We start from the raw sequence: 57474 nt of genomic DNA, 5'->3' as shown, positions 1-57474 counted from the left end.
GCATACTATTCACTAAACCTTCGTGGTTAAGTTTTTAATTTTTAAAAATTGTGTTAACGCCAACCTATGTCATTATAATTATCTTGATTTTGTTTTTAATAGAAGAATAGTGTTGAAAATATGTAACACATATAGTTACCAGCCAAAAGGGGGATAAAACTATGAAGTTTTTATTCATTGGGTTGCGGCCCCTGTGGGACTGCAACTGAACTGTTGACGTTTTTTATGCTTTTGTGAGCGAAATTACCTGTGTTCCATGTCATGTGACATGTGCCTAGTCGTGTCGCACACGCAAGGCTGCTGTCTGTGGACCAAGATGTAGACCTAATGAAGGTAGTGTAGATATATAAATTATGTTTGTTTAAATACTTATGTATTCCTGCTAGTGCTGCATGTGCACACTAGTTAGGGTGATGTATTAAATTAAGTATTTATTTTGTAGTACTACTTATTGGTACTTGTTGGCAGTACTGTGTACTGGCCGAAAACATAATTTATTGTACCCGTGTATATTGTAGCTTACACGTGGTGTTGTCCTGAATGTAACTTTTTTATTTTACATTTGTTTTAGGGCTACAGTTTTCTGTTTCTATTTTGATCTTTTGATCTTTTGATCTTTTGGTCTTTTGGATTGTTTGGATCTTTTGGTCTATCTTGGCTAGTTCGTTTTGTGTTGCATCGCCGTCATGGCTCGATGCTATAAATAAACGAGTACTTGACAACAACTGTCGGTGTCGGTGTGTACTTAATCTCAGGGTCAGCCCGTCTTAACCACAACACCTCAGTGGGTAAAAGCATCCCCACTGAGTGAGGGTTACATTTGGCGCCCAACGTGGGGCTTGACCTTGGGAGGTAGGATGGAACACAGCGACCCGACGTTGGAGAAGTTGACGGAGGAGCTGGTCAAGTTGACGGCTAAGATGGCGGCGATGCAGACAAGTGCGCAGCGGCCCGTGACGGTGGAGGTGTGTGCTCCAGCACACAACAAGCTGAGCGTATTCACCGGCCTTCCACCCACTGGAGGAGGGGAGGTGAGTTTCCCGGAATGGGAAACCGAAGTACAGTGTTTGCTGCGGAACACCAGCGTTCCGAACCCGTTGCCACCCGTTTTAGGCAGCCTGAGAGGGATTGCCTATGAGCGGGTGAAGCAAGCTGCGAGTCCAGAGGAAGTGCTATGCCTCCTACAAAGCACTTTTGGCGACACCAGATGTGCCGAAGACAGGTATCTGCAGTTCAGCCGACTCACTCCACATCCAAGGGAGTCAGCGTCGGAATTTCTCTGCCGACTGTGGTCAGAGATGACGAAGCTAAACCAGCAGCGTATCTTTACTGAGGCCGATGCCCAGAAGAAGGTGTATCACACTTTCTGCAAGGGGGTTTCACCTCTTCTGGCGCTCGAACTTCGCGGTACATTTGGTTTCGCAGGGGAAGCCAGTCCGAAGGTGGAGGACGTTCTGAAAGCTGTTAAAAGGCTGGACGGGACAGCTGAGTCCCCAGTCGTAGCCACGGCAGCAGCTAACAGGACTATCCAGGTCGACGCAGTAACGGCAGCTGTTCACCAAGAGACGACGCCGCCGCTGATGCTCACGGAGGAGCAACTCGACCGTCTGGCGCAGAAGGTCGACGCAGTAACGGTAGCTGGTCGCCAGGAGACTACGCCGCTGATGCTCACGGAGGAACAACTCGACCGTCTGGCGGAGAAGGTGGCAGATATCCTAGCCCGGAAACAACAGCCCTCCAGAGGAGCTTGTTACGGGTGCGGGTCCACGAAGCACTTCGTCCGCGACTGTCCGAGAAAAGCAGCTAGGCAACGGGGTCAGCAGCAGGGAAACGCCAGTCCATCAGCGTCGGGGAGCGGATGCTGATGCGTGTTCTGCCAAGCTCCCAGCCCAAGTTTACGCCACCGAGATCATCACAGTGTCGAGCAACCACAGCTCAGGTTACCTCGCCTAACGGCTGGAGGTACGGCTGTCGGGTGTTCCGCCGTGGAGGAGGGTTGCAGCCGGAGGGTGCGCGTGAGAAGGGTAGACAGCCACACTATGAATGTCAGTCTCAGCGCGAGCAAGATCGTCGCTTGGGAGACAGACATGACACAAGCAGAGGTCGGAGACGCCGCCGGAGGAGAGGCCGACGACGTGGTGGACGCCGCCGTGGTTGGCAGCGACCCGACTATACAATGTCGAGTGCTGAACCCACTGTGGCGGAGGGGGGGCGACGGAGAGAGATCGTCCCAACCAGTGAGGCAGATGAAGGTGAGGAACTGACAATCAAGGTAGTGGTCCCAACCAGACTTCGGCCGGAGGCAACGCCTTTCGTGCCCGAGGTGGTCGTCCAGGACGGACAAGAAAAGGAGATGGTCAGGCCAGCCCCACATCTGAATGAGGTGAATGCGAGGGACGAGGCATCGGACGAGGATGACTCTTGGATCAACCCAGAACCACCAGCGGAGCTGCGGAGGTCAACCCGTCAACGACGACCCGTCGAGCGACTCAACCTGGAGCATCAAGTGGTGACCAGTACCTGCACTGGAGCCTCTACCGGTTTGCCGGGAATAATCTATTTGAGTTGAAAGGACTAATGTCTGTGTACTAGTGTACTGAACTTTTTTTTTAAGTACTATTATGTATGAGTGTAAATGTAAATGTAAATGTGAATTCCATTGTACATTTATTTGTGAGGGGGGCTGTGTAACACATATAGTTACCAGCCAAAAGGGGGATAAAACTATGAAGTTTTTATTCATTGGGTTGCGGCCCCTGTGGGACTGCAACTGAACTGTTGACGTTTTTTATGCTTTTGTGAGCGAAATTACCTGTGTTCCATGTCATGTGACATGTGCCTAGTCGTGTCGCACACGCAAGGCTGCTGTCTGTGGACCAAGATGTAGACCTAATGAAGGTAGTGTAGATATATAAATTATGTTTGTTTAAATACTTATGTATTCCTGCTAGTGCTGCATGTGCACACTAGTTAGGGTGATGTATTAAATTAAGTATTTATTTTGTAGTACTACTTATTGGTACTTGTTGGCAGTACTGTGTACTGGCCGAAAACATAATTTATTGTACCCGTGTATATTGTAGCTTACACGTGGTGTTGTCCTGAATGTAACTTTTTTATTTTACATTTGTTTTAGGGCTACAGTTTTCTGTTTCTATTTTGATCTTTTGATCTTTTGATCTTTTGGTCTTTTGGATTGTTTGGATCTTTTGGTCTATCTTGGCTAGTTCGTTTTGTGTTGCATCGCCGTCATGGCTCGATGCTATAAATAAACGAGTACTTGACAACAACTGTCGGTGTCGGTGTGTACTTAATCTCAGGGTCAGCCCGTCTTAACCACAACACCTCAGTGGGTAAAAGCATCCCCACTGAGTGAGGGTTACAAATATATTCTCGAAAAGTCAATCAATTTTACGTTTGGGTATGAATGGTGAATACTACACCAAAATTGTGCCTGCAGTTTTTCATCTTGCTCGAAATCATTCTGTAAATCAAAGAATTCATCTTGTAATTCATGGGAATGCTGGCAACATCAAAGGAAGAAGAGAATGGGTAAGAGAAATAGCCATGCAGTTCGTTTTCAAGAGATTCAAGATGCCCAGAAATCGCTTCTTTCAAAATTGTAATTATCTCACAATCAGATTCATCTACCACACAGCAGAGTTTCTCAAATTTACAATATTTCCACGATTTGGTTTCTTTACCGATTTTGCAGCTTTGATAAAAATGTTATAATATTCGTTCATTTTCCCTGAAGCTTATGGTTAAGCTTATCTTGATGTTCGAACACATCTGCTAGGTATGATACTATGATACTCTCTCCAACCACTCTATGTCGTTTTAAGTATACCCAAAAGTCTTCTTTCCTTTGCACTCCCAAGAACAATTTGATTTCAGATTTCAATTCAAAAACACAATTTACAACATTTCGTTTGACAGCCAGCGTACTGTAGTGTAGAAGAGCAGAACCTCGTGATCTATATTAACGTTTTTGCTCAGTTCTTTGAAGGCTCCAGATTTTATATAATTTACGACTTATACTAGCAATGGACTCTTGATGTCGATTGGATAGGGCAGTGGTTAGGGAGCTAAATCTTTTCTGTTTTCTGAAAGCCCGATTTTGAGCTAAACATAGATGGCGCACCATCTGTACAAACCCCCACAGCCGTTCTAACCCATTTTAATCATCAAGTTTTTAAAAAAGGTATTTATTTTCTCCATGCTATCTTCACAAAATAGCAACACTTCTTTGCTATCATCCGCATGAATATAGACACAGACCAGCAACTGCAACACGAACTCACGTCTGTTGATTTATCAACTTGAAAAGCAAACAATGGTGAAAGCTTAATTTCAATAAAAATCTGTTATTTAATATTTACGTACATGCAGCGTTTGATGAGATTTTCTCCTATTTTTAAATTTTTTTTTTTGTTGGCATTTTCTATCGCGACTTTATTTGATGCTTGCACTAATGCTGGTGAAAACTTCCTGTTCTATCAAGTTTCTGGCGTTTGCAACTAGCTTCTTATCGACGAAAGAACTCCATATCTTTTTTGGTGTTTTCCGGTGAAGATTTCATAGATTCGTGACTGAGAACAACTTTGTACAGTGCGATTTGTTTCTTCTCTATTACATTTCCAGTGATGTTAATGAAGTCGAATTTCAAAAATTCTTCTAAATATTTATGTTTTGTTTCAAATTACTAAAGTTTAGTATACCAGTTGGCGACCCCCCAGAAAGACCTTCGCGACCCCGGAACCCGTGCTCTATACGATAAAGTAAAATTTTAATATCAATCTATTTCTTGTTCAGATACTAGCTACGATGAAAGTACATTTTCTATAACGTTCCAAAATTAAATAAAGATGATTATATTATTAAGTGCGGCATAATTTTGTAGTCGAGTGACCATTTGCGAATTAGTTATTTACCAAATTATGTGTGAAATCTCAATAATTGCCTACAAGTAGAAATATCTAGATTTGATATCGATACGAAAATTGTTTGCAGTAGTGATTTTCCTCACAGAGAAACGCAATTAACTGTAAATTAAAGGTTTAAAAGTGTCTGCATAAAACAAAATTTTCTAAAAGCCTGATACGATTTAAAAATCAGATATATTACAAAACGGGTTGTCATACAAATTACAATGTTAAAACGCACCATGGGCCAATTCGTCCTAAGCCACAGATGATTTTAGCAATAATCATTTGTGTTGTTTCGTGTCACTGTGCACCTGTGAATGGAAAACCGACCGCACCGTCTAGACTTGGCCGTTGTAGAGAAGTGTCATCGCATGACGAGACAACACCTGTTGCGCCAGACCGAAAAACTGGAGATGTCATAAAAAAAAAAAACCCAACCCAGTCGCCTCTCAAATCGCCAGCGGCTAAAATCGTGAGACAATCAAAACAACGAGTTGTTCAGTCATAAATTAAATAAGTGATCCTTTATTTTAAACATTGTATTTTGATCTCTAGTTCTTCTCAACAATTAAAAGTTCCCACTGTTGTATGTTGTTTTTTTAAAGCCCTTTCGAACCTGACAATTCATGGGTAGGTGAAGTAGATCTAGATGTTTTCCGGGGAGGGGGAGGGGGATGGACTGAATTTCCCGGGTGTGGGGCGGGCACTGTTAAAAGTATGTATTTTTTATAAAAAAAATTCCATTTCGTTCGGGGGCTCCATCCCCCCCCCCCCCCCTCCCCCTGAAGAGATGCCCCTGGAAGAAACTCTGCACGCCGCCCCTCGACCCTGTTGGGTGTAATCCTACAATATTTTATGTCATACTTACATTTACATAAGAAAGCAGACATGTTTATAAAAGTATGTTTACATTCTAGATTTTCTTTCAGACATTTTACTCGTGGGGGGGGGGGGGGGGGAGGAGTGGTCAATATTTTAAAATATATAGGTCTATTTTCAATTTACATGGCTCCTTTTTTTTTTTTTTGCCTGGTGAGACAATCGAATTTTGCAGGCTCTGTTGTGACTGATCACGCCAATTTTTAAATAAAAATCTCTGCCACAGTTATTGAAGATCATTGTGGTTGGCAGAGTTTCTCCCAGGCATCTCTTCTCCGCCCCCCCCCCCCCCCCCCCCACAACCCCGAACGAAATGGAATTTATATAGAAAATATATACTTTTAACAGTGTCCGCGCCCCCGGAAATTTTAGACCGCCCCCCCCCCCCCCCCCGCCTCCTCCCCTAACGAAATATAATTTATACAGAAAATATATACTTTTACCCGGAAATTTTAGTCACCCCCCTGCCCCCTCTCCCGATAATATCAAGTCCCCCCACCAAGGAAACAAGACTGCAAGAAACACTGGTCCGCACAGCCCGTCTCCACAACGTTCTGTCTGTCTTGATCCAGCTTCTCCCACATGTGCTCGTTTGTGTCTGTTTGCCCCAGGTCTCGTTTACAGACAACTCTGTACTCTAGCAGGGGTTGTCCTTTGGATCTGGCGCCGTTTGTAAGATCTACGTAGAGGATGTCTTTTTTCAGTACAAATTATTTTTTCCCCCATTAAGTCTTAAGTTCGGGAGTAGGCGTGCTGGGGGGGGGGGGGGGCATTTGGGTATTTTGCAACCTAAGATTAGTCTTAAATTATTAAATACCGGCTATACCGCTGGTCTTTAACCCGAGGATTTGTCTCAGATCCTTAAATTATGAATTTTAAAAAAAAATCTATCATTAATTAAATGCACAATCAATGGAGCCATTCTTTTTTCGAATGTAAATGCAAACACTACAAAATCTTAATGGAATGAGGTGAAATCACAACAGAAAAGCAAATCCAGAGTTTCTCGCAGGCATCTTTTGGAGGGGTGGGGGGGGAGGGGGGGTAGGCGCCCACTCAAAGAAAGTCTACCGCCCTCCTCCCCCCCCCCCCCAACGAAGTGGAATTTATACAGAAAATATATAATTTTACTAGTATCTGCCCCCCCCCCCCCCCCCCCCGGAAAATGTAGTCCGCCCCCCCTCCCCCGAAAATATCAAGCTGCCCCCCCCCCCCAGCACACCCTTTCTGAGCATATCCTGTAACGTTACGCCATCGTAATATCGTGACGTTTCGAAAGTCAACGCAGTCATCTACCACCCGCCTTCTCAATATCAGTCGAATAAGGGGAGACAACGCACGTGGCTTTCGTTCACATAGGCCTAACAGGTGCACGTCCGGCAGAGGTAGACTAGCCCCAGGGCACGTTGTTTTTTTAAGCGTAGTGACCAAAAAAATAGTAGGGACAGTGGAATAAAATGAAATAAAATCTGTATTATGACAATGACAAACTTTAATACCATGCACTAAATCATGGCTTGTTTTTTTTTTAATTTTAAAATATCGGGCTATATAGCTAATCAATGTTTTTTTGTTATTTTTTTTTAGTACATTTGAAAAATTGTTATAATCAGTGTTTCTTCCAGACTTTTTTCTCCTGGGGGGGGGGCGCGGTAGACTTTCTTTTATATATATATATATATATGTGTGTGTGTGTGTGTGTGCGTGCGTTCGTGCGTGCGTGTGTGTGTGTATATACACAAACCTATATACCCTCATCTTAACTCAAAAGCTGGATCCGCCTTTGCATCTAAGTCAGGGAAAATGTATGTATTGCCCTTTTAGACACTTCAAACATTTTCAAGAAACTGCGCTGAAAGCTAGAGCTAGATGCAAGATCAGAATATGTTTTAAAATGCTTTAAAACTTGTTATAAATAAAGAGTAACTGTATTTTTATTGCCGAAATATTTGCGACATCTTCTTATGGCCGACAAATTTACAAAAATATGTCGTTTGCGACCAAATATGAACCAGTGCTGGTGCAAACTGCGTGCGCATTGGATCTCTACGGTGCGTTCTAATGCTAGCGACCATATGACGTTTACAGTAGTAACAAGCTAGATTCCTGAGATTAAAAAAGTTTAATTCGCAAAATGAAACGAGTTTTAAAAAAATCATCATTAATTTAATTGATTAATTTAAAGGATTAAGTAAAAATTAAACTTGTATTACATTGAAGATCAGAGTCAGGTTTAGGTAGCTTTGATGCGCCACGCAGAATTTCTCAGTTGTTTCACAACCAATGATAAATGGCTTAAATCTTTCGGTGAGGAGTGGGGAGGTGGGTTAAAGACATGCGTCCTTCGCATACCACAATCAAAGCTAGTAAAAAAAAAAAAAAGACGAATATTTTTCTGTGTAAAAACTGGAAATGTTTGTTTTTGTAAAAACAAAAGGTGTTGAAATATTTATTTACGTGATTTTTTTTTTTTTTAAACCGGGTAATATGTTACAGTAAAGAAAGATAAAATTTGGTGATGTAAAACTCTTTCAAAATATTTTTCCGGTTGTTTTTTTTTAACGATTACATAGCTAAATGCAAACTCCATATCCCACAGTGGTTGTTATTTATATGTAAGGATGTAGTCCACATACCGCAGTAAGAAAGTAATCGCGGTATTATAATACTCAGATTTTTTTCAGTTAAAAAAGACGGGAACAATTTTTCATCGTTTTTACCTAGGTGACATCTTTATCGACAAGGCCATCCACAAGGCCATCCACAAGGCCATCCACAAGGCGGTCATTGACCTGCAGGAGACAGGAACGGTGGCGTCTGATGCTACTGTCATCTCAATGACCAAGGATATGATCATCCCCAAGGCCACTTTCCTCGCTGACCACCCACCCCTTCATGTTTTTTTCTTCGCGACGTCACCGGGCAGCTTCTTTTCTAGGGGAAATTTTCAGGATAACCCCCCCCCCCCCCCAACGGTTAATGTATAGAATAAATATTCTTTTTTGCTCAGGGGGGGGGGGGGGGGGGCACTGAAAATTTTCGAGGAGTAGACTAAAATTTCTGGGTGGGGGGAGGGGCACTGTTAAAAGTATATAGTTTCTATATAAATTCTATTTCGTTGTGCGGGGGGGGGGGGTAGACCCCCACCCCCCAAAGAGATGCCCGAAGGGATTCTCTTCTTGGTCCCCGGAACGTCCACTCTGCTCTAAGGGGTACCTCATAACCTGATTCAAGTTAGGGAAGTAAAGGATGGGCATAGAGCTGACAACATTACCCCCTTCATAGAAACAGGTGAACTCTACTTCACCTGGACCGTCAGGTTCGAAAAGGTACTTTACTTCGACGTATACCTTGCGCCGATGGTTGGTCCTATGGCCTGAATATTCCTGATAGCGCATCTAATCTACGGACGATCCCATAGCAAAATCTAACTTTTCGGGAATCCCCGTACGTAGCTGAGCGTTCAATTACCATGCGTACTAGTGCACAGTACTATAACCGGAAGTGAATTCGTTAAATAAACTAGTAGCGGTTTATTATACAACATCTTGAGCCAAGTACCGTTTGAAAGAAGAATTACATCAGCGTTCGACGGGAGACGATAGCACCTACCTCACGGTGACAGCTGTGGTGTAGACATCAGGAAGATAAGCCTCCTCGGAACAAGAAAGAAACAGTTGAGAAAGACCTTAGAAGTATGTGACTAACTTTACTAACTTATAAAACTTTTTTTTGGGTGGGGCTATTTTTAGAAACATGCAGTTTCAACCGCTTGGTAGCAGTAGCGTAGCGGGGGGGGGGGGGGGGGGGGGCGGGGGGGACATATGTCCCCGGGCGCCGAGCTTAGGGGGCGCCAAAATGGGTTGGAAAAATAAATCGAAAGGTTGAGGGGGGGGTGCAAATTGAAAGTTTGAGGGGGGGGTGCAAATCGAAAGTTTGAGGGGGGGGGGGGTGCAAATCGAAATCTCGAGGGGGGGGGGGTGCAAATCGAAAAGTTTGTCCCCGGGCGCCGGGTAGGGTCGCTACGCCTCTGCTTGGTAGTGCTTATTTCGGCGAATGAGAGGGGAAGTACGCAACGCGCTTAGATCCTCTCACATCGCATTCGGTTGGGGGTATATATGTTACGGTCAAAGCCCGAAGTCTGCCAATGCGCGCATTGGCCAATATCGCCTCACATAGGTCGGTCAAAGTCCGAAACTTTGCTTGATTTCGGCCTTTGGCCGGCCAATCCGCGGACTGGCCACGGTGGACCGGCCAAAGTCTTAATTAGAAGATCATCTGGCTAGGGACGACCGGCCAAAGTCCGAATTAGAAGATCATGAGCATATTTTTTTTTATGCCGTAAGGATCATGAAATTAAGTCTTTATTGATTATTGTTTATTAATTAAAGTAAATGACAGAAACATTCAATTTTTTTTTTATTGTACTATAGTCTCAATCAATCAATATTATCACTTGTTACAACAAGTTTAACTTTTATGGTATTTAGAATTACATTGCAGCGTGTTATTTTTACACTTGCAGCGATTTGTTGTGCACTTAGTTGTGCCATTGCAGCGAGTGTAGCCTTGGTCCCCAGTCAATGATTGTGAAGATGCGATGGTTCGTAGTGATTTTTCCTCAGTGCCAACTGACGACAATAAGAGCAGTTTTTCGTGAAGAATTGAAAAGGCACTTATAGCATACAGTTGTTTTAGAACACTATGTTCCGTTCCTAATTTGTAGAAACCTCCCTCGACGCTCATGACAACTGCAATCACGCTTCGGGGATCACCGCGACCTCTGTCAACATCTGGAATACGGATGCGACCAGTATCTTTCACTTCAGTTTGTTTAAATTTTGTTAGCATCTTAGCACCTTGAGTTTGCAAGGTAGTATGAGCTGCTGGCCTGTTGTCCATGGTTTTTTGTTTTTTGTGACATTCTGCAAATACTGTTCCCTCCATACCCTTCGTCTGCTTCATTGGCTATTCCACAAATAGCATGGATATCGTTGCCACAGGATCCACAAGAATGAGCTGCACTACAATGTTTTTCACAAACTACACAGAATCTGTTGGCTTTATTATTGTCACGCAGCTGGGCTGGACGTTGCGCCACGGCAGGAGATGTGTTAGCTGAGGATGTCGTTGCATTTATGGCAACCTCCATTTCTTGTTCAATGTTCTCAAGATCTTCCTAAAGCTAAATTATCGAGAGCCTCTCTTGGTAGATTTGAAGTGCTAAGTCCCACTTTTGCTTTGCATCCGAGCAAGGTTTCGAATGGCGATTGTCGGATTCCTTGGTGAAAATTACGGTTTTTCATAAGACTCTCAGCCCAATGAGATGATTCATCTGTCTGCATCCATGTCATCATCATGTTTTGAACATCTTAGTTGGCACGTTCTAATGAACATTGGCTATGGCTATGCCTTGGTTTTCTGTGAACTAGTTTAAGTTCAGGCCACATGTTCTTTAGTTCAGAAATAACTTGATTCACAAATTCTTTTCCATTAGAATTTGGATTAATTATTTTGGCAGCCATCTGGTATGTCTGTCTCTTGATCTGACGGTCCTTTTGGTCCATGGCGCATTGCATATAGAATGCTATACAAACAAGAGCCAAACAATACGTTACTCACAATAAAACCGCACCCAGAATAATGAAAACGCGATCACAACTTTGTCTAAATAGAACATTGGCCAGGACATCGCGGCCAGAAAGAAACTCTGATACACTATACTCATATACTTTATACTTTTCTATTATCTATATAATATAAACGATACGATACTACTTTTAACTTTACCTTGATTTTTAGAGTTTAAGGATTTAAATAAAGAGTTCCTCTCCAACTCTTTCAATTAAACATAAAATAACACCTTTAGCTCTAATTAATTATTCTTCTTCTTTCTTTCTTCTTCTTCGTTCTTAATTATTAGTGTTGAAGGGGATCGAGAATTATCTGCCAGTGCGTTTTGAACTCGAGACTTTGTTCAAATTTATCAACCATGAGCTTTTTGCCGACTCGACCACGCCTCCAACACAATTAAGCGTTACGTGTCAACTGGTTATGCGCCATTGAGGCCATTGACTCCGATTTCAGCCTGCTTTTCTTTTTCTGTTAGATTTGCTTCCAAAGCCTTTGTCCAACCAAGAACAAACTACAAGGCAGCAGTTGTTTAATTTTGGAGTTGTCTCTCCTAGAAGAGTTGCTGTCCCCAGCTAACGAGCCTCATCTGCCCGGGGGTTCGAACTCGAGACTTTTCGGTTTAGCAACCATGAGCTTTACCGACTCGACCACGCCGACCCACTAATTAATTATTAATTAGGCCGAATTATTTAAAAGGGGCCTATTAATATAATTTAAATTTGAGAGAATGATTATACCAGTGTCCGATAATAGAATCTTCTTTAAAAAGGGGGTGTTAGGTTACTGGTAGATGACTAAATACACATGTGGGGTATTTATGAATGTGTGTTTGGATTTAAGAGCAATATTTTATACAATTCTAGTAAAATTTCGTTCACATTACTTTTTAGTCCCAACATGGCACCCGTAAATCGAAAATCGGCTAGACTCCCTAGAGGTACAGTAACATCCAAAACGAAAAAAACCTGCCGAAAAGCCGACGTCACCATGAAAATGAAATGGCTTGATAGTTATGCCAAACACCATGTGGTAATGGACACAACATCCTGGACGAATATGGCGATAGCTGGTTTGTAAAACTTTAAAAAAATTTGTTCGTTAAATTATAAAACGCAACAGACCAATTTTGTCTTACTGCTGTTGGTCGTTGTGTATTGGGTACATCCAGACATATATACATATATACATATATATATATATATATATATATATATATATATATATATATATATATATATATATATATATATACATATAGATAGATTGATAGATAGATAGATAGATAGATAGATAGATAGATAGATAGATAGATAGATAGATAGATAGATAGATAGATAGATAGATAGATAGATAGATAGATAGGTAGGTAGGTAGGTAGGTAGGTAGGTAGGTAGATAGATAGATAGATAGATAGATAGATAGATAGATAGATAGATAGATAGATAGATAGATAGATAGATAGATAGATAGATAGATAGATAGATAGATAGATAGATAGATAGATAGATAGATAGATAGATAGATAGATAGAGATATCTGTATATATATATAATATATATATATATATATATATTGATATATATCTTTATCTTTATATATATCTATATATATATATTGATATATATCTTTATATATATATATATATATATATATATATATATATATATATATATATATATATATATATATATATATATATATATTGATATATATTCTGGTTAATTCTGCATAATTTCAGATTATGAGCCAAGAGACCTAAACAGTACAATGGATTCAGTCATGTTAAACCAGACACTGGATATAATCAAGTATAGTCTTCAAACGGCTGCAGATCCAGCCCTTTCCATCCGAAAACAGATGGAGAGCAGATTTTCAGGAAAATGGAATGTAGTGGTCGGCAAGAAATTTACTGGATCCTTTTCATTTACTAGATCAACACTACTGTCTGTTAAATTAGGAGGAAACGGTGTCGTTTTATGGAAAGTTTAATGCAGATGGTTTTTTAGCTCTGAAATATTTTTTTTTTTATATGTGTATTTATTGATTTTTAAGGGGGCATTATCACCCAGACAAAAAATATTCACACCAAAAAAAAACAATAGGTTTAAAAGTAAGGAAGGTTTATACCAAATTTATACCAAAATTACTTGTGGTTTTGAATTTTTTTTTTACAAAAAATGAATTAAAATATTAACAAATTAATTTATCGAAAAGAAAATGTTTCTATATTACTACCACTGTAAAAAAATTTGGCATGTGTATGTCTAATAGTTTTTTGTGTATGAATATTTTTGTTTCTCTTACTTAGTCTGGGTGATACTGCCCCCTTAAGAAAAAAGAAACCCTAGAATCGAGATGCAGATATCTTTTTACCCTTTTTTTTCAGCTGTTTTTACAGCAACTTTTGCTTCAGATGATGTTCTTGTTTTTACTGATGCTAACTTTGCCACAGAAGTGGCGAAATACGATGTAATGTTAGTCGAATTTTATGCACCCTGGTGTGGTCATTGCAAGCGATTGGCCCCAGAATATGAAAAGGCTGCCACAATTCTTAAGAAATCTGACCCACCTGTGCCTTTGGCGAAGGTAGATTGCACTGTTCCAAGTATGGTGTTAGTGGATACCCAACTTTAAAGATCTTTAATGTAGGAGAGTTCTTAAAAGAATATGAAGGGCCAAGAGAACCTTAGGGCATTTTCAAAACTATGAATAGAGAGGCTGGACCTGTTTCTAAGAAATTGGAAACTTTGGAAAATCTACGCAACTTCCTTGACAAAGACTCAGAGTTATTGGTTACTTTGATTCTGAAGATAGTGCAGAGGCTAAGACTTTCCTTAAAGTTGCTCACCAATTGTCAGATTTAAGATTTTCAAACACTGTTAATGAGAAAGTTAAGGCTGAGATGAAACAAGAATCTGAGGGTGTTGTGTTATACGGGCCTAAAATTTTGGAAAGTCAATTTGAAGATGCAGAAGTTAAATTTTCCGGTGCTGCCAAACTAAAGACCTTTTTGGGATCTCAAGCTCCTGGACTTTGTGCTGAACGTTCACAAGGGAATGCTGCTAATTTTCCAAAGCCTCAGATGGTGGCCTATTTTAATGTTGATTACACTAAGAATCCTAAAGGGACCAATTACTGGAGAAACAGAATAATGAAAGTTGGAAAACAACTGCGTGATAAAGGTGAACAAGTATATTTTGCTGTCAGTAACACTGAAGAGATGAGCAGGGAGCTGGATGAATGTGGTATTGAGGAAAAAGTTGGAGATAAGCCAGTTGTTTGTGCTTGGGATAGCTAAAACAAGAAATTCGAAATGACTGAAGCATTCAGTGTGGAGTCTTTTGAGCAGTTTGTTGTTGACTTTTTTGGCTGGCATTCCTTAAATCAGAGCCTGTTCCTGAGCCCTATGATGGCCCTGTAAAGGTTGTTGTTACTAAAAACTTTGATGAAATAGTAAACAATGAAGAAAAAGATGTCCTGATTGAATTTTATGCTCCATGGTGTGGCCACTGCAAGACTTTAGCACCAAAATGGATGCTACAGCAAATGATGTTCCATCACCTTATGATGTTAGAGGATTTCCCGCTATTTAATTTATTATACTCCAAAAGGCAACAAAAGTTCACCCAAGAAATAGGAGGGTGGCCGTGAGGTAGATGAGTTTATCAAATTTTTGAACAAGGAGTCAACTAATGGTCTGATTGGATACATCAGAGATGGCAAGAAGAAGAAGGAAAAGAATACAGAGTTGTAATGTTTGTTTTTGTTACTGTCCTATCGTATTCCACATTGTTGTTTGCATACAGCTTGAGTGAAATGTAAATGACTGTGTTTTAATAACTTACACAATTTGCCATTGTATAATTGTACTGTGTGAATTGTACTCCAGCTAAACATCTATGTTGTCAATTTATCATGAAGATCTTATATGATCACATTGGCTCATATCATTGATTAATGGTTGGCTGGTTTAGTATTTTGTATCTGATCTTCCAATTTTCATCTCATTTTGAAATGTTTTTTTTTTTAAATTTACATCAAAGCTAGAATATGGTACACTTGTATTGGTTCTAATTGTTTGGTACTGCTTCACTGGGTATTTGTGATTAAATATAACTATGTACATCATGTTATGCTGTTGTTTCTCCTTTTGGTATGGTCTGGTGCCAGTCAATGCTTCAAATGGTTTTCGTTTCCATTAAAAGACTACTCTCCCCACTCCCTCTACTGTAAGACTACTCTCCCCACTACCTCTACTGTAAGACTACTCTACCCACTACCTCTACTGTAAGACTACTCTCCCCACTCCCTCTACTGTAAGACTACTCTCCCCACTCCCTCTACTGTAAGACTACTCTCCCCACTCCCTCTACTGTAAGACTACTCTCCCCACTACCTCTACTGTAAGACTACTCTCCCCACTCCCTCTACTGTAAGACTACTCTCCCCACTACCTCTACTGTAAGACTACTCTCCCCACTACCTCTACTGTAAGACTACTCTCCCCACTACCTCTACTGTAAGACTACTCTCCCCACTACCTCTGCTGTAAGACTACTCTCCCCACTCCCTCTACTGTAAGACTACTCTCCCCACTACCTCTACTGTAAGACTACTCTCCCCACTACCTCTGCTGTAAGACTACTCTCCCCACTACCTCAACTGTAAGACTACTCTCCCCACTACCTCAACTGTAAGACTACTCTCCCCACTACCTCTACTGTAAGACTACTCTCCCCACTACCTCTACTGTAAGACTACTCTCCCCACTACTTCTACTGTAAGACTACTCTCCCCACTACCTCTACTGTAAGACTACTCTCCCCACTACCTCTGCTGTAAGACTACTCTCCCCACTACCTCTGCTGTAAGACTACTCTCCCCACTACCTCAACTGTAAGACTACTCTCCCCACTACCTCAACTGTAAGACTACTCTCCCCACTACCTCTACTGTAAGGCTACTCTACCCACTACCTCTACTGTAAGACTACTCTCCCCACTACCTCTACTGTAAGACTACTCTCCCCACTACCTCTACTGTAAGACTACTCTCCCCACTACCTCTACTGTAAGACTACTCTCCCCACTACCTTTACTGTAAGACTACTCTCCCCACTACCTCTACTGTAAGACTACTCTACGAGCTTGTTTTCTTGTGCTATTACCGTAGCTTACCTAGTAAAGGTCAGTCTTTGTGGTAGACTGAAAACGTAGACATGTGCAATTGACCCAACACGTAATCGCTGGACCCTAAAGGACAGACCTACTGAACTTTGAAGTACTAAGCCAATCTACTTTAGACATACAAGCTTTGTGGTGATGTTTTTTTTTTAAAAAAAGGACGTTAAATCTGGCAGCGTTAAAAAATTAAAACAAGTTTTTAAAATAAAACGTTTAACCACTGAGCAATTAAAATGCCTCTGGCAGCAGGGGTAGGGTGTGTCAGAGGCGTAGCTAGGGGGGGGGGGGGGAACGACCCTAGGGGGGGGATAAATTTTAAAAGCTGATTTTATGCTGCAGTTTTGAATTATAAAAAGTTAAGAAATGTAATGGCTACACGCCTTCACATACTGGTTTAACTGTTTTCTACTTTGATTATCAACTGTAAAACATACTCTTAAGAAACAGTGACTGGCTAAACTGCTTTCCAGCTTTTCCTAGATGTCGGGGGGGGGGGGGAGACTAAAATGGGAAGAATTTACACTAGATTGGTGAGTATATAAGCGTTACTACTTATAAAAACAACCAATTGTATTTAAACGTAGTGTACGATTTTTAACCGTAAAATACTTTAGTGACTTATCAAAAAGGGGGTGGGGGAGGATTGTTTTTAGGCTAACTAAAATTGCAAAATTACACTGAATTAAAAAAAAACAGCCTTAAGCGATTAGAAAAGAAACTAATTGTACTAAAGTGCATTGTACGATTATGTAACATTCTTTTTTAAAAAGTTAGTAACATTAAAACCCCCTTTAAAACGTTGTCCAAGATGGTTTGGAGGCGTGTGTGTATGTGTGTGTTGTACACCTGTGTGATGGTGGATGGTTGCTGTACACCCGTGTGATGGTGGCTGTACACCTGTGTGATGGTGTTTGTACATCTGTGTGATCAGTGGCGTAGCCAGGATCGTCTCAAGGGGGGGGGGGTCCAAAATTTACCCGAGGACAAACTTTCGATTTGCACCCCCCCCCTCATACTTTATATATATATATATACCGAGGGGTCTACCCCCCTGCCTAAGCCACTGTGTGTGATGGTGGTTGTACAAACACCTGTCCTGTGTGATGGTGGTTGTACACTTGTGTATTGGTGGTTGTACACCTGTGTGATGGTGGTCATATACCTGTGTGATGGTGGATGGTGGCTGTACACCTGTGTGATGGTGGCTGTACACTCCTGTGTGATGGTGGTTGTGTGATATGGGGCCTGGATTGTACTTTTTCTTCCGACCATCTTATTATTATTATTAAATCCTGAATGTTTGCCTGCATTTGCTAAGTCATAAAGCTGTTAGTATTTAAATTCCCCTGCATAAGCTAAAGCTTAAACCCGTTGCTATGTAAATAATGTGTCAGATAATATCTCATTATCATCGTCTGATTTACAAATGGTTAAATATAGACTAGACCAGGGGTCGGCAACCTGCGGCTCGCGAGCCGCATGCGGCTCTTTTGATATCAAGATGCGGCTCTCCAGCTCCTTGAACAAATACTAATAATCTTAATAAAAAAATAAAATATTTTAAATTAAAAAATGTCAGTGGCTCTTTAAAACCAGGGAAATTTTGAAAATTGTAACTTTTGGCTCTTCAGCTTCAAAAGGTTGCCGACCCCTGGACTAGACTTTTAGGGAAAGCGAATAAATGAAAAACTGGAAACAGGAAACGTGATGAACTACGAGAAAGAAAAACATCTAATGTTGTGGGTAAGTCTTAGCCTAGCTTAGTCACACAGTTACTTTAAACTATAAACTATAAATTCTAAATCAGGGTCTTCTTGTCTATAAATAATCACAGAACAACTCTTCCACATGAAACCCATTTCCATTTTATTTATAAATTTAAAAACCGAATAATAAACACATTGATGATTGATCAATGATTTTATTTTTTAGGCCTGTGACTCAGTAACAACTCGAGTGTTACGAAAACACCTGAAAAGTCAGTTGACTAGGCCTGGCATAGAACTACATCATACACATCATACATCTACACTGGAAAACACTATTGATATATTCAAATCAATGACGGTCTCCTACTAGATCTAACCAAATTTAGAAACCGAAGTAATTTTTAAGATTAACCTGTCGGAAATGTCCATATTTTATTTATTTATTAATATTATTTATTAATAAATTAATATAATACATGTAATAGATCTACATGTGTTTAATATTAGGCAGCAAACACATTATTTAGACTTGTAGTATTGATTAATTAATAATCATTTTAAAAAAACTATTTATTAACTTAAGGTTAGATAGGCTACACCTACTTGCTATGTACAGTTAAGTTTCTTACTAAAAATATAAGCCTTATTGCAATGTGTGTTTCTCAAACCTCTGTTACATAGACATACTTAGAATAATTATCAAGAGATTGCCTATTTTCTGTCTGTGATGGTATGACAGTGTTAGAAATAGAATGTTACCACAGTTTACCGTTATATTTTACTTCATATCTTCAAATTATTTCTAACATTTTTTTAACTCATTAGTCATCATGCCGGGGCAGTGTTATGGCTGTGGTACAGAATTCACTGTATTTAAAAAAGAGGTAGCCCTTTAAAGTTTCCAAATATAAAATATGCAAATTTAGTCCTGTATAATATAGATTAATTCACTTTTTAAAATATTAATCTAAAATATTTATTAAAATTAAAACAAAAGTATTCTCTAAGTAATAACTTTTTTTTTTTACCTAGGCCTAATTTTTCTTTCTTTTTGTTTTTACCTTTTTACTATTTTAGCATGGTTGCAAAAACTGTGGATTTGCATTTTGCACCAAGTGTTTACATGACAAGACTATTCCTGTCCCAAAGAGAAACAATGCCAAGCATCATGTTTGCATCAATTGCTTCAAAATATTAACTGGGTTTGTTTTATTTATGTCTGTCTTGAAGTGCTTGTGTTAAAAAATGAGAGATCACACTCTGACGTTGTTTAAATAATTTTCTGTTTTAAATACATATACCACACACTTTTATTCAGTGTATAATGTATTTTTAAACCTATCCATTCTGACAATTTATATAGATGTAGTATTTCAGGTCTTGCTGTTGATGATATCTTTTTCTGATGTCATGAAATATACAACATTTCTTCTACTATGTTTTTATAACAGTTCTAATACCAGTTGTTTGAATAAATTAATAAAATTTTAGATTACATCATGAACTAATTAAATTTTCTCATTTAAAGTGCTGCCCCTGTTAGTACAGGTCCAACAAACATGGAGCTACCTGAAGCATATTTAAAGTAAGATTTTGCCCTCACCCTCAAGTTATCAGTTTGATAAATTTAATTTAGTAAATCTTAAAGATGTAAGTAGAACGTGCCAGAATCCACCCTAACTCATGTTAGTGGGTGTAAACACAGCTGGGCAAAGTGCTGACCACACCTTCCCTTCATATGCCTGGGTGAAGAAACATATGAACTCTACTTCCAATGGATCACTTGGTCTAAAGAAGATTACTTTACTTTAAGGCTTAAAGATAGCTCTATAATAAGCTAATCATTTTTTTTTATCCACAGGAGAATGGCTGCCCTCAAAGAGAGAGAATCAGGAACTGCAGTGCATTCTAGTGGCACCAGCACAGCTAAAGTTCCAGACCATCTGCGTCGTCTAGACAAAGCTGATAGAGAGATAGCGCTGCGGTTGGAAAAATTAAAAGAAACTAGTCAACCTAAAGGTCAGATTTAAACATTCTTTTTCATAAGTTTGCTGAAATTTTATTTATTTATTATGGTTGTTTTATCTTGTTTATTTTAGAACCAACATCAGACGCAGTATTAAAGGAACGTCTGGCAGCTTTAAAAGGTCAGCCTGTTCCAGCAGACAAAAAGCCAGTAAGTTTTCAACCACCACATTTGAAACTTTTATTATTGTTATAGTAAGTGCTGTAGAAAGTACTAATTTGGATATGAATTTAGGGATATTACATTTAATATGGCTGATCTAAAATCAACAATAATTATATACTTCATTGTAAAAATAAAATGTTTACATTTTTTCTTGATGCTCAATTCAAATTTAGATGAAAAATAACATGGTTACATTTTTTAATGCATAACTCAAAATTTAAATGTAAAATAAAATGTCAAGTCTCCCAAAAACTTTTTGATGCTTAATTCAAAAAAAAAATAAAAAGTTCAGACCTCAATCTTATTTGATAATAATTCAAATTTAAGAGTAAAATAAAATATTAAAACTCGCAACATTTCTTGATGCTTAATTCAAATTCAAAGTAAAATAAAAAGTTAGGACCTCACCCTTACTTGATAATAATTCAAATTTAATTGTAAAATAAAATATTAAAACTCGCAACATTTCTTGATGCTTAATTCAAATTCAAAGTAAAATAAAAAGTTAGGACCTCACCCTTACTTGATACTTCATTCAAATTTAAGTGTAAAATAAAATATAAAAAACTCGCAACATTTCTTGATGCTTAATTCAAAGTAAAATAAAGTTAGGAACTCACCCTTACTTGATAATAATTCAAATTTAATTGTAAAATAAAATATTAAAACTCGCAAAATTTCTTGATGCTTAATTCAAATTCAAAGTAAATTAAAAAGTTAGGACCTCACCCTTACTTGATAATAATTCAAATTTAATTGTAAAATAAAATATAAAAACTCGCAACATTTCTTTGATGTATACCACAGGTGTACCAGGCCCCAGACAGGCGATGTGAGACCCAGATGGTGGATGACTTGCTGGAACAGCTGACACATGAGGTGGAAATGGACAGTCGCCTGCCAGATCCTGACCAAGAAATTGAAAGGAGGCTCAGGCAACTAAGAGAGAAAAAAGGTCACGGCTCGCCTCATACAATTGAGTCGCTACTTTATTTTAAACTATTACTTTTTTCTTTAAGCTATCACATGCCGTTTTCAAAATGCTACCTGATTTAAAAATAAATTAAACATATTTCCATGTGATCTGAGATTAAAATTTATATTTCAAAGATAAATATTTTAAAAATTGCCTTAATTATACAACTACGTCCTGTAAGTTTTAATAAAATACCAATTAAAAAAAGCAACTTTTATTTGTAACTAAAACAATTTTCTACTACAATATAAAAGAAGTGCTGCTTCAAAATATCCCTCTTGTCTCTCCTAATTAAAAAGTTTTTGTAACTCTGTAGAAATAAACCCACGATATCGTTAAGACACCACCGCAAACATGCTGGCAATTTTTTCCCTCTTTTGATCTCACAGGTGAAAATCCTGTGCCTGGTAAACCTTCTGTTGAAGAGAACAACCTTGACCTTTCTGACAAGAATGGCAAGGCTACTGCCAGTAACAATTTGAACACGGTGGATAAAATGGTACCACTGGTAAAGCCTTACAGTAAAAACATCAGCGCAGGGGAGGACGGAGGTTTGTCTTTTCGACTTTTTGCATCTGCTCCTACACATTGTTAACACTGCAATAAAAAAGTTAGGCAACCGCTCCTACATATTAACATTTCAATACAAATTTTGGCAACATTGCTAAAAATTTATTAAAATGAAGAAATACTGAACACTCTATGTCGTTTGTGAGCTTCCATGTAGAGCACTAACTCTCAGTCAATGGACAGAGTAATGTCCCCTTTCAGACCTGAACTGATGATAGCCACATGGGCAAATGGTGTTAATCTGTGTAAGCCTTGTTATGTAAAGAGATTGCCTAGTAGCAATTTACTTTTCAAGAACATGGTAGACTCATGCCTGGTACCCATCTGAGCTGGGTGGACTCAGGGACATCTTATGTGGGCTTGAGCTTGGTAACTGAACTGAAGGTGTGCTTGACCCACATGATCCCACTGTATGCAGTGAATAAAGAATGGATATAACTTACTCCATCTGTGCCAAAATGCATCAGTGTAGATTTGATTATAACCACTCACAAGGTCTGTAACAAAACATATCAGACTTTCTTTTCTTTAACCAAAACTGAATACAAAGTAAAAACTGACATTCACCTATTTTATTTTTTTTTAGAAATGTTTTGTTTTGTTGACATGAATTCAAGTTTTTAACTGCTTAATTTAAAAACATTTAACAGGTGAGACAGGAGCAGAAAGCAGCGCAGACGCAGTGGAGATACAGAAACTACTGAGTGAGGTTGCCAAAGATCTGGAAACTGATGCTCAGAGAGGGATAGAGGAACTACAGAAGGACAAAGCCTTGTATGATAAACTTAAAGAGATTCAGTCTAAGCAAGAGAAACAAAAACATGGTTAGAATGCTGTTATATATATATTTGAGGGATAGTTTAAATTAAAATGCTTTTAGAAATTTAATGGTTTACTATTGCATATTCTAAACTTTAAAATCTGGAATATTTTGGTTTTGATATGAAAATAGTTTTTGTATTCAAAATTTTCTTATTTGAAATTTTATAATCTTATATGTTTTATTTAGGCAGACAACAGCGTTTGTATTCTAAATTTTAAAGTTTTTGAACAGCTTCATACAGGGTCCGTAGCGGACCTTGAATCCTTGAAAAACCCTTTAATTTTATTTTGGGATTGGGCTATGGACCTTGTTGATAAAAATAAAATGTGATGCATTCTAAATAATCAGAGCTTACATTTTAAATATTGATTATTTTTAAAATTAAAATAAAAGGTTTCATATTCTTAATTTGAAAAAATTTACATTATTTATTTAGTTTAACCATATAACATGGTGTATCCACAGATCCAGGAAAAGTAACGGACAGCTCCGCTGTATCAGGAGACTCCGATGAAGAGAATGAAGATGTTGCAGCTGATAAATTAATTCATCGTTATTTAGCGGAAGCGCGACTGGACGAGACAGTAGAAGCGCCAGAAGAAAAACAAACTAAGAAAAAGAAGACTGGAAAGAAGGAACCCAAGTCACTCAACATTGAAGTAATTCTATTTTTATCAGTGGTTAGGTCACATGATCGCTAACTCAAAAGTTTGGAGTTCAGTTCCCAGCGTGTGCTGTATGATGGTGTTGTATGATGGTATTATTGTGCCCACCAAACTCTGATGGGAAATTGAAGGCGCCAGGGCATGAACCATAGTTAATAATGGTTTTGGTTCATGAGGTACATCTGCCCTAGGGACTGTGAAGTGTTCTTTTCTTCTTCTTCGTTCTTAATTTTTAGTGTTGGAAGGGATCAAGCTTTTGCCGACTCGACCACGCCTCCATCACAGTTAAGGATACGTGTCAACTGGTTATGCGCCATTGAGGCCATTGACTCAGATTTCAGCCTGCTTTTCTTTTTGGATTTGCTTCCATAGCCTTTGTCCATCCAAGAACAAACTACAGTAGTTGTTTGATTTTGGAGTTTTCTCTAATAGAAGAGTGGCTGTCCCCAGCTAACGAGCCTCATCTGCTCAGGGATTCGAACTTGAGACTTTTCGGTTTAGCAACCATGAGCTTTACCGACTCGACCACGCCGACCCCTGTGAAGTGTTGATTGGGTCTTTTTTTTTACAATGAAACACATGAAACAACATCCAGCATTTTGTTTCTCTGACGGCCAACTTTCTCCATCAAATACTTGCCCATCTCAGTGTACTAGTTGATTTTAGCTCGTATCAGTAATTTGTAGACTAATAATGGTTTTATAGGTATGGCATGGTGAGGTGGTAGAGCACATTACTGCTAACCTGAAAATGTCAATTTCTCAACCCGGACTTAAGTCTATAAACATACCTGAATCCACTCAACTCTGATAGATACCTGACTCACTTTAGGGAAAACTAAGGCTTGTGGCATAGTACTAATACACTATCCCTTTATATGCTGAGGTCATTAAAAGCGTATTTCATCTACCCAGTGTGTCTTGAGCTCTGATGGGAAAAATGATGATTGTTTTTTTTTTCAACTTAACTGCCCTCTCTCACTAGATCATACACAATCTGGTTCACCTATATAAGTAGGTCATAACATAACCCTCTGTAACTATTACACTAAATCAAGGTCAACAAAGTTACAGTTATTAACCTTGTTTCAGCCTAGCCCAAGGAAGGATAACTCTGACAGCGATTATGATGACAGTGATGAGCTGCCCTATTGCAGTATCTGTACAGAGGACGCTGTTGTCAGGTGTCGAGACTGCGACTTAGACCTGTACTGCAACAGGTGCTTTAGGTAAACTCATTTACCTGTAGTCAGGGTGGCATGCATACATTTAGTGTGACCAGTATTTAAAATTACCCATGCTTCATTTACCTTTCCTATTTCTAATATTATCAGTTTTCAATATAACTTTCTTTTCTTAATTATATGGTAACAACATTAGTTCATTTCATCATTATACTTACTAAACATAACTTCAAATCTTTCAAAATTACTTTTTTATCTAGTCATTTTTTTAATATCCCTTTTTTTTTCAACACACTTTTAAAAAGACTGTTGTCTAAATTGAGTTTTAAAAAAGTAAACAATTTTTATACTCTCTCAGTAACCAACAGGATGTTTGGTTGATTTTGTAATCAGTTATGCTAAAGTTTGTAGATTTCCTAATCACTCGTGTGGGAGTTGGTAGATTTTCTAATCAGGTGTTGAATTTGGTAGAGTTTCTATTCAGAGTTGTTGAATTTGGTAGATTTTCTAATCAGGTGTTGAATTTGGTAGAGTTTCTATTCAGAGTTGTTGAATTTGGTAGATTTTCTAATAAGTTGTGTTGAATTTGGTAGATTTTCTAATCCCATTTTAATATTACAAAATATACCACCTCTCACTTGACAGATTAGAAAATCTATCAAGTGCTTAGAAACATGACCACTGGAATTAACATTTTTTTATTAAAAGGGGATTATGATGGATGGCTTTATGGTGTGGTGACAGTTAATCCACCCACTATTGATTATGAAGCCCCAGTAGTGAATGCATTGTCTTGTGGATGCAACATAAGAGGTCAACAGCTGTCAGCCACCCCCCCCCCCCTCCACCTTTCCTCCACATCTGCCTTGTGAAAACTTGTAAGATCTTTCTATCCACAATCTCATCTTACACAAGTTTTCATTTCAATTTTGGTGGATCCTTTTCCTTGCTATTTGTTTACATGAAAAAAAAAATGTATACAATTTTTAAAACTTTCAGTTTCAGTTTTTTTTTTTGCTTTTTGTATTATGATAAAAAAAAAAATTCTGTAAATTTTTGTTTCCTTTATAGGGAATGCCATGCTGAGTTTGGTGTCACCCATCACAGAACTGTACCTTACACAGCCCCAAAAGGCTACAAATAAACTTATGTGATTTTTATACCTCTATTTATTATTGTATATTTATTATTGTACTTACGTTTATAAATTTTTTAACGTTTCATGTGAACTATGTACCCAGGGCATAGCAATTGGTGAAACTAAGGAAATAACATTAAGACCTGGTATATCTGCTCTTTAGAATAATCAATTGGCAGTGTATACTTTTTGATGGTTGTTTTTTGTGATAGTTGTATCTTAACCACAGTATCTTTTCTTATGGCTTTACTCTGATTCCTCTTCTAATGGAAAAAGTTGTACATTTGATTTTACCAAGGACTTGAAAAAAGAAACACATTCCTAATTCAGTGTATTCTAATTCTATGGATACAATTTGAAGTTATGTCCCTTTGACTATGCTATGTAACATGTTAATAGAGTTGAAATAAATAAGGCATGTTTTGCCACAGTTGAATGATGCTAAGCAATGTAGTAAATAATCATTGATTCAATGCACAAAAATTGTTTCTATAGTCTTTTTCTATTTAATTATCTGAAGACTAAAGAATGCTGGTGGTGCTATTTATTTTTAACCTTCAAATTTTTATAATTTTTTTTACAAATTGTTTGTTATTAAACGTGTATTAAAATAACTAAAGTTATTTTAAATTATCTCCTGCTGGTGTATTTGCTATAGCACTGTGAAGTTCTCTGTCCTGCTGAAGTATGGGCTGCATGGGTCACCAACAGCTCCAGTCATACACCTCTTGTGTGTGCTCATGGTGAAGGTTTCAGTGAACAGGTAATATTCTCATTGTGAACCTTTTCTATGAGAGGTGGCTAAATGTTAGTCTCCAATGCATGTTAAATGTTACACTGATGACTTTTTAGAAATATTACAATTAAAAGAGCAGAGCTGCAAATAAAAAAAAGTCTAAAACTGCTGATGAACCCTCTTCACAATAGACTTCACTCTCCACCTGTCTTTGGAGATGCTTAAAATACAATAGATTTGCATGACTAAAAATGATTGCGCACCAAATGAATATAATAGTGCGGGATAGTAGTAGCAGGACAACCTACTACTTTCAGAAAATTTTAATAAATTCATAAAAAAAGTAATTAGGCATCCTACTAAGTCAAATTTGATGTCAGATTGTCTTCAAGTCTTGACCCATGAGACAACTTTGAAATGAATTGGTAAGTTAGAAGTGGTCAAAATTTCGCTTGCTCGTTTTGATACATGAGGACAGTGAAATAAAAACTTGTAAAAAAAAAAGGTGTCAGTTTTACTTATTAAAAAAAATATAATTTTCATGATCTATCTTTACTCACCTATGTAGACTAACCAAAGTAAAAAAAAAAATTTCTTGTCTTTGAATAATAAAAATGTATTGCCAGCAAACAAATGACATTTTTTTAAAGAACATTTCTTGAAACATATTTTTTTTTTAAAAACACCAGACATTACAATTTCTTGGAAAAGATATGACAATTTCGGAACACGTGAAATTTAACATCGGGGTTCTTTAAAAATATAACCAATATATTTCTCAGAACATGATATTTCTATGTACAGTAAAAAAACCACACATTACAATCTCTCACACAAAGAGAGCAGCGGCACTCAATTTTTAAAAAAAATAAAAAAGCAGGTTATGTAATAAAACTAGCCACAAGTTTATACATCAATTTTTGCATACACGAAATAAATTAAACAGCAATGCAGGAAAAAAAAATAGTATCACAATTTCAGCTTAGTTTGTGAACAAAATGGTAGGCGCCCTATCACTAAGTGTTAACCAATGGTAGGCGCAATTCATTTATTGAAGTGACCAATAGTAGACGCCCTTTCGTTTAACTGTTAACCAAAGGTAGACGCCTCCAATAAGTGTGAACAAACGGGAAGGCGATAAACATTTATACAATGAACATGGCTTATGAATTTTTGGAAATTCATGGGACTCATCAATAAAATATAAACGGTAGGCTCCAGCGAGTTTTCACAATACTTTTTTCAATAGTTATAGAGGTTGTCCACAAATGACGCCACGTTCCCGCGCTACCCCGCACTTTCTACTATTTTTTTCCCCAAACTACATGTCTTCAAAATTTCAATTTTTTTTACTTTGAAATTTTTTGTATTAAGTAAGCCTAAATGAGCTGGATAAAGGTTAGGATTCTTGTCAAATTTTTTAAAAATTAAAAAAGAAAGTATTTAAATTGCGAAATAATTTCTAAAATTCATTCGTAAAAATTAGACAGGCGTATTGGACAAGGGGAAAACACTAGGAAAGAGCAAACGACGAAGGGCGACAGACAACTATTCATCTTTGTTTATGTGGAGTCGCGTCCCCTCGGCCTTTGCCCTGTGCCGCTTCCATAACTGGATTAAAGTTTGCATAAAATCATCCATTAGCCGCAGCGCGTTCTGCTTGATAAAAACCCAGCTGTCGAACGCCTTCCGGCATATGAACGACGTGAGATAGAGTTCTTGATGGAAGTGCCGCCTCATCTCCTCAGACAGCAAGCGGATGACGCCAATGTCTTTCGCGACGTCGATGGGCATTTCTTTCTGCGCGGTGAGCGCGAACACGTCCGCACCGTAGAGCACCAGCATGCTGGCGATCTGGGTAAACCCGCAGGCGGCCGCAGTGTGCAGCGGGGAAAAGCCGTGGACGTCCTGGGCGTTGACGTCGGCGCCGTTGCACAGCAGGAGCTTGACGGCGTCGAGGTTGTTGCTGAGCACGCCGTGGTGCAGGGCGGTGAGCCCGACGTGGTTGACCTGGTTGACGCGCACCTCGTCGCCGTGGTTGTCCAGGATGCGCACCAGCTCCGACGTGTCCGCATCCTGAACGACGGCCGTGAGAACCGAGTCGGCGGAGAAGGAGATCCGGCGCTTGATGTCGCCGCTCATCCAACCGTGGCTCCGAGAAACGTCACGTGATCCTGGGAGCGGAGGGGTTTCCCAAATCCAGCAGGCGTGTCCTTGAACTTCCTTTTTGTTTTAAAGAATGTTCACCCGTCGTCGTTAATCAAAAAGTTCCAACATCTTGGAATTTAAAAAAAAAAAGCCGTTTGTCAAGTTTGATGGTGAAATGTTTTCCTCCACAAAAAAAAAAAATTCATTCGTCAAGAAAAAAAAAGCCGAAATCTGAAAAAAAATATAATCTTGGATTAGTTTATGAAGTTTTTTTTTTTAACAAATCACAATTCTAAAATAACGACTTACTCGTTTATTTATTTATTTAAAATCAATTTAAAGTAAATTTAAAAAAAAAAAAAATACATCCAACCCATATTTCAATGACCACTGGTTATCGCCTGTGTCTGAATGGATTCTATGGCACACCATCCGTACTACTTTTTATCGATTTTAACGTCAACTCTGATCAACCGCCCGCACTTGAGCCAAACATCACAGATGGCTTGGAGTCTGTTATCTCCCCTGCTATCAATATGGCGGGAGAAAGGGGGACAACTTCTTACACACGTGCTATTCTGTGTTTCTTTCAGGAACCTCTACCGCTCTCCCCCCCCCCCCCCTGAACGAAATAGAATTTATCTAGAAAATATATACTTTTACCAGTGTCGTCGTCGTCACCCCCCCCCCACCCACTCTTAAAAGTTTAAAGTGTCGTTGTCCCTTTGGTAAGGTTCTTCATCAGTGTTTCCTCCAGACTTTTTTCTCCGTGAGGGCACTTGATATTTTCGGAGGGGCGGACAATATTTTCCGATGGAAGGGGTGGGGGTGGGAAGACGGACGGACGGACCGGGGGGAGGCGGACACTGGTAGAAGTATATTTTTTCTATATAAATTCCATTTCGCTCGGGGTGGGGTGGGGGGGTGGGGGGGGGGGTAGACTATCTTAGGGGTGGGGGAGCCCCCTTGATGAGATGCTTGGAAGAAACTCTGTTCTTCATGCATCATCTCCACTTCGTATGTTATTTAAATCACCAACAGACCACAGAGTGTTACGTCCCTTTGGAGTGGCTATTCGGGGGGGGGGGGGGGGGGGGAAGGGTTTACATCCACACTTCAAACTGAAACAACGGGTGTGTGTTGCATCCACTCTTGAATTGTGTGTGTGTGTGTGTATGTATGCGGACGGACGTGTTTGGGGTGGTAGTGGGTGTGTTCGTGGGTGTGGCTGTGGTTGTCCCATCTCTTTGTGACATTATCTGATCGAGCCCATGCTAAAGAGAGAAGGTAAGAGATACCATAGCCTACAAATTACGTTCAGGATAATGTTAATGTTGCAACTTTTCTATTGGGTTGTGCAGGTATTAATCCTGCATGGAAAGCCTATTATTTCAATTAAACCGACATACCATTTGGTAGTACCAAGGAAGTTGTGAACCAGAAAAAGAAATAGCTACACTCTGTGTAATGAAACGAATAGTAGATCAATCGACCATTTCATGTCCTTTGTAAATTAGAAATGTAAGACAACTAAAGGTTTTCTATTTAAACTACGAATAAATATAACTCTGAAAGTTAAGAAATTTAAGAATAGACAATAAATATGCAAGGGTTTTAATATACAAGTTTATTTTTTTTTTTAAATAATTGATCCTTGTATGACTTAAAAATGTCTATACATTTTAAACAATTTTAACGAACACAGTTGAAGGTTGTCTCCCTTAGTTCCATATTTAATTGTAACTAACGTAACACTGAGTAACACAGATTATACTTCAATGCTAAACAAATCTAAATTTATTTACATTTGTAACTATTTTTTAAACCTAGCGATCCATTGGGCAGATGAAGTAGAGGTCATATGTTTCTTGAACTCGGCATATGAAGGGAAGGTGTGGTCAGCCGCCTTTACTTACCTAACTCATGTTAGGGAAAGTAAGATACCCATCAGAGTAGTTGGGTGGACTCAGGGAGGTTCTACTGACTTGCAGTAGCGTAGCGAGGGGGGGGGGGGGGACATATGTCCCCGGGCGCCGTCCTTAGGGGGGCGCCAAAATGGGTTGGAAAAATAAATTGAACGGTTGAGGGGGGTGCAAATCGAAAGTTTGAGGGGGGGGGGGGTGCAAATGGAAATCTCGAAGGGGGGAGGGGTGCACATCGAAAGTTTGAGGGGGGTGCAAATCGAAATCTCGAGGGGGGTGCAAATCGAAATCTCGAGGGGGGGAGGGGTGCAAATCGAAATCTTGAGGGGGGAGGGGTGCAAATCGAAATCTTGATGGGGGGTTCAAATCGAAAAGTTTGTCCCCGGGTGCCGGGAAGGGTCGCTACGCCTCTGCTGACTTGAACCCGGATTCGAACTCAACGTTCGGGCCGAAAGTGTCCGACTCAATGAGACAAACAATGGAACATTCTTTAAAAAGGGGTGTCAGATTAATGGTAGTAAACTATATACAAGTATGCATTCATAAAATCAATGCTAACCCTATCACTAACCTAAGCACTATACAAAAGTGGCCCTAACCCTAATTTCTGACCCAAACTCTAAACCTGAAATTACAATACTACAAACAATCTAACACGCCTTTTTTTACCCAACTCTTCACCAAATCCCCTACTAACAATACCATTTTACCATAAAACATATCAAGACACTGACCAATCTAAGCCAAGGTGTCCGTTTACTATTACTCAATAAGCCACGCCCATCTTTAACAACCACGATTTGAGGGGGTAGGGGGTACCATGAATTATTCAATGGGCGTCCGGCGTGCTAATTATAACCCATCATCCTTCCGTGGAATGAGGGAATCGATACCGTGTTCGATACGATTGGGCGATTCCCGGCAGACGGTGTCAAGGTCCGCGAACACGTCTGCTGACAACGATCGACATTCAGGTCTGAAAATGATACCTTGCTGCAGGGGGTGTAACAGGGTGACTGGCATGTGCAGGGTGAGGGTGGGTGTGTATGAGGGGGGTGTCATGGGCATAGGGTCTGAAGAGGGGCGGCAGTGGGACGATAGGGAGGGGCTGTCAAAAAGACGATAGGGCGTTCTAATTTCTAAACGCGATGGGGCGTCAATGGACAGTAAGGACAATCGTGGATGTGAAAGGGCGACTGTGTGAGACTGCAGAGGCGTCGCGGGGGGGGGGGGGGGTGCGGACCACACCAGGTGACACCACTTAGGTGGTGATACAAAGAAAAAAATAATTGCAAAATATATAGATGAAAAATTGTTTTTGCCAGTGAATTAATGCTTAATTAGAGTGAAAAAATATTTTAAATACAAATCGACAAGTCACGACAAGGGTGGGGAGGCGACACCATGACATAAACCTGCTAACTGTAGAGAAAACAATGCTACCTCCCAGTGGCGTATATAAATTCCATCTCGTTCGGGGGGGGGGGGGCGGTAAACTTTCTTCGGGAGGGGGGCAATCCCCCCCCCCAAAGAGATGCCTGGAAGAAACTGGCCGTCATGCGACACTTAGCCCTAAACACGGTTAGGGGCTAATGGAAGATTTAGATTTAGAATGCTATTGACACACAGGTAATATTTAAAATTAGATTATATTTACAGCGAGCTACTTAACAGCGAGAGATAAGTTTTGACAACTTTTACCGGGGAAAACGTGCTTTAAAAATTATTTCACAGCAGCATTAAAACAAAAATCAATAAATAAAAAATATTAAGATTTTAACACCTAGAGTCATGCGTCACAAAACAGGCAGAATGATGATATACCTTTTGGAACAAAATTGGCATCAGTTATCCGTATAGATAAAGCACAGGCCGATTATTAGCAGAGGCCGATCGGCTGATCACCATCAACAGCCTTACAAGTTTGTATCCTGAGTTAAAAATCACTGAATTTTTAGTCTTACACTTGAGTTTACACTTGCGACATGTCCCCATTTTAATATTTAATACATACAAGTATTAACAATTTCCAAGTAAATACACATTTGTGATTTTTTTTCCTGTGACTTTTTATTAATATAACCCCCTTACCATACTTTAGGCCTACACGTCTAGAAAAAGAAACTCTCAGCGAGTAAGAATACATGATATATGGGGAAAATATTTTCATTTAACACTAACCTTTTGCCAGATTTTTCCCTAGACATGTGTAGTCTACAAGCAGACATGTATAGTATACATGTAGACATGTATAGTATACATGTCGCAAGTGTAAACGCGGTGTAAGACTAGCATTAACTAGCAAAGACCCACAGTCAGTCAGCAGTCAGCACTAAAAAGCGTCGTGTCCGGTGTTTGAATTACGGCGCCACGTGAATAGACCGTTCACACGTAACAACAAACAATTTGCCGGGGGATGTGTGCTATGTGTGTGTGTGTGTCGCTGTCGCCTCGAGTCACGTGGGTTTTGTTTACAATGCGTGAACTGTTTGGGTTTTTGGCGAGAGGATGGCGCAAGCGCGGTTGGAGAAGTTACACATGTTGAATCTCTGGCGCACAGAGAAAGAAGACAGAGTACAGCTAAAGACAGATTCTACCTAGAAGCAGGTAGAGCATAAATCTAGAGACAGACAGAGCATACCTAGACACAGATAAAGCAGACATATAGACAGGTAGAGCACACTTAGACACAGATAAAGCAGACAAATAGACAGTTAGATCACACCTACAGACAGGTAGAAAACTCATGGGGATTGGTAAAGCATAGGTAGGGCACATCTCGAGACAGGTGAAGCACACTTGTAGACAGGTTGAACACACCTGTAAACAGTTAAAGCACACATGTAGACAGATAGGGATAATCTCGAGACAGGTAACGCACACTTGTAGACAGTAAAGCACATATGTAGACAGGTAGAGCACACCTAGACACAGGTAGGGCACACAAGTAGTCAGGTAGAGCACACCTAGACACAGGTAGGGCACCAACAGAGACAGGCAAAGCACACTCGTGTAACAGGTAATCTATGCGTGTGAGCACACACACACACACACACACACAGCGACAGGCAGTCTGTGTGTGGGAGGACAGATGAATGAGCGAACTCACGTCTGCCAACACCTGGTCAACCAAGTGGGTTAAGTCGACAGCTAGTCAGTTAAGTTTAACATTCCCAGCATTCCCCCCAGGGCTGATACGGGAAAATCCCCGAGCTGATAAATGAAATCTTGTTATTAAAGAAAAAAAAAGATAAGAAACGTGTGGGTGGGGAATGAGATTTAAGCACAGATTGACGCGTTGATTGGCACTAGCAATTAAACACGTCAGAGCCAACGGAGGCCATTTATTTATTTTTTAGTGTGTTGATTGGTTCGATAAAGAAATTATTTTAAATTTTTAAATTAGCTCTGACTCACACGCATCATTAACAATTCTAACAACAAATATAATGTCAAGTTATTTTAAAGAAAAATAAAATTAGCCGAGATAGTATTGCCTCCTATATAACCAGGGGCGTAGCGAGGGGGGTGCGGGGGGTGCGGACCGCACCGGGTGACACCATTTAGGGGGGTGACACCAAGGCAAAAAATAGCAAAATATATGGAGAAAAAGTTGAAGGGGGGGGGGGGTGCAAATCGAAAGTTTGAGGGAGGGGGGGGTGCAAATCGAAAATTTGAAAGTTTGTCCCCGGAAAGGGTCGCTACGCTTCTGGGGGGGGGGGTGACACCATTAAGTGCCGCACCGGGTGACACCCGACCTCGCTACGCCACTGTATATAACTTTCCCATAACACGCACCTCATCCATACGCGTGACGACGCAAGATAGGTTATATTTAGAAATAGGTCAAAGACAGGAGAGAGGTGGGTCAGCTAGACGTTGGTCAAGCTGTGGAACGAACCGACCGGTCACGTGTGACGGTCAGCTGACCAAGCGTGGTATGAGTTGGCACACGTGGAGAAAAGATAACGGAGTTGGTCAGTCGAGCGTGGAGGACACAGTCGAATGCTAGAATTTTCTAGAAAGCAGTTGGAGTTAGAGAGATAGGAATAGTCTGACGTGTGACTATACATGGATTATACTGAACTGTAATATTATTTGAACATGGCATTGTGGCGTTGTGTTGTAAACTGGAGGAATTCTACAAGCCTTAACAAAACTACGTGACGAAGGAAGTCGATCGATCCCCTAACACATATAACAATATGTTAAGCCTCATATTCCTGCCTCCCCCTATATATATATATATATATATATATATATATATATATATATATATATATATATATATATATATATATATATATGTGACGAGCGAACATTTACCCTGCTCGCAGCGCCAATTGTGACGAGCGAACATTTATCCTGCCGACAACGCCAATTGTAACGAGCCAACAGTTACCATGCTCGCAACGCCACATGTAATGAGACCTAATTGCCTGTAGTGCCACGTGTTAACGAGTTTAACCACTCATTCTAGACAACATTGACCACAGTATAGATACTCAAGATGCAGGTTCGCTATTGATCCTTTATTACATGAATCAAGAAATGCTTCATAATAACACAATAAATCAACAGGAATGCTTCTCAATAATAGTCTGAATCAACTGACCCCTAACAGTCCTTCACTAGGCTTCATATAACTGAATCCACATGTCTATAATCCTCCTTAACACAATACGGCTAACCCGTTCTATAACCGACTTGACATAGTCACACAGACTGACTGATCTAAGCGAGCGATGAAAGAGGCAAGAGCCTCGAAACGGGAAGAGAACGAGTTCTGCCGTCCCCTCCTATTTATGCCTTGAAATCGTAGTCGTACTTGTCTCCATTTCCGTAATCGATACTTGTAATCGATGTATCCGAATACTAATGTCGCAGTTTCTGACGTACCGTCCGATTCACTAAAACATCTGCGTCCCATCCATCAAAGTTGACAGCTCGTCTGAAACTTCTCGTACCGTTTCCCAAAATAGCACGCGTTGGCTTTGAGATTGTTATCAGACCGATCCAATAAGCCACCTGTTATGGTTACATCAGATTGTAACTGCGTCGCGGCCTATCGTTCGTTATCATTTGTAACTGGTAGTTAGGCCTACCCCAGTTACATCCACCCCTGCCTTTTTTTGTGTGTTATCAACCACAAACAACGCTTGGCAGGTGCAATCCTTCAAAGTCAATCGCATACTCGTAAAAAATTTTATTGTTCCACTCACTGTCTACGACGTCCCATTCGTATACGATTGACAGTTATACCTATTTCACATATCAACTGTGTCTACATCGTCTTCCTGAGACACAAAACAGTTCTAGAATTCACATCCACCCTTTTCGTTTGGTGCCTTCACCAGTTCACTTTTACAGCTCTTTGAACAGTCTGTTTTCATACCAGCGCGACCATGAAAGAATTGATGGTTGCTGACAAAAAATTTCGTATTCCTTCTGTTCCTTAAACTTCTCCGCGGACCACTTATCTGATGGTCTACTGTCTCTCTGCTTCTGGAAGGACCGGGATCCTCATTGTTGCCGGTATCCTCCCCTTGCGTATCGCTGTTGTTCTGTTGATGGTAATATGGTTCCGGAATGGGTATGTGAATTTCCGTTATAACTTCCGGTTCCCTAATTGTCTTGGGTTTCTCTGTGTGTAACTGCTCTTCTTGCCTATTCCAATATTTCTTTAATTGAGCAATATTCGCCCACCGATCCGGTTTGGCGTGATCGATGGGTCTTATCTTAAAGGGGCCACCTGCTGCTTTAGGCATCTCCACGACTTGCCATATCTCCTGTCCCCAGAGATCGTGGATTTTGTTTCTGCCTAACGGGTGGCTACGCAGTAATACCCTGTCATTCAGTTTGAGTGGCGGGTCCTTCGTCTGTATCGGCGGTTCCCTTCGCCGTGCTTCATGTTCTAGTCTTTCCTGTACTACCCTGTACATTTCTCTAATTCTTCTCATATGTTCATTCACATATTCCAGTGCGGTGTATGAGCCAGTCATACTCTCCCTTTTTCCTAGGAACAAATCAAGAGGGAGTCGAGCCTCTCGTCCGAACAGCAACATGTATGGCGTAAAGCCGGTTGTGGCATGGGGTGTGCAGTTGTATAGATATACCAACTCTGGGAGAAAATCAGGCCAACGTTTTTTCTGTTCAGGTTCTAGCGTACGCAGCAAATCATGCATGCTGCGGTTGAACCGTTCACACTGTCCGTTTCCTTTCGGATTAAATGTGGTTGTTCTAGATTTGTTGATCCCGTAGTGGCTGCACAGTTGGTTAATTACTTCTGACTCGAAAGCCCTTCCTTGGTCAGAGTGTAACTGTCTTGGTATGCCATATTTGATGAACCAATGTTCTAATAAGACCTTTGCCACTGTTTTGGCAGTCTGATCTCGTGTGGGCACCGCCACAGTCCATTTGGTGAATACATCAGTCATTACCAACACATGTTCCGTCCCATCCGATGATTGCTCCAACGACGTAAAGTCCATAGCCACAATCTCTAGTGGTTTTGTCGCTAGTAGGTGTCCTGATGGCTGTCTCATTTTGACAACTGGCATTTTCGCATGCTGACACCTCACACAAGCCTCACAATGGCGTTTGACCTCCATTTCCATATTGGGCCAGTAACACCTCCGTCGTAATATTTTGTGCGTCCTGTCCTGACCCTGGTGTCCTGCCCTGTCATGTGCCAACCTTAGCACTTCTTCTCTTAACTGTCCAGGCACCACCACCTGACCTTGGTGTCCTGCCCTGTCATGTGCCAACCTTAGCACTTCTTCTCGTAATTGTCCCGGCACCACCACCTGGTGTATTGTGCCATCAATTTGGTCATGAATTCTCCGCATGAGAACACCATCCTTTATACTGAGACGGTTCCACTGACTCAGTATTTTCTTTGTTTCTCGACCAAATTGTTCTCTTTCCCTTCTTCCTGGGAATTTTTGTTCCTGGACGTATTTCAATAGCGGTTGTAAGCCACTATCCGTTCTCTGGGCATCTCTTATCTTTTTGTGATTAAGGCAATTAAAATCACTACTGTCCATATGTTCGGGTTCTGTGGATATGTGCTCCACCCCGGTCTGCCCGTTCTGCATCACTTGTACCCCATGAGGGATATCTGTTGACGCTCTGACCTCACATATTCCTGTCAGCGTTTCTTCCTCATCACCCGGTCTCTCGTAAGGATTCCTTGATAACGCGTCAGCATTACCATTGGACTGCCCTGGGCGATATTTTCTCTCCAGGTCAAAGAGTGCCAATTCTGCTGCCCATCGCTGTTCGATGGATCCCAACTTTGCTGTAATTTGAAGTTCTTTTTCAATATCTGATAATTTTTCTAGTTTGCCAACACTGTTCTGTTGTCCACTATTTTTATTTACTTCTTCCGATAACAGACACTCTAAAGATGAACATTTCTCCTGTGCTTTTAATTTGCATGAACTTTCCCTATCCAGTTTCCTGGTTAACATTGAGATCTCATTCTTAAGTCTACCAATTTCTTCCTTATCATCATTTTTCTTAGCCAACAAATTGTTCACTTGAAACTTTTCAACATTCAAGTTCATTTCACAGTTCATTTTTTTCATTAGTTGTGTTTTACCTTTCTTTTTCTCCTTACTGTGTTTCTTTGTCATTTTGTTTACCAAGTCATTACCTCGCCGCTCTGTAACCTTGACCTGCCCTACAGAGAGCGATCGTTTCACCGGACAGTGTTGTGCCATATGTCCGGGTTGTGAGCGGGACACGCAAATTGGTCGACCATCAGCCGTCCATTGGAGTGATGGCTTGGCAGGACGCGGCCGTCCAACCCGTCCCTGTTTTGTACCGTTCTTTTCCTGATTCTCAGCTGTTGACCTGCTTTCCAACCACTTCAAGCGTTGGTCAACCTTCTCTAGGTGGGCCAACAGTTGAGCCATCATGGTCTCCATCGTGTCGGCCCCTGTGGGTGGGGATTGTCTCTGTTCAGGCACAGAGACTTTGTCCACCGAACAGTTCGATTGGTCCTCATCCTCGGACCTGCGGATCGCTGAGTTCCTGACCTGAAGGAAGGTCAACTGCTGGTCTCTGTGGACCTCCTCTTTCAACTCTCTCCTTAAGATCGGGGTTGCTAGCCCCTCGATGAAATGGTCCCTCAGTAGGCGTACATCAATGTCCGGTGATTTGCCCTTTACCAAATCAAAGGCCCTGTTCATCCTGTGTGAGTACTCCATCACACTCTCCGCCATTCTCTGCTTTAAGCCCACGAATCCCGATAGCAGTTGCACTCCCGACCGTCTCTCCCCAAAGGTCTCCATAATCAGATCTAGCACCTTATCTGGATCTGATTGGACGGTCCTATCGTGGCACTTAACCTCTGCCCTAACCGTTTCACCTATACTGCCCATCAGCAGTCTTAATCTTTCCTCTGGTGACATATGTCTCGAGGCCCAGGCCGCTTTGACCTCTTCACTGAACCTGTTGGTTAAAGTTGGATCTCCGTCCCCGTAAAATTTGTTAATATGGGACTCTCTGGGTAGGACCACTATATGGGTCTGCTTCTCGTCCAGAGTAGACATTTTCTTCCTTAAGTACTAAAAAAAAAAGTTCTTTCTTACCGTGTGTGTATGAAAAATTTTTCCTCGTTCCTCAATTTTCACAGTTCCTGAATGTCCGAATTCACACACACACTAAACACAGTTATGCACAAGGTTGACTATAGGTGCCTTAAACGGCAAGTCTAGTTGAATTCATCCTGATCGCAGCGCCAATTGTGACGAGCGAACATTTACCCTGCTCGCAGCGCCAATTGTGACGAGCGAACATTTATCCTGCCGACAACGCCAATTGTAACGAGCCAACAGTTACCATGCTCGCAACGCCACATGTAATGAGACCTAATTGCCTGTAGTGCCACGTGTTAACGAGTTTAACCACTCATTCTAGACAACATTGACCACAGTATAGATACTCAAGATGCAGGTTCGCTATTGATCCTTTATTACATGAATCAAGAAATGCTTCATAATAACACAATAAATCAACAGGAATGCTTCTCAATAATAGTCTGAATCAACTGACCCCTAACAGTCCTTCACTAGGCTTCATATAACTGAATCCACATGTCTATAATCCTCCTTAACACAATACGGCTAACCCGTTCTATAACCGACTTGACATAGTCACACAGACTGACTGATCTAAGCGAGCGATGAAAGAGGCAAGAGCCTCGAAACGGGAAGAGAACGAGTTCTGCCGTCCCCTCCTATTTATGCCTTGAAATCGTAGTCGTACTTGTCTCCATTTCCGTAATCGATACTTGTAATCGATGTATCCGAATACTAATGTCGCAGTTTCTGACGTACCGTCCGATTCACTAAAACATCTGCGTCCCATCCATCAAAGTTGACAGCTCGTCTGAAACTTCTCGTACCGTTTCCCAAAATAGCACGCGTTGGCTTTGAGATTGTTATCAGACCGATCCAATAAGCCACCTGTTATGGTTACATCAGATTGTAACTGCGTCGCGGCCTATCGTTCGTTATCATTTGTAACTGGTAGTTAGGCCTACCCCAGTTACATATATATATATATATATATATATATATATATATATGTGTGTGTGTGTGTGTGGGTGTGTACACACATACATACACATACAGGCCTATTTGACCTGACGATGTCCACCATTATTTTCTCCCTTTGAGTAACGCCCTTAAAGCACCCCAGAAAGCCGAAGAGCTCCGCCCATTATTAACCCCTCGCAATTAGTAATCAAATTAGTGGCCCAGTTGTTTGTATTGATAATTAAATTTACCGCTTCAAGATCAACGCGCGCCCTCTCTAATTTTGTCATCTTTTTTTTTCTTGGTCATCATCACTCTCTAATGGCATATCGACCCGCTGCAGGGGTCTGTTTATACGGGTATCACGTGATGCGTTTTGAACAGGCAGCGCCACCTGGTTTTGTTTGTTCGTGTTTGCCTGACATTAACCCGGTCACGTGACAAAGCATGTTGTGGTTTAGTTTCTGATTGCACACATTACATTGCAGGGGTGGGCTGGTTGTGTTCGAGGGGCCCGGAAAAAAAATTAAAAGGGGTCCGGAAAATTTAAAAAAGGGGCCCGGAAAATTTTAAAAATGTGTCCCGGAAAATTTTAAATAGGGGTCCGGAAAATTTTAAAAAGGGGCCCGGAAAATTTTAAAAAGGGGCCCGGAAAATTTAAGAAAGGGGACCGGATAATTAAAAAAAGGGGTCCGGAAATTTTAAAAGGGATCTGGAAATTTTAAAAGGGGCCGACATACCGAAATTCCAATTTTCGTTTCGCATATATTTTTAAAATAAAAAAATCAAATACTAATTGGCCTATTACGGGACTGCTTCTGGGGGACCACAGGTATTTTCCCCCGTAAACTAACGGGCCAGTCCACCTGTTGTCATTTTTAAAAAACCTAACAGCACAAATAGGAATAGACAGAGTTTGTGTTTCGGGTGGTGGGGGTGTAGTTGTGGAGGGGTGGGGGTGTATATGTGGAGGGGTGGGGTCCAGTGGGGTGTATGTTTGGAGGGGCGGGGGTGGAGGGTTGGGGTCGGGTGTATGTGTGGGGGTGTATGTGTGGTGTGGGGGTGCATGTATGGAGGGGTTGGGTGTATGTGAGGAGAGGGGTGTGTGTGAGTGTGGAGGTGTGTGTGTGTGTGTGAAAGGGTGTATGTGTGGAGGCGACGGGTGAATGTGTAGACGCATGGGCGTGTGCGTTTTTGGATGGAAGTGAACTGGGTGGGGGTCAATGGAGTATTTTCACGGAGAGTGTGCGTGAGTGCAAAGAGGGATTTGTGTTCTATGAAAGGGGGGGGGGGGGGGTGATGTGGGAAAAAGCGTGTGTTAGAATTAATAACTGTTTGGAGTGAAAACGTGCATGTGTGAGAGAGGGGAAAGAGGGGTGTAGATTTTATACAAAAGGGGAGCTGGTAGGGGGTGTGGCACATGACAGGGGATGGAGGGGTGGATAGGTAGAAGCCCCGACCCCCCCACCGCTGCGTTTTCCAACGCTAAGCAGTGTTAGACAAAAGCTAATGTCCTATTGTTGCCATATTAAAAATGTTATTCCCGGGTATCCGAGAGAAAAAAATAAAATGGTTATCGCTGAAGCCCATAAAGGGAGATAAGTGATTTATTGTCCCGGGCGACGTTGTCAGGAAACTGTAACTTCTATTAATAGCGTGGAGTTATTTCCCCTTGAAACAACGATGAATTATACACAACTCACAGAGAAGGGGAGAGAAGAAAAAACAACAAATCCTCATTAATTTAGTGGGGGAAAATTGTCGGCGAATGTGACAGTCGCCTTCCATTTAAATAAACAATTTGTGTTTAACTAACACGAGAAAGATGGCTAGCTCTCCCCCCCCCCCTCCATCATGTCATATATTTTTTTTACATCATATGTTTACCAAGCGCTAAAACACATTCACACATTCACACACACTCTCACACCTAGGCACACACTTACACGTAGGCCGATACTCCTTAATACACACACAACGTAGACCAATACTCCTTAATATATTCACAACATAGGCCAATACTCCGTAATACATTCACAACGTAGACCAATACTCCTAAATACATTCAAAACGTGGGCCAATACTCATTAATACATTCACAACGTAGGCCAATGCTCCTTAATACATTCACAACGTAGGCCAATACTCCTTGATACATACATAACGTAGGCCAATAATCCTTAATACATTCACAACGTAGGCCAATACTCATTAATACACATTCACAATCACAAGTAGGCCAATACTCCTTAATACATTCTCAACGTAGGCCAATACTCCTTAATATATTCACAACGTAGGCCAATACTCCTTAATACATATTTAACTTATGCCAATACTCCTTAATACATTCACAATTAGGCCAATACTCCTTAATACATTCACAATTAGGCCAATACTCCTTAATACATACACAACGTAGGCCAATATTCCTTAATACACACACAACGTAGGCCAATACTCCTTAATACACACACAACGTAGGCCAATACTCCTTATTACACACACAACGTAGACTTATCCTCTTTAATACACACACAACGTAGACTTATACTCTTTAATACACACACAACGTAGACTTATACTCTTTAATACACACACAACGTAGACTTATACTCTTTAATACACACACAACGTAGGCTTATACTCACACGCACACACATACCAACGCACCACATACACACATATACACACCAACACATATACTCACACGCAATCACGCGCAACATACTGATTAGATACATTTAATACATTTTAAAAGAAATAAATTATCTAGGATGCTATTTACAGAGTTCAGAAAACTTTATCTCTTTTATTGCCATTTGAAAGATTTTTACCTTGACCTTGACGATAGCATTTATTTATAAAAAAACAGACAACAAGGAAGTGGCATCGTTAAGATAGATGTGTGTGGTGGTGAGGAAGGTGTGGGTGTAGGTAGAGTCTAGTGGGGAGGTGTGGGTAGTCTAGGTGAGGGGTGTAGGTTAAGTGTAAGGGTGTGAAACTGTTTTTGTGGTGGGTGAGAATTGTGTGTAAATAGTGTGTGAGAAATTGTGTGTAAATAGTGAAGGAGGACTATGAATTGTTTAGGAAAAATGTGTGCAAATAGTGTGCAGAAATGGTGTATAAATAGTGTGCTGCCATTGTGTATTGAATTTGTATATAAAAACTGCGTTCGACCATTGTGTGTATGTGTGTGTGTGTAGGTTATGTGCACATGGTATTTGAAAATGAGCGCGCGCATGTATGTAAACTCTCTCTCGGGTAATTAAAAAAACCAGACACCAGTTGTTTCGTTTCGCCAAAGTAAAAATTTCGAATGATTCAATTTTTTTAAACCCCAGAAGCCGTGTCTGGAACTAATGTGAGATGTGGTCCCAGCCATTAGCTGTTGTTTTTAAAGTGTTGTGTGTGTGTGTGTGTGTGTGTGTGTGTGGTCACACAGTGCAGGATGTAATAAGTCACGTGGGGTAAACAGTGTGTAAATGGGTGTGGAGTGTAAATTTACCTGGTAAAGGATGTACTGTCATCTAGCCTTAAGTCACCTGGGTGCTAAGTCATTAGGTGCTAGGGCACCGGGTGCTAAGTTATTAGGTGCTAGGGCACCGGGTGCTAAGTCATTAGGTGCTAGGGCACCGGGTGCTAAGTCATTAGGTGCTAGGGCACCGGGTGCTAAGTTAGCAGGTGCTAAAGTAGTGGGTGCTAAGTCATTAGGTGCAACTTTAGTGAGTGCTAAGTCATTAGGTGCTAGGGCACCGGGTGCCAAGTCATTAGGTGCTAGGGCACAGGGTGCTAAGTTACCCGATGCTAAGTCATTAGATGCTAAGTTAGCGAGTGCTAAGTTATCGGATGCTAAGGTACCGGGTGCTACGTCATTATGTGCTAGGTCACAGGGTGCTAGGCTACATGCTACTAAATATATATATAAAATGTGGTGATAGACAGGGTGCTTAGTTCCCTCAAGAGGACAGTGTGGTCGAATGGTAGAGCGCTAGACTCCCAACCCGAAATTCTCGGGTTCGGATCCCGTACGACGTCTCAAAAGCCCACCCAGCTCTGATGGGTACCTGACCCACGTTAGATAAAATCAAGGCGGCTGGGCATAGTGCTGACCATATTATCATTTCATATGACGAAGCCACTGAAACAGGTGAACTCTACCTCACCTGCCTACAAAAAAAGGAAACGTAATGTTCGAAAGGGAACTTGTAGTTACCTGAGTGCTAAGTCATGGGGTGCTATGTCACAGAGTGCTAAGCCACCTGTTACTAAGCCATTATCTGCTAATTGACCGGGTGCTAAGGCACTAGATGTGTGATGTACTTATTCACCTTCTGAATACTGTTTTCCTATGTTAACCCCCCCCCCCCCCCCCCCCCCCCCCGTTAAACACACATCTCATTCTTTACCTAAAGACCCCCACGGGATAGTCGCAACAAAGAACATAGATCAGGCTCGATCGATGGAAAACCAGGTCAGTCTGGCTAATCTATTGTACTAGGGTCACTAGGTAATCTATTCAACGAGGGCCATTGGCTAATCTATTCAACTAGGGATACTGACTAATCTATTCTACTAGGACCATTGGCTAATCTATTGTACTAGGACCACTGGCTAATCTATTCTACTAAGGGTAGACTGGCTAATCTATTTACTAGGGTCATTGGCTAATCTATTTAACTAGGGCTACTGACTATCTATTCTACTAGCGACATTGGCTAATCTATTGTACTAGGGCCACTGGCTAATCCTAGTACTAGGGTCACTAGGTAATCTATTCAACGAGGGTCACTGGCTAATCTCTTCCACTAGGACAGTCTGGCTATTCAACTACGCGAACGACTGACAAATCGATTATGTTATGATAGACTGGGTATTCTATTGTGACAGGGCAGCTAATCTAATGCGTCAGTGTATACTCGCTAATCTATTTCAACTGGATAAAACAGGCTGGTCAATCTATTGTATTACGACAGTCTGGGGAGTCTATTCGGACAGGGTAGATTGGCTAATCTATAGTAGCTAGACAAAATGGCTAACATACCACGCTTGGGATGACTTGGCTATTCTATTGTGAGGATAGACTGGCTAATCTATTGTAATGACAGACGGGCTGATCTATTGTGAGGACAGACGGGCTAATCTATTGCATGGAAAGAGAGGCTAATCTATTGCACGGACAGAGAGGCTAATCTATCGCACCACTCACCAGATAATCATCGAGAGAGATCGAATTTCTTCTGATTTCCGATCCATCTCCCCGCCCCCCCCTTCCCCCCCCCCTTCCCCCCCCCCCCCCATTTGTCCATTCATCAGACGGACCGTTATCGCGAGGTTTTTGAGTGTCCGAGTTTCAGATCATCAAATACGGAACAGGGTCAAGGCCGATGAAAAGTGAGGTCCGGGAATGATGTCTTCATGAGAAGACAAATATAAGGTGTGTATGTGTGTGTGTGTGTGTGTGTGTGTCATTCATCAAAAGGCAAATATAGGCTAAAATAGAGATATGATGTGTATGTGTGTGTGTGTCATTCATCAAAAGGCAAATATAGGCTACAATAGAGATATGGTGTGTATGTGTGTCATTCATCAGAAGGTAAATATAAGGTAGGGCAGAGATATGGTGTGTATGTGTGTGTGTATGTGTGTGTGTGTCATTCATCAGAAGGTAAATATAAGGTAGGGCAGAGATATGGTGTGTATGTGTGTGTGTATGTGTGTGTGTGTGTCATTCATCAGAAGGCAAATATGGGCTAGAGCAGAGATATGGTGTGTATGTGTGTGTATGTGTGTGTCGTTCATCAGAAGGAAAATATAGGCTAGAGCAGAGATATGGTGTGTATGTGTGTATGTGTGTCATTCATTAGAAAACAAATATAGGCTAGAGCCGAGGTATGGTGTGTATGTGTGTGTGTGTGTCATTCATCAGAAGGCAAATATAGGCTAGAGCAGAGAGATATGGTGTGTATGTGTGTGTGTGTGTGCATGTGTGTGTCATTCATCAGAAGGCAAATATGGGCTAGGGTAGAGATATGGTGTGTATGTGTGCATGTGTGCATGTGTGTGTCATTCATCAGAAGGCAAATATAAGGTAGAGCAGAGATATGGTGTGTTTGTGTGTCATTCATCATAAGGCAAATATAGGCTAGAGCAGAGATATGGTGTGTATGTGTGTATGTGTGTTGTTCATCAGAAGCAAATATAGGCTATCGCAGAGATATGGTGTGAAGTATACTAAGCATGTGTGTGTGTGTATGTATGATAAAGTATTAGTGTGTAACGGTGGTGGTGTGTGGCAGTGTGTGGCAGTGTGTGGCAGTGTGTGGCAGTGTGTGGCGGTGGTGTATGGTGTTGTTTGTAAACATTGTTTTTTTTTTGTTTTTTTTTAAATAAATGCTTAACTCTACATGGGTCTTATTTCAGTTCGTATGCATGCAAGCATGTCTGTGCATAAATGCAATATCTCCGTGCTAGAAATGAAGCAATTTAAAAATAATTATTGACACGCAGACCTTTTTTTGTTAAAATTGAAACTTCTGAAGATAAAAAACAAATATAAAAGACGCCCCCCCCCCCTCCACCAACATTGAAACAGATATGGAAAGGAAATAATGAGTTGCGTGTTGACACCCTCTTGTAAATCTAAATCCGGTCGACAAACAGAAATATTCATTTGTTCCATAATCTGATAAGAAACGTATCTTTAGATCTACATACATACAAACAATGTTTTAAAATGGTCTATTTATTGTTGTGATCATGAGACACGTGACATTACGTCATTTTAAAGGGAAAAGTTGGTTGTGGATAGATGCATAAGCTTTTAATACAAATACGGCAGGCTGTAGGATATGGCTGGTATTTAGGGAAGATGAAGTAGAGTTTTGGTGGGAGGATTTTTTTTTAAGGGATAAGATCTTTTGTTAGAAGACTTTATCAATAGAAAGAAGATCTTTCTGTAAGAAGAAATTTTCACAGGCAAAAAGATCTTTAGTAAGAAGTTTTTATCATAGAAAGAAGATCTTTTTGTAAAAAGAAAGTTTCAAAGACAGAATATCTTTTGGTAAAAAGAAAAATTCATAGACAGAAGATCTTTTAGTAAGAAGAAAGTTTCATAGACAGAAGAACTTTCCTTTAATACTACTATTGAGCCATATGGACACTGATTTTATTTTTCCTGATCACTAAAACCTAAATAAAGTAGGTTACCACCCATAACCAGCTAGTTACCTCCCTTTTCCGATTACCCCCTCTGGTCAGTTTCGCTGGTCAGTTAGCCATACCCCTTCCTCCCCCACCCAACCCCCTTACACTCGTAAAAAAAATATTTAAAATAAAAACAACAACTGTGAACGGTGCGAAAGGTCATCCCTCTCTAGATCTGTGCAAGCAAACTACAGCCGGTATTTAAGAAAGTATTTAAAAAACACAAATTAAAAAAAATTGTCCACTTACCAAACGAAACAGTTACCACAGGAAAGCACTCCAATATCCACTTCAAATGCGAAATATATTTTTTATAAAAACTTGTCCCATTCTGAAGAAGAAGAAAAAAAAAATAAAAACAATGTTAGAAAACGAATCTTCGTGGAAGTAGAAACCTCGTTTTGTAAAGCTCGCGTCGAGAGGAGGCACTCGATTACCTGAAGAAAACTTCGCGGTGAAAAGATGCGATGTTAGACGTCTATAAATAGCCACACACAAGTAAAAAAAACAAACAATGGACAACAATACAATACGCCTGTCCGGTGTATCGCGTAGCGGCGTAACGGAATTGTTGCGTCGCCGTGGATGATCAGCGTCTGTAAGTGCACCCACGGAGGGGCCCGTCAAACGGAATTGTTACGTTACCACAAGTCGGCTAGACGATCAATGGCTAGATATACGCCACGCCACACAGTTAAAACTAGACCAAAGTAGCCGAGTCTAAAAAAAAAAAACCCTCTCTTAACTGTTTGGGTATGTAAGGAGATAGCACGGCAACACACATACAATATTTTCCTCAGCATCTTATAGACGTTGGGTTCTTGTTATAGACACAGGGCAAGATAATACTGTAACGTGTTGTTTATTTCTTTGATGGTATCGCCAGTGTTTCTTCCAGACTTTTTTTCTCCGGGGGTGCACTTAATATGTTCGAGGGGGGGGGATGGGGTGGGGGGGGTGGGGGGGTGGTACGGAGGGGGGGGGGGGGAGGGTGGACACTGGTAAAAGTATGTTTTCTATATAAATTCCATTTCGATCGGGGGGGGATAGACTTTCTTCGGAGGGGTAGACTTTCTTAGCTCCCCCCCCCCCTCCCCGTAGAGATGCCTGGAAGAAACTCTGGGTATCGCTGTCGTGGTGGTGAGGCTTAGGGTAAAACGGGTCGTGATTAAAGTCAGGGTTAAACTCAGGAAGTTGGTAAAGGTCGAGGCTAAGGGTGAAGGTAGACGCCGTTTCCTCTAAGGAGAAAAAAAACGAGTGTGCATCGTGTATTTTGTGTGTGCGATGTTCTTAAAGTCTTATACAAGGATTTATGTATTTTACTAAATTAATGCGCGGCAGGTTTAAACTACCACGCGGCCGCGCAAACGCGCAGCTAAGAAGAAACATTGCGGCTAAGTTTCGGGTAGCGATACTGGCAAATTAAGAGACTCGAATACGTCCTGCCGGTGTATGTTTAACAAGACAAAATAGTGGGGGAATTTGTTTCAGCATTGTTTGTGTTACAACTAAAGTCGGGCTGTGGTTCGAATCTCGGTGGGAATACGGTGTCATGATAAAAAAAATTATCGTGAAAGAAAATTCGACAGTCTTGACGTGGAAAAAATAATAATGAAAAAAAAATGGAAGTACCCCCCCCCAATGCTTCGAAATGTGTGTGTGTGTGTGTGTGTGTGTGTGTGAGTGTGTGTGTGGCTACGCCGCTAGGCAAACTTACCGCAAACACAATGGAGAGATAACATCAATATATGGACATCATACATACACGCACACATTCGGTGTGTTTGTTCAGATGTGGCTGCACATGATGATAGCTACAATGCGGCACGTACACCGACAAAATGGCCATGGACAAAAAGGTCTCGAAACAAACTTCCGACAGTATGAAGCCCACAGAAAGAAATTTTATTAAAATAACCCCGACAATAGGATGTAGATAAAAGGGGTTCAGACACAATGGCTGCAGGTAAAAGGGCTACTTAAGAATAGATCGCTAACAAAATGGCTCCGGTCGAAACGGTTCCCAACAAATGGCCGACAGTCTCTGTACCATCGGATCCTAAAATTGGCTCGGTAGTCAGTACTAAAACTCGGTCTCGGTGACTTTTTTCTAAGCCAAGCTAGGTACCCGTTAGAGCTGAGTGGGCTCCAACAGACAAGCCGGGTACCACTAATCGTGTTGTGTCGAATGTTTGATGTCGCGCGACTGTCGTATGCTTTGGACAAGTCGGCTATAGACAAGCCTAAAGACAGACAACACAGAAGACAGTACATAACGTAAGACAGCGAAAATAGAAGACAGTACATGACGTAAGGCAGAAAACACAGAAGACGCTGCATGACGCTCACATACACGTTAGAGAAATTAAAGGCGGCTGGGCATAGTGCTGACCACACTATTCCTCCATATGCCGAGGTCACTAAAGCAGATGAACTCTACTTCACCTGTCCCATAGTTCAGTAAGGATCGAAAGGTTACCTTTCGTCATGTAAAAAAAAATAGGACAGACTACAAATCAAACAGTACATGACCTAAGACAGACCATACATCAGACAGTACATGACTTGAGACAGACTTCTCATTAGACAGTACATGACTTAAGACAGACATCATAATCTTATCTGGGTAAGGACAGGCGCACACACAACAAAACAACACACACTGTGTCCCGGGGGCAAGGGGGGGAGGGAGGAAGGGGGGGATGGGATCGATATCCCGGCCATCGTTTGTTGTTGGTCAATACAACGGCCGGACTAGGTGGCCGTGTTGGCCAGCAAGGCGAGATGGGTAAACATGCAGGCGTCTGCAGGGGGGGGGGGGGGGGTGAGGAGGGGGGGGGTGATGACAACCACATCGACATCCCGATAACCACTCAAGACAACAGCAACAAAAAAACAAAAACAACCAGGCAGCCATCTAGTTAACGTTAAAATAACCGTACGAATAGCGTTAAAAAAAACAAACAATTCAGCCAACCACTCAACGATTAAAAAAAAGCAACCATTCAGCCAACCACTCAACGATAAAAAAAAGCAACCATTCAGCCAACCACTCAACGATAAAAAAAGCAACCATTCGGTCAACCACTCTATGATAAAATCAATTAATCAGATAACGATAAAAACAACCAATCAGATAACGATAAAAACAACCAATCAGACAATCACCTACGAAAAACATTCAAATTGCCATTTATTAAACTACCCTTAAAAAAAAAACAATAAAGAATCATGGGTTAGTTTGGAGCGGTGAATTGGAATTCTATTTCAGGGGAATGGTTGAGGGGGGGGGGGGGGTGTGAAAATAAAGGGGGAATCTGGCTAAAAGAAATTACCTTTGTCAAGAATGAAAAAAAAGGGTGTGTGTAGGGGTGGGGAGGCGCTGTGAATGGGACCGATGATAGACTGGTCACTCCTGAAAAATGTACAAACGCAGGGGAACAGTTTACTCTCGAAGTCCTGACCACGGATATTGGGGAGATGAGGCTCGCTAGATGCGGACAGCAACATATCTAGGAGAGAAAAAAAAAAAAAATTAAAAAAAAAACTGCTGCCTTGTAGTTTGTTCTTCGGCGGAAGCACATTCAGAATGAGAAGTCCGTTGAAATCAGAGTCAAGGGACCATATGACTGATTTGACTAAATATTTAATTTGTATGTGGTTTTTTTTTTCTTTATAGGGCAAATTAAATACAAATATATATATATTTTACATTACGTCTAAATTAGGGATAGAACTAGTCTAAGAATATAATATTAATGATTTTTATCACAAAAGATTACGTGTAAGCGTGTTTGTTTTTACTTCGGAGATTTTCTTGCTACATCAGAGGAAATAAGCAAGGTGCTTATATCCTGAAAAGCACGTGAGAGAAAAAAATACGCGCGTTGTGTATTTCCTCCACATTTCGACGAAATAAGCAAAGTGGCCTCTCTTGTTACTAAAATTAGAAAGAATATTTTTTTTCTCGTTTGTTTTTTTTTCTTGCATACGGCGGTCACATGACATGGGACGAAAATAGATTGTTAAAATTGTAAAGTTCACTTTGATTAAAAAAAAAGTTTTCTTTCTGCTTATTTTTTATTTTTAAATAGCTGGTCCTAAGGTGTCCAAACGAACTTGTTATCAATCAAATATAGAAACGGAGTTTAAAAAAAAAAAACAACAACACACACACGACATTCCCCCAATAAATAAAGAGCGTTTTATTTTCTTTTGATTTCCAAAGCGCAGATTGCATGATATCCCGCAGACCCCCACCCCCACCCCCTTTTCCTTCATCCCCCACCCTCCCCATTTGGGAGACTTGCCAGCTAAGAGTGCTGCGAAAAGCTTGCAGCGAGAAATGGCCAGATATGAATGGGCAGCGTAGAGATCTATTAATAGACGCGTGACCTACTTGACGATCGATTCTCTCCCCTTCGTGTCGTCTAGAGTTCGCTCCAGCCGTATAAATACATTGTTCTTGCTGGATGCAGAGGGCGCTGGCGTTCGGGCAGATTGGTGGGCACCGGGCAGGTTTATGTGAGGGCATTGTCAAGGTTGACTAGGGGCATTGTTAGTGTCATTTACGGACACACTCCGGTAAAGTTCCCTTTTCGAACCTGACGGTCAAGTGAAGTAGAGTTGACCTGTTTCTGTGACCTCGACATATAAAGGGGTAATGTGGTCAGAACTGTGCCCAACCGTCTTAGCTTTCACTAACGTGAGTTGGCTACCCATCATAGCTGGGTGGACTCAGTGACGTTCTACTGATTAATTTCGTTAGCTAGTGACAGCAACCCAACTAGGGGAGAAAACTCGTTAGCTAGTGACAGCAACCCAACTAGGGGAGAAAACTCTAAAGTGACTGACAGCAACCCAATTAGGGGAGAAAACTCGTTAGTTAGTGACAGCAACCCATCTAGGGGAGAAAACTCGTTAGCTAGTGACAGCAACCCAACTAGGGGAGAAAACTCTAAAGTGACTGACAGCAACCCATCTAGGGGAGAAAACTCGTTAGCTAGTGACAGCAACACATCTAGGGGAGAAAACTCTAAAGTGACTGACAGCAACCCATCTAGGGGAGAAAACTCTAAAGTGACTGACAGCAACCCAACTAAGGGAGAAAACTCGTTAGCTAGTGACAGCAACCCAACTAAGGGAGAAAACTCGTTAGCTAGTGACAGCAACCCATCTAGGGGAGAAAACTCGTTAGCTAGTGACAGCAACCCATCTAGGGGAGAAAACTCGTTAGCTAGTGACAGCAACACATCTAGGGGAGAAAACTCGTTAGCTAGTGACAGCAACCCATCTAGGGGAGAAAACTCGTTAGCTAGTGACAGCAACACATCTAGGGGAGAAAACTCGTTAGCTAGTGACAGCAACCCTACTAGGGGAGAAAACTCGTTAGCTAGTGACAGCAACCCATCTAGGGGAGAAAACTCGTTAGCTAGTGACAGCAACCCATCTAGGGGAGAAAACTCGTTAGCTAGTGACAGCAACCCATCTAGGGGAGAAAACTCGTTAGCTAGTGACAGCAACACATCTAGGGGAGAAAACTCGTTAGCTAGTGACAGCAACCCATCTAGGGGAGAAAACTCGTTAGCTAGTGACAGCAACACATCTAGGGGAGAAAACTCGTTAGCTAGTGACAGCAACCCATCTAGGGGAGAAAACTCGTTAGCTAGTGACAGCAACCCATCTAGGGGAGAAAACTCGTTAGCTAGTGACAGCAACCCATCTAGGGGAGAAAACTCGTTAGCTAGCGACAGTAACCCATCTAGGGGAGAAAACTCGTTAGCTAGTGACAGCAACCCATCTAGGGGAGAAAACTCGTTAGCTAGTGACAGCAACCAACTAGGGGAGAAAACTCGTTAGCTAGTGACAGCAACCCATCTAGGGGAGAAAACTCGTTAGCTAGTGACAGCAACACATCTAGGGGAGAAAACTCGTTAGCTAGTGACAGCAACACATCTAGGGGAGAAAATTCGTTAGCTAGTGACAGCAACCCATCTAGGGGAGAAAACTCGTTAGCTAGTGACAGCAACACATCTAGGGGAGAAAACTCGTTAGCTAGCGACAGTAACCCATCTAGGGGAGAAAACTCCTTAGCTAGTGACAGCAACACATCTAGGGGAGAAAACTCGTTAGAAAACTCGTTAGCTAGTGACAGCAACCCATCTAGGGGAGAAAACTCGTTAGCTAGTGACAGCAACCCATCTAGGGGAGAAAACTCGTTAGCTAGTGACAGCAACCCATCTAGGGGAGAAAACTCGTTAGCTAGTGACAGCAACACATCTAGGGGAGAAAACTTGTTAGCTAGTGACAGCAACCCATCTAGGGGAGAAAACTCGTTAGCTAGTGACAGCAACACATCTAAGGGAGAAAACTCGTTAGCTAGTGACAGCAACCCATCTAGGGGAGAAAACTCGTTAGCTAGTGACAGCAACCCATCTAGGGGAGAAAACTCGTTAGCTAGTGACAGCAACACATCTAGGGGAGAAAACTCGTTAGCTAGTGACAGCAACCCATCTAGGGGAGAAAACTCGTTAGCTAGTGACAGCAACACATCTAGGGGAGAAAACTCGTTAGCTAGTGACAGCAACACATCTAGGGGAGAAAACTCGTTAGCTAGTGACAGCAACACATCTAGGGGAGAAAACTCTAAAGTGACTGACAGCAAGCCATCTAGGGGAGAAAACCCGTTAGCTAGTGACAGCAACCCATCTAGGGGAGAAAACTCTAAAGTGACTGACAGCAACCCAACTAGGGGAGAAAACTCGTTAGCTAGTGACAGCAACACATCTAGGGGAGAAAACTCGTTAGCTAGTGACAGCAACCCATCTAGGGGAGAAAACTCGTTAGCTAGTGACAGCAACCCATCTAGGGGAGAAAACTCGTTAGCTAGTGACAGCAACACATCTAGGGGAGAAAACTCGTTAGCTAGCGACAGCAACCCATCTAGGGGAGAAAACTCGTTAGCTAGTGACAGCAACCCATCTAGGGGAGAAAACTTGTTAGCTAGGGACAGCAACCCATCTAGGGGAGAAAACTCCAATATTTAACAACTATCTTGTTGAACGTTCTTGGGGAGACAAACGCTATGGGAGCGTACCCAGAAATCAGGCACTTTGTAACCCTTTGTTTTCCACCTTTTTTTTATTCTTTTTTTTTCATAGACCAGTAAATTTTTCATCGGTGTGTTTGCCTTGAGACCGTGTTCGTTTTTTGTATTATTTTTTTCATCATCGGCTTGTGAGACTGACGAGGATTTACAATAACTTCTCTGAAAAATACTTTCTTCCATGAATTTTTTACGCCTACTTAATGCAAAATGGACTCAGGAAGGTAAAATATAATTTATCCTTCAAGATATCTATGGACGATTTAAGTCAAGCGACAGATTGGTCGCATAGTATCTCATAATTTGTGAATTGTCGTAATTTTAATAAAATTTCTTTCGAAAAATGGTTTTTTAAAACATTTTCCCAATCTTTTCATCTTTTTTTTATAAACAAAAATTAAAAAGTTCCTCTAGTAATTCATGTGATAATAGAACTACTTCAAGCGACAGTTTCATGCTAAAACATAAACAAAAATTAAGGTAGCTAACGGCTTTCATCTTAAAATACAGTCAAATTTTAATTCTAAAATCTATAAAGTATAATACTATATACTATATACCAACAGAGCTAATATTTTCGCTTATTAAAATGATAAACATTTAATTATTTAATTAATTTTGAATTTCCCTATATTTTTAACAATTTTAGCGAACACAGTTATAGGTTGTCTTCCGTTGTTTCCACATGATGTGTTAATGGGAAGTAACTAACATAAACTATAATATAATTCAATGTTAAAGAATTTTAAATTTATTTATTTTAAATATGGATTGGATGCGTTTGTTTATTTGAAACACTAATTGCATATAACCTGTATTGTCATTAAAAAGCATGGAACTTGTAGCCATTTTTAAACCAGTAGCCTAGCTGTTTATTTAAATATCTTTAGAAAATACAGCAGGAAAGACTTTCTGCATACATATAATGTAGTTTATGGCATCAGTAGGATTACCTGCTTAATTTAACATCGTATAATATTCAATCAAAAATGGGAGGAGGGGAGGGGGGGGGGGGGCGTAAGATTGCCAACCTCAAAAGTCATGAGATCAGTCCCCTCACTGTCCTTCCCCCGCCCCCTGACAGTTGAGGCTCGATAGCTTGAGACAGCCAACCCATCTAGGAGAGACAACTCCTAAAATCAAGCAACGACTGCCTTGCAGGTTGTTCTTACGTGGTGTCAAAGGCTACGGAAGCAAACCCAGAAAGTAAAATAAAGCAGGCTGGAGTCAAACAGGCCATATCGCGCATAGCATGTTTACATAAAACCTAATCGTTTTGCAGTCAATCCCCTTACAATATTACAATTAAGAACGAAGAAGAAGAATGCGAGTCATTAGACGTTGGTCCCTTAACATAAACCCTATATAATTACCTAACCCTACACTTCACTCACTTCCCAGTTCACTTTCTTGGCCTTGGCTTACATTACCATGCAATGCCAGCTGTTCCAGTAATGCGGTACGGCTAATCAAGGATTAAACACCCAGCCACTTGTCTAGTAGCAAGCTGACCACGGTGTTAAGTTTGCATTAGCATGGTTCATTGTGCCCCGGGTTACGAACGCTCCGAGATACGAACGTCCCTAGATACGAACGCCCCGAGATACGAACGTCCCGAGATACGAACGTTCCGAGATACGAACGTCCCGAGATATGAACGCCCCGAGATACGAACGTCTCGAGATACGAACGTCCCCAGTAACGAACGCCCCGAGATACGAAGGTCCCGAGATACGAATGTTCCGAGATACGAACGCTCCGAGATACGAACGTCCCGAGTTACGAACGTCCCGAGATACGAAGGTCCCGAGATACGAACGTTCTGAGATACGAACGCTCCGAGATATGAACGCCCCGAGATACGAACGTCCCGAGATACGAACGTCCCAAGATACGAACGTCCCGAGATACAACCGTCCCGAGATACGAACGTCCCGAGATACGAACCTCCCGAGATACGAACGCCCCGAGATACGAACGTCCCGAGATACGAACATGCGGGTTTTGAATACAGTCTGTTACCCACGGATGAAGAGCGATCAACATGTAGCGTATCAAACCGGCATCTCCAAAGCCAGTTAGCCGGAGTTCGCAACGTCGAGGCCTGCCTAGCTAATGGGAGGCATACTCTTGAGCCGGTATATCCGTGTCACGAAATCACGAAATACAGTCTGGTCCAAGGTCGTAATCCTTTTGAGTGTTGTGATAATATGATGATACAAAGGATGGGGTGAAATGGGAACGGTGAATTGTTTGGTAGTTTCACAGACTTTATTTTGGTCAGTAAAATAAAATATTAACGCTCATCATTGTTTATTAAATTAATACTTTTAGTGAAGGGGACGAAAGGGGGGGGGGGGGGGGGGTGGTGGTGGTCGTGAATGTTGTTTGTATTTCCAAACCTGTCAAGTTTGTTAGTGTTCGCTGTGTGCTGTGACGTCAACGTTTTCATGGTTCGGTTAGTACTTGTATGTGTAATTGTATAAGTATAAATGTATGTATGGGACGGCGTGGCCTAGCGGTAGAGCGCTGGACTGCTAACTCGAAAATCACGAGTTTAAATCGCGGTTCAAGTCAGTTGAATGTCCCTGAGCCCTCCCAGCTCTGGTGGGTACCTAACTCACGTTACGGAAAGTATAGGCGGCTGGACATCGTTCTGATTACACTACATTCCGAGGTAACAGAAACAGGTCAACTCTACTTCATCAGGTTCGGAGAAGCGACCTTAACATTTTTTACTTTGATAAAAGGTTTGTGACAGCGTGGTTCGATGACTCAGCCCAGTACTTTAAATCAACTAGACTATGACAGAAATCAGGCACTTTGTAACCCTTTGTTTTCCTCCACCTTTTTTTTTCTTTTTGCCATAGACCAGTAATTTTTTTCATCAGTGTGTTTGCCTTGTCACCTTGTTCGTTTTTTGCATTACTTTT

The 57474-nt window shown here is 40.9% G+C and overlaps 3 protein-coding genes and 1 pseudogene across 4 annotated transcripts; 3 read left to right on the top strand and 1 right to left on the bottom strand.

Annotated features, from left to right (window-relative positions):
* Positions 1-9305: 9305 nt before the first annotated feature.
* Positions 9306-15569, top strand: LOC131931386 (protein disulfide-isomerase A3-like; annotated as a pseudogene).
* Positions 15570-18348: 2779 nt separating this feature from the next.
* Positions 18349-25901, top strand: LOC131931382 (abscission/NoCut checkpoint regulator-like). Its single transcript, XM_059288185.1, has 12 exons — positions 18349-18367; positions 19159-19217; positions 19411-19535; positions 19862-19918; positions 20195-20352; positions 20433-20509; positions 21332-21479; positions 21890-22051; positions 22721-22894; positions 23359-23552; positions 24650-24786; positions 25813-25901. The coding sequence occupies exons 2-12, from the start codon at positions 19164-19166 to the stop codon at positions 25883-25885; spliced, it is 1359 nt and encodes a 452-aa protein (XP_059144168.1). The 5' UTR covers positions 18349-18367; positions 19159-19163; the 3' UTR covers positions 25886-25901.
* A 1579-nt stretch (positions 25902-27480) lies between these two features.
* Positions 27481-47941, bottom strand: LOC131931391 (protein phosphatase 1 regulatory subunit 12A-like). 2 transcript variants are annotated; one of them, XM_059288196.1, is made up of 3 exons: positions 47874-47941; positions 47686-47767; positions 27481-28994 (listed from the first exon to the last, which is right to left on the bottom strand). In XM_059288196.1, the coding sequence occupies exon 3, from the start codon at positions 28755-28757 to the stop codon at positions 28164-28166; it is 594 nt and encodes a 197-aa protein (XP_059144179.1). In that variant the 5' UTR covers positions 28758-28994; positions 47686-47767; positions 47874-47941; the 3' UTR covers positions 27481-28163. The 2 variants fall into 2 exon arrangements, with proteins under 2 accessions (XP_059144179.1, XP_059144180.1); XM_059288197.1 differs by lacking the exons at positions 47686-47767; positions 47874-47941 and adding an exon at positions 32510-32592.
* A 1451-nt stretch (positions 47942-49392) lies between these two features.
* LOC131931383 (uncharacterized) lies at positions 49393-54394 on the top strand (the record flags this gene model as incomplete). Its single annotated transcript, XM_059288186.1, has 3 exons — positions 49393-49402; positions 52205-53290; positions 53530-54394. Coding segments are annotated over exons 1-3 (1961 nt in total), but the record flags the coding sequence as incomplete, so codon positions are not given.
* Between the last annotated feature and the right edge of the window lie 3080 nt (positions 54395-57474).

This window comes from Physella acuta, unplaced genomic scaffold (genome assembly GCF_028476545.2).
Source record: "Physella acuta isolate Inbredline_101_S28 unplaced genomic scaffold, ASM2847654v3 ptg001956l, whole genome shotgun sequence".
Classification (NCBI taxonomy): domain Eukaryota; kingdom Metazoa; phylum Mollusca; class Gastropoda; family Physidae; genus Physella; species Physella acuta.
This window is presented reverse-complemented; position numbering and strand designations above follow the sequence as displayed.

Bases quoted from the DNA above. Each gene is read 5' to 3' on its own strand.
- LOC131931382 (XM_059288185.1), top strand. From the start codon at position 19,164: ATGCCGGGGCAGTGTTATGGCTGTGGTACAGAATTCACTGTATTTAAA. The intron at 22,052-22,720 runs GTTTGTCTTTTC...AACATTTAACAG, and splicing joins CAGCGCAGGGGAGGACGGAG to GTGAGACAGGAGCAGAAAGC. The intron at 22,895-23,358 runs GTTAGAATGCTG...GTGTATCCACAG, and splicing joins GCAAGAGAAACAAAAACATG to ATCCAGGAAAAGTAACGGAC.
- LOC131931391 (XM_059288196.1), bottom strand. From the start codon at position 28,757: ATGAGCGGCGACATCAAGCGCCGGATCTCCTTCTCCGCCGACTCGGTT.